At 37.3% G+C, this 72089-nt stretch overlaps 1 protein-coding gene across 1 annotated transcript; it reads right to left on the bottom strand.

Annotated features, from left to right (window-relative positions):
* Positions 1-19733: 19733 nt before the first annotated feature.
* ISOC1 (isochorismatase domain containing 1) lies at positions 19734-68471 on the bottom strand. The gene is made up of 5 exons (XM_044657617.1): positions 67983-68471; positions 51943-52062; positions 51637-51840; positions 51293-51409; positions 19734-20284 (listed from the first exon to the last, which is right to left on the bottom strand). The coding sequence occupies exons 1-5, from the start codon at positions 68316-68318 to the stop codon at positions 20138-20140; spliced, it is 924 nt and encodes a 307-aa protein (XP_044513552.1). The 5' UTR covers positions 68319-68471; the 3' UTR covers positions 19734-20137.
* Between the last annotated feature and the right edge of the window lie 3618 nt (positions 68472-72089).

The following is a 72089-nucleotide window of genomic DNA, read 5'->3' as shown; positions in this document are numbered from 1 at the left end:
TTGAAACATATATAATAAACTCCATGCTCCTGGAGCCAGAGCTGGAAGCATGAAGTAAAAGACATTTCCCTTATCCTGTCCTTATTTCCTTATCAACTAAACTGTCATCAGATTATCAGAGATGATAAAGAGATCTCCACAGCTGCGCTTTTTGTGGTGGCAAAAAACTGGAAAAGGAGGCCATGCCCTTCAATTGGGGAATGGCTGAACAAATTGTGGTATATGCTGGTGGTGGAATACTATTGTGCTAAAAGGAATAATAAACTGGAGGAATTCCATGTGAATTGGAAAGATCTCCAGGAACTGATGCAGAGCGAAAGGAGCAGAGCCAGAAGAACACTATACGCAGAGACTGATATACTGTAGTAAAATAGAATGTAATGGACTTCTGTACTAGCAGCAATGCAATGACCCAGGACTATTCTGAGGGACGTATGGTAAAGAACACTACCCACATTCAGAGGAAGAACTGTAGGAGAGGAAACACAGAAGAAAATCAACTGCTTGAATACATGGGTCGATGAGGACATGATTGGGGATCGAAAGTACCACACCAATACAACTATCAACAATTTGGAAATAGGTCTTGATTAATGACACATGTTAAAACCAGTGGAAATGCATATTGGCCAGGGGAGGGTGGGAGGTTGGGGGGTGAAGGGGAAAGTAAGAGCATAATCATGTAACCATGTTAACTTTTACGAAAGAGTCAGATTATAAAGGGGAAAGGGCAGCTGAATGTTTTTTCTCAGGAAGAACAACCAAAATTTAAAGTAAAGTCTTCTTATATTGTGGCTATTTTTTTCCTCTCTCTTCGATATATGGTAATAGCCAAGGTCACTCTATAGCCATGTTGGCAAGTCTATGGCACATGTGCCAGAGGAAGGTGTTTCCTTTCCCCTTTTCATGTGAGCCTGAGGACAACCCACCTATCATTCCAGCAATCCAATGGGAGTGCTTTCTCCTTCCCCTGTTCAAGGTAAGTTGGAGGGCACACATGCAGTGTGAGGGTTGCAGTTTGGGCACTTGGTCTCTAAATGGTTCACCATCACTGTATGGCTTCAAAACTACCTGAGATGTCATTAAGCTATAGGCTTCAAGAATGTTTGGACACATTCTAGGATGCTGGAGGCATGCATATAATCCGTTGGCAATTATGGTTTTGCAAGGTGCTTTAAGGGATTTTCCTTGTTATTTTACTCACAATATGATTATTGACTCCTTACAACTTATCACTAAAATACTGCTTATCTAATGGGATTATATGCAGAAGATTTCATTAAACAATGAATATAAACTGAAGTTAATTAAGTTATCCTTTAAATATAGAATGAGAACTGTTTTAGGCAAAGAAAGTACTGTGGTACTTTAATGGAACTTAGAGCAATGACTAGAGTAGGGAACATAATATGAATTCTAATAAATGCTCTGAATCATACCAGATCTTCTTCCTTTCTTTAGAATGATTTCCATTTCCTGTCAAAAATTATATCCATGAAACTATAAGTAAATTAGGCGAACACAGAATAGTAGACTTGTCAGATGTCTGGGAAAGAAAAGATTTTAAAACCAAGCAAGAGTTAGAAAAAAATAATTTTGATTACATTAAATTAAAAAGGTTTTATACAAATAAAAACAATGCAACCAAAATCAGAAGGGAAACAACAAACTGGGGGAAAATCTTTATAACAAAAAACTCTGACAAAGGTCTAATTACTCAAATATACAAGGAGCTAAATGAGTTGTATAAAAAAATCAAGCCATTCCCTAATCAATAAATGGGCAAGGGACATGAATAGGCAATTTTCAGATAAAGAAATCAAAAATATCAATAAGCACATGAGAAAGTGTTCTAAATCTCTAATAATTAGAGAAATGCAAATCAAAACAACTCTGAGGTATCACCTCACACCAAGTAGAATGGCTAAAATGACAGCAGGGGAGAGTAATGAATGTGGGAGGGGATATGGCAAAATTGGGCAATTTGGAACTATGCCCAAAGAGTGCTAAAAGATTGCCTGCCCTTTGATCCAGCCATACCACTGCTGGGTTTGTATCCCAAAGAGATCATAGGGAAAAAGACATGTACAAAAATATTTATAGCCATGCTCTTTGTGGTAGCAAAAAACTGGAAAATGAGGGTATGCCCTTCAATTGGGGAATGGCTGAACAAACTGTGCTATCTGTTGGTGATGGAATACTAATGTGCTCAAAGGAATAAAAAACTGGAGGAATTCCATGTGAACTGGAATGATCTCCAGGAATTGATGCAGAGTGAAAGGAGCAGAACCAGGAGAACACACATACACAGAGACAGATACACTATGGTAAAATCAAATGTAATGGACTCCTATACTAGCAGCAATGCAATTACCCAGGACAATTCTGAGGGATTTATGGAAAAGAACGCTACCCATATTCAGAGGAAGAACTGCAGAAGTGAAAACACAGAAGAAAAACAATTGCTTGAACACATGAGTTGATGCAGACATGATTTGGGATGTAGACTCTAAAAGACCACCCTAGTACAACTATGGATAATATGGAAATAGGCCTTGATCAATGACACATGAAGAAACCAGTGGAAATGTGCATCAGCTACGGGGGAAGGGGTGGAAGAGGAGTTGGAGGTGATAGTAAGAACATGAATCATGTAACCATGGAAAAATTTTTTCTAAAAAATAAAATTTTTTAAAATTATATCCATGTACAGCATAGACACACTTTTAGATGAAAGCAAGATAGAAATTTTTCATTCATTTGCAAGGGACCCAATGAAATATTGGGGCAAGAAAATGTTTCCTATTTATCACAACCTAATCTTTAAGAAGAATGTTGGCCTCTGTTGCAAATATGAATAATATGTAAATAGGTTTTGAACAATGATACATGTATAACCCAGTGGAATTGCTTTTCAGCTCCAGGAGGGGGGAGGGAAGAGGAGTGGGAAAAATCATGAATCATGTAACTATGGAAAAATATTCTAAATAAATTATTTAAAAAAAAGAAGAATGTTGGAAATATTTCAAAATCTCAGTCTAGTCTAATGGAACCAAGGGATAGTTTCTGTGCTTTGGAATATTATTTGATGAAGAGACTTTTGCTATAATCCTCATGGTTCAGCATATTTTGCATGTAATTCAGTTTAATTCAAATGACGTTGGAAATTTAATTTAAATGACATGGAAGCAAGAAATGATAGGCATTCTTAATATATTAACCAAGATATTCCGAGCAAAACTAACGATGCTTACCAAGGACATATAATTTAAAAGAAGCACAAATAATTTGAAATTGTGGAATTGGTATAGAATTCAAAGCTTTCATTTAAATTAGAATTGGATTATTTTTCTCCATAGGATAAGGAATCCTCAAGGAAAACACTAGAGCTCTAGTGAAGGATGTAATATGACACTGTTTCAGTGAAGCACCAGTGTGAGACAAACCATTTAATGGTTAAAATTTTATTAAACAAACTCATTTTCTTTAATTGATTCAATATATAGTAATAATCTCCAAATATTGTAGTTCAGAGAATAAATTAAGATAATTTTCTATCTCAAGCCATAGCCAGGAACACTTACTTAGTCCAGAATATATTTTGAATAATAAGAACTCTTTATTACAATTACCATTATCATTATCATCATCATCATCATTATCATTATTATTATTATTATTATTATACTGTGTATTGGTTCCAAGGCAGAAGAACAATAAGAGCTAGGCAATAGGGGTTAAGTGACTTGCCCAGGGTCACACAGCAAAGAAGTATCTGAGGTCAGATTTAAACCTAGAACATCTCATCTCTAGGCCTGCCTCACAGTCCACTCAGCCACTCAGCTGCCCTCCACTGTAACTTCTTTGTTAATATTGTATAATTTTTACATCAAAATTTATTAGGGATTAGTTTAGTTTTCTTCCTTTTTAAAAAATTCTTTCAGGTAAGGAATTTGTTAGTTCTTAGTTTCCTATTTTTGATAAAAATTTAGGTAATGTGTAATAGTTATTGTAATATTGGTTTTGAATGTTTGATAGAATTCATTTATTTCTGCTTTTATAGTTCAAACATGGATTGTTCTGTTTTTCTGATATTTTTTGCTTAAATTATCAAATTCTTTGTTAATCTGATCATTTCATATTTTTACAAATATTTAAATTCTTGATTTCATTGGGATGCAATAGCACTATTGTCTTTTTCATATTTGATATTGGCCATCTGATTATCCTTTTTTAAAAATCAAATTAGTTAATGATTTAATTATTTCATTGGTTTTAAATGAGCTTGTATTTCTCCTATTCTAATTTTGTTGATCTTTTCTTTGTCAGAATAACTCATCTAAAGTTTCATTGAAGTTTTTAATTTACTAGTTTTCTAGAGTTTTTTTAGTTGTGTGCTAATTCTTCCTTCTTTCTCATGTGTTGATGAAAATGTTTAAATGTATTAGTTTTATAATTAATGATAAAGGATTATTTTGATTTATCCCAAAAATTATAGTATGTTATTTTCTTTAACCATATTGAAATTGTCTATTGTTTTTCTTTGATGTACTACCTATCCTATGAGATTAAACTGTTTAATCTCCAATTAAATTTTTTTTTTAAACCCTTACCTTCCATCTTGGAGTCAATACTGTGTATTGGCTCCAAGGCAGAAGAGTGGTAAGGGTAGGCAATGGGGGTCAAGTGACTTGCCCAGGGTCACACAGCTGGGAAGTGTCTGAGGCCAGATTTGAACCTAGGACCTTCCATCTCTAGGCCTGGCTCTTAATCCACTGAGCTACCCAGCTGCCCCCATAGTCACTTTTTATAAAGGAGCAATGTACAAGTTAGTAATATTCTCTTCAATTCCCATTGAATAATCATTCAAAGTCTATCATAGTTCATTTTTCAAAATTCTGTTTGGGCTCTTATCTTCATTCTTGTTTATTTTTTGTTAATTTGTCTATGTCTGAAAGAAATTCCTATTATAAATTACTGACTTCTTGTAACTTTAAATATTCCTTTAAGTAGTTAGAAACCATGTTATTTGGTGTTGTAAAGGTTAAAATTAATAGTTGGACAATAATTTTATGAAATTATGTAGTTGCTAATATTTATTATATTTCAAGTCAGAAATTTATTTACAAATATATACAAATAGAGAAGAAACAATAAAGAAGAGAAATGTAAGGGGGTTAGAGAGGTTATCTATCCTATCAACCTAAATGTTTTACTCCGGGTCTGCTTAATCCAGGCAGAGATTAATTAGCTCTCAACCAGGAAGGCTATTAGTGAATAACCATTCGGCCTCCTCCAAGATGGAAGCTAGTCTCTTAGGAAACTAGGAAAGGAGTCAGTCTTTCACTTACCCAGTGAAGTAGTCCAGGAGTCAGGGTCTAAGTTGAAGCTGAGTTCCAAGCTCTGTGTTAATTAGATTAAGTCTACACTGCCCATCTTTAGATTTAATCACCCAAGATGAGAACACCTCTAATTCTGGGAGGTCTGTAACCCATGTGTGCTAGAGTGGGAATCAGAATCAACTGACTGCCCCCTAGGCAGTACTATGAGAATCGTCTATAGTGATTGGACATGCAAATTGGAGGTGCATGCAGGAAGTGACAAAAAGATGCTATCTTTTAGCTATAATGGTAACTTTCTGTGGAGGCAGTTGGTGTTTTGATCTCTGGTGAGACCTCTGACTGCTTCCCTTTGAATTGCCAGGTGGGTAAGTTAGGCTGACTCTCTTCCCTTGGCATTTCTGGAAGCTCTCATCTTAAGGAGGCCTTTCTTGCCTCTCTAATTGTAAAAGGCCTTGTGGCTAGAAGCCTTGTTTAATTAACCTCTGTGACCCTCTGCTGGGGCCTTTAAATTCTTACCTGGTCTGGGCCTCTGGTCCGGGCCAGAGTTTCTCTCTCTCAATCTCCCTACCTTCAACCCTCCTAATTGTAAATAAACTTCCATAAAAGTAAATTTTGACTTGAGATTTAATTGAGGATTGATAATAGTTCAATCTTCTGGTGACCATCTTTTAATATATTGAACCCATAAAATCCCTTTTCCCCCCTTAAGCCCACAATCCAAGTCACAGTCTCCAGCAAAGCTCCCTTGAAGACTTCCCCCAGTCAGAAGACTCAGAAGACAATCTCTTCAGACTATTTTCTCAAAGGCAATCTCCTCTGAGGGAGTTCAGAGCTTGCTTTTATAGTGACTTCTTGTCCCTTTCCCTTTTCACAGGAGCCAATCACAGTTTCCAAATTGTCTAGCACTACCCAGGGGGCAGTATCTGTGGGATTCACACCTCTCATCCTCTAAAGGTATCAACTCTTATGGAAGGCCTCTGAAGGTATAAACTCTTATCAAAGGATTCACAAGTTTCTGAGTTAAAAGGGTGGAGCTCTCCAAGTGACTGTGAACTCCCTTACTTAGTGTTAAGTAGGGGTGTTTTTAAGTTTCTTGGTTGATTAACAACATAGAAAAAGAGAATAAAGAATTCCCTTTCACAGTGTATATTTTTAAGAACTGGTGTTAATTCATTGTACCTTTCACATAACTTACTTTTCAGTTTATGTCTTTAATAAAGTATATTTTTGTTTTAGCTGAAGTCATTATAACTTATCTGGCCTTTTTGAATTAATTGAAGAATAACTGTTTTTTTCTCTTATTTTAACTTTTTGTGTTTTGTGGTGGGTGAAAAATGAAACGACTGAGGAAACAAGGATTGGATCTTTTATGCATGTCAATTTATTAGGCAATGCATGCCAACTGCCAACAAATTAGGACCAGGCCCCATCCTCATTTTAGGGATTTATCCCAAAATACAGGGAGAGACAGACTTTTATATATTAAAAACAATTAGGCAATTAAATCAATTATCCAATAAACTAAAGGGAAACAATACAACCTTAGGCCATCTGATTTATAATTGGATAAAATATTAAGGACTTTCCAAGTTAGGAGAAGCAGAATGAATCAATGAAATTCCTTGAATTCAAAAAAAGAAGCGTTCCACTTCTCCGCAAATATCTAAACAATCAAATAAATATGGAAAGAATAACTGATTGATCAGTATGGGGCCATTTTTCAGATAAGACATATAGAGGGTACTTGAGATGTATAGGTATGAGAAAACTACTTATACCAGTCTTAGGATATGACTGTTTCTGGATAATGTAACCTAGGCCCTAGCTTAAGAGTCTCTAACCAGCAGATACAGGTGGTCCAATTTCCTATCCATATGGGGGTAGGTTCAGACAAAGCTTAATTCCCAATTCCCACAAATTAATGAAGTTTCTCATAAGCCAGAATTTGAAATAGACCCATAATTGAATAGAAAGACAAATAAACTAGCTCCAGAATTGAGTCACAAGATGGAGTCAGTGTGGTTTACTCAATTGCCTCAGTTCTTACTATCAGTACTATCCTAATCCCTCAATCCCCTCAATTTTCCTCAGTTTCACTTGAGTTTTTTCAAACAACACATTATTGGGTGCTGATTTATAATCCATTCTGCTATCCCCTTAGATTTTATGGGTGAATTCTTGTATTCAAGTTCTCGGCTTTCATGATTCACTATGTATTTTCCTTCCTTCTCTTCTTTTCTACTTTTACCCTCTTTTTTGCTACCCTCACCTTATTTAAAGGAGTGCTCAGCATTAGTGAGCTATGCTTAATGCTATCCACCCTCCCACCTCATACCCATCTTTCTTCTATTTCTTCTCCTCAGACTTCAATCTTAAATTCTCACTTTTTTTTGTCTTTCTAGTGGTCATTCACAAATCTGATCCCAATACTGATTGTCAAAGAAGCTTTAACTTGCTGTTTTTCAGACCTGTGCTGTTTTATACTTCTTTAGGCAGCTTGGTAGCTCTCTGCTCCCAGAGACTCATCATATTTTTAAAGGATTCAATGGGCACTTGATCAGCTTTAGACCTACTGCAACTCAAACTTCTCAAACTCAAAGCTTCCACCAATAGCATCCTACATCATGCAGTTTCTTGCGTTTTAAATTTATCTTCATAATCCATTTGCCAAAATTGGAGTTTCTTTTACTTCTAATTAATTCCTCCCTAAATTTGCCTAACCTGTTATTTACTCCATTTCCCTCTCCCCATTCCCTGCTGTTTCCCTAAAAACTTGAATACATTTCTAAATGCAATATTTTATTTTTGTTCAATTATTCATTCTGCCCTTCTTTGACAAGTTCAGAGGAAAGTGAGGTTCAAGTGTTTCCCACTCCACCTACCTCTTCCTCCTTGATTATATAATCTTCTACTTGTAGACTCATTATATAAGGTTCCTCATGCCCCATATTCCCAGATTATACCCCTTTTCCCTTCCCTTTCCTTTACTGTTTTAAAATCTAAACAACAAAACACACTCCCAGGTTTTATTAGATTCTCTTTCTGAGCCCTGATGATTTTGAGGGACTTTAATGATCTCCACCTTTTAGAATGCAAACACTGTCTTTATTTATTTCCTTACAATTGCTCATCTATATTTAACTTTTAATGTTTTCTTGACTTTCATGTTAGTATTTTAAAGTTTCTAATCACCTATTTCCTTTTTATAAGGAATGTTTAAGAGTCTTTTATTTCACTAAATATTAATTTTTCTTCTGTAGGATTACAAGGATTATCTGTTGAAAGACTATTATCTTTTGCTTTTTTGTAATACCACATACCAAACTATCTACCCCTTTAATATGATAGCTACTAAATCTTGTGTGATCCTGACTCTGGCTCTCAATGTTTGAACTATTTTTGGCTGTTGAAGGAATTTTTTTTTTCTTTACCTAGAAGTTTTATACTTTGAATATGACATTCCTAGGAGTTTCATTTTAGGATTTCCTTTATTTTTTTAACTGTTACCTTTTGTCTTAGAATTAATAATATGTATTAGTTTCAAGGCAGAAGAGTGGGCTAGGCAATGGGAGTTAAGTGACTTGTGTAAGGATAAGGTCATAAGGGATAGGAAAAATGCATAGATTGTCTTTAAGAGGAAAGGAGGAGAATTTAGACACAAACCCTGGGAGAAGATTCTGGAAGGAGAAGCTTGGGAGAGAAGGATCTTGGGAATTAACTGAGATCAAGGGTCACTCCTTAGCTGGCTTTTCTCTGAGCTAGAAGGGAGGATTTTTGTTCTGTCATCTCCTGGAAACAGACTAATCTTGTGGAAAGATTAGGAAATTCCTGGGTGTGGAGAACTGCCTTTCCCTGAAGTGCTGAGATCAACCTGTCAGAGACAACTTGGTTAAGGTAAATCCAAGGGTTTTTCACCTGAGACTTTGGGTTTACCTAGGAAGCCAACCCCAGGCTTTGGGTAAGGACTCAGTCTAGTTGTGAGTCCTTTATCCTCAGTCTTTCAAAGACAATCTGTGATATTTGGGTAGTCAAATAGTTTGGGGCTCTAGCTAAGATCAGGGAGCTGGTAAGAAGGGCTTAAGAAGACAAGAAGGGCATCCCCGTGAGGGGAGCATAGAAAGGTAGGAGGAGTTAGAACCGTATATATCTAGGACCTTATCTACAGTTTTTCTAACCTCAAGTTAAACTTGATTTTTCTATAATTTCAAAGGTTGTTCTCTGCTGGCCTAGGGAGGTTCCTAGTTGGGTTTTTCTTATTACCAGGCTATCTAGGTCCTTCCCAATAAATCTATCTCCATTTGGAGGTAGATTTCTTTTTCACTTGCCCAAGGTCACACAGCTAGGAAGTGTCTGAATCCAGATATGAATCTAGGACCTTCTGTCCCTAGGCCTGGCTCTCTATCCACTGAGCCACCCAGCTGCCCTCTATTTGGGGATTTCTTTCAAGAATTGGCTGGTAGCGAAAGGAGCAGAGCCAGAAGAACATTGTACACAGAGACTGATATACTATGGTAAAATCGAATGTAATGGACTTCTGTACCAGCAGCAATGCAAAGACCCAGGACAGCTCTGAGGGATTTATGGTAAAGAACGCTACCCACATTCAGAGGAAGGACTGCAGGAGAGGAATCATATATGAAAAACAAATGCTTGAACACATGGGCTGAGGAGGACATGATTGGAGATGTGGACTAGAAAATACCACACCAATGCAACTAACAACAATTTGGAAATAGGTCTTGATCAATGACACATGATAAAACTAGTGGAAATGTGTGTCGGCCATGGGTGGAGGAGTGCAGGGGGGGAAGGGGAAAGTAGGAGCATGAATCATGTAACCATGTTAAAAATGAATATTAATAAATGATTAAAAAATTAAAAAAAAAGAATTGGCTGGTGGATTATTATTTTTTAATCCTTACCTTCTGTCTTATTGTCAGTTGTAAAGGCAGAAGAGTTGCAAGGGCTAGGCAACTGGGGCTAAGTGACTTGTCCAAGGTCACACACTAAGAAATGTCTGAGGCGAGATTTAAACTCAGGTCCATCCCCTACAGACCTAGTGTTGTATCCACTGTGCTACCTAGCTGCCCCTGGATTTGCTTTGTTTTCTACTTTGCCCTACTTAGATTCTATATATATGGGCAGTTTTCTTTCATGATGTCATGAAATATATCTTCTCCTTTTGTTCTTCCTCCTCTTCTTCCTCTTATTTTCCCCCTCCCCCTTATCTCTCCCTTATCCTCTTTCTCTTAATTTTCACCCACTTTTTCCTTCTCCTCCTCCTATTTTAATATTTGTCACATGGAGCCATTAATTCAGAGGTTTTTAGGGTTTTTTTGGATCATAGACATTTTTGGCAATCTGTTGAATCCTATGAAATTGTGTTCAGAATAATAATTTCAAAAACATAAAATACTTAAGATTACAAATGAAATCAATCATCGAAATACAGTTATAAAAACATTTTGAAATAAATAAGTGTATGAACTCCAAGTTAAAAACCTTTGCATTGATTTCTATTTTGTCCATTCTGATTTTTTAAGGACTGTTACTTGTACGAAGTTTTTCACCTCTTTTACAGCATTGCAAATTCTTCTTGCAAATCTTTCCTCCTGTTACGAATAATATTGATATAGGTGGATATATTCAAAATATTTAATAGTTTATTTAAAGCCATATTGGTAATTAAGAAGTCTAATTAAGATCTAATTCAAATGCCCCACCATTACCTCTGCCCACCTGGCTTGTTCCGCAGGAAAGAGGGCATACCAATCAAGTTTTCTCTATTTAATCTTCTGTTTATGTTGGCCCACATCACCACATAAGACAGGAAGTCCGTTGAATCATGGGAAGTGTAGTTCTCAAGTCCCCTAAGCGTCCACAGGAAGTTTATATCATGGACCTGAATATTAAGACTCAGTGAACCTCAAAGAACCCCAAATTTCCATTAACATACTCCTAAGGTGTCATTTATTTTCTAATTTGATACTCTAAAGCTCTCATTTCATTTATAAAATAATTTAAATTATTTAACTCATATTACTTCCTGATATTTTAATTGTGTTTTCTTTGAGAATTTGCTTGTAGGGGACAGCTGGGTAGCTCAGTGGATTGAGAGCCAGGCCTAGAGAAGGGAGGTCCTAGGTTCAAATCTGGCCTCAGACACTTCCTAGCTGTGTGACCCTGGGCAAGTCACTTAATTCCCATTGCCTAGCCCTTATCACTCTTCTGCCTTGGAACCAATGGTTCCAAGACGGAAGGTAAGGGCTTAAAAAAATATTTTTTTTTTTTTGCTTGTAGATGTTTTAAGAGTTTGGGGTTTGAGTCTTGGGTGCATTTATCTCCATAATAGCTCTTTATTGCTGGAGTATTTTTGTTTGTTCATTCTTATAATATCACTTGCTAAATTGGGTCTCTTAGTTAAGTTCTAGCTGGGCATATTTCTGGATGGAGTATCTGGACCTCTTTTGGTTCTGAATTCATGCTAATATTTCCCCCCTTCCTGTTCAAGTGTTGTGTTCTTCAAAAATCTCAAAAGCATCTCAGAAAAAGTGATCTTATCTATGTAATGCTATTTCATGACTGTTACACACACGGCCTGAACTTTTCAAGTTCCTGATTCCTATTTGGGTCCCAAACTGAACTAGCACCTTTAGCTGGAACTCAGTAGGTTGCTGTTTGGCCCCATATTTTTACTGAGTTGAAAATTCTATAGATTTGGAGTGATAGAACTGCAGGAACCATCTTATTCTGAGCTCCCTTTCATACTTATATGGCTACAGGCTGCAGACTAGGGTGGGTACAGAATTAGATATTCTGCTCTCACATAATAACCACATGGTGGCTTCTCACTTCTGCTGTGGTTCCTTTCCTTTATTCAATTATTGTTTTAAAAATATAGACATGAAAATGTTACAGAAGATGACTCACCCCAGAATTTTCTGAATAAGTAGCAATAATAGAAACATTTAAAATCGGGGGCAGCTGGGTAGTTCAGTGGATTAAAAGCCAGGCCTAGAGATGGGAGGTCCTAGGTTCAAATCTGACCTCAGACACTTCCCAGCTGTGTGACCCTGGGCAAGGCACTTGACCCCCATTGCCTACCCTTACCACTCTTCTGCCTTGGAGCCAATACACAGTATTGACTCCAAGATGGAAGGTAAGGGTTAAATAAAAAAATTTTAAAAAAAGAAACATATAAAATCAATTTCTCTTAGAACAAAAAGCTGATTTACAATAATCCCATACAAGTAAAACCACTACTTCTCAAATTAAAAGATAAAATTATGCCCTGTTAAATAATAAGATCCGTTATCTTTATATTCACTCTGTGTATATACTCTTGAACATTACTGGTGTCTGAGGTGGTATTTTAATTCACTCTGTATCCTAGCTCCCACCAGTAATTATTCAATGTATATATCTCTGCTACACCATTAATTTCCTCATAAGATTTCCTTTTCTGTGATTCATTTCCACAGTCATTGTCTCACAATTTCCAAGGCTAGATGTTAGTATTTTATTTGAAAAATTTCAATTTTGTCAGCTCTGGCTGATTGAAGAGAATCAGTTCTCAAAAGGAATAGTCACATCAGTGACAATGTCAGTGTCTTCCATGGTTCTGTCCTGATCATCTTCTCTTTTTCCTCTATGCTATTTTTTTTGGTTAGCTAATCGTTTCCCAAGGATTCAATAATCATTTCTACACTCAGTTATTTTTTTCTTTAGCCTCATCTTCTCTCCTGACCTCCAATCTTCTATATATTGCCTCTCAAACATCTTGAACTGGATATCCAATAGTATCTTCAACTCAACATGTCCAAAACTGAACTCATTCTCTTTTCCCCAAAACCCTCTAGAATGCTTGTTCTTATTTCAGAGTTTTGTGCTAAACTGTAGGTGACATATCTACTTGGTGGTTAGCTTTGCCCTTTTCTAGAGATGTACTGCAAAAAACAATATGAGCTGAACATCTTATAAATTAATCCCACCTCAGGCCAGAGATTGGCAAACTATAGCCAGAAGGCCAAATCCTGCCAAGCCTGGGAATTAAAAAGTTTTTATGTTTTAAAATACAACAAAACTACTTAAAAATGCAAAAATCATTCTCAGCTCACAAAATTAGGCTGCAGGCTAAATTTAACTTTGCCTTAGGTTTCAAGGATAACCAAGTAAGAAAGTATATTTCTACTCATTGACAGATCTCCATCAATATGAAAAAATTTAAACACAACATAGTTGGATGATATAATGGGTAGAGTCCTAAGCTTACACTCAGGAAGAATAGAATTAAAATTTTGACTCAGTCATTTAATTGTGTAACCTAAACAAGTTACTTAACTTCTCTCAGCATTAGTTTCTCCATTTTTAAAATGAGAGTGCTGGATTTCATAGTATTTCATTTTGTGGTTCTATGATTATTATGGTTCTGTTCCATCCTTATATACTACCCAATGCCCCCATTCTCACCCAAGGGCCCCAGTTATTTCTCCCAGGTTCTGGTACTTTGTGGGTGACAATCCTTCCCAAACTATTGTTCACACCAATGCATTTAATTTTTTTCCCACTCAACATTGTTGTGAGGATTATTTAGGTATTAGTTTATTTATAGTTAATGTGGACCTAGCAGGAAGGGCTGGAAGATTCCACATGGAATGGGGAAGCAGGAAGTGGCTTGTGCCTGAGAGAGACTCTGTGGGGGTTGGGACAAAAAACTGTGGCTGACCCTGGGAGATCTCAGAGCTAGGGGAGTTGTATCCAGATTCCCTGGGATCCTGGAGAGTGGTGAAGGCTTACAGCAGAGGACATCAGACCTGCAGAGCAGCACCAAGTAGGGAGTGGTTTGTGATCTGGTGGACAGCATTGCAAACTTTCCCTCCCTACCTGGATACCTTGGATCACCTGTTCTGGTGGAGTTGACTCCTGGCATCCTGAAACCATCCCTGGATTAGCTGTGAGATCCCAAGTAAAGCCACCCTCAGGTCCTTAGCTAAACTGACCAAACCTGGCTGGAACCAGGTTGGGAGGAACTTTCCCCTTGTGACTCCAGTACTGCTTTCTTTGGGCCCTGTCTTGCTTAGATCTTAGAAGAATGTAGTTAAGTCCCTTTCCCTTGACCCTGTGGCTTGCCCTTAGTCTGTTAGTGTAGAAAAACCCTATTCCCATCCTTTACCTTAGTTTGTCCCTGATTTAAATGTGTCATTAAACTCTTGCCTTTACTTATCAGCTTCCATAGGCTCTGTCTTGTTGATACTGGGTGGCAGTTGGAGGCCAACAGACATTTCTGTTACAGACATCCAAACAGCCGTTATAACCCAGTCTCCCTATTTGTTGGGCCCCATCCTGTCATTCCTGTCTCCCACACACCAACCTGGACCCATATTTACTGTTTAAAGCACCTTTCCCTGGTTTCTCCCTTAACACTACCCAATGCCCCCATTCTCACCCAAGGGCCCCAATTATTTCTCCCAGGTTCTGGTACTTTATGGGTGACAATCCTCCCCAAACTATTGTTCACAGTGCATTTAATTTTTTTCCCACTCAACAAACATTTATTAAAAGTTCTAAGAGCATATACACAGTATATATTGAGAAAATAATGTAATTTCAAATTTTCTCTTAACATTTCATACATTAATTCCTTATACATTTCATAGCACCATCATTAGCATGACTTAAGAATCACAGTATAATCATTTGCTCATAGTACATTAGAGACAACAAAGCAGAGGCCAGGTCAAGATTAGCTCTCTTCTGGATGCTGCTTCGACTAGCAATGATAACTATAAAGATTTAACTCTTCACACTAGGTGCATGGATTCTTTGAAAACAAAACAAAAAACCCTATACATATAGTTTAAATAAAAAGTGAAATTTGATAGAAATGTATAAACCCGGGGCAGCTAGGTGAATCAGTGGATTGAGATCCAGGCCCAGAGAATGGAGGTCTGGATTCAAATGTGACCTCAAGATACTTCCTAGCTGTATGACCCTGGGGCGAGTCATTTAGCTCTCATCATCTAGCCCTTTACTGTTTTTCTGCCTTGGAATCAACACACAGAATTGATTCTAAAACGGAAGGTAAGGTTTTTGTTTTTTTTTTTTTAAAGAAAAAGAAAAAAATTATAAACCATTCTCATTTAACGAGGCTAATGGAGAAGAGTATGTTTACAATAATAATAAGGATGATGATTGTTTACATTTATACAAATGTTATTTATAGCTACAAAGCAGTTTAAGATCATTATTTCATTTAATTCTCACAATATTAGGAGGTAGCTACTGTGAATATTAGTCATCCCTTTTATAAAGGAAGAAATAAAACCCTAGTGAGCCTAAACTGTTTTAGCAAAGTATCCGCAAAATAAATGGAAAAGCCAGAACATAAACTCAAGCACTGGAGATGGTGAGCAAAGAGCAGTTTCGGTCAAGTTATAATGGTAGAAATCATTAATGCCTTGAAGAACCAACCAATAATGAGTTACTCAATTACTTTTTGGGGATCCTTTAAGCTAGGACTATCTGGTTTGTGATTTCTATGACCATTGTTGTTATGTGTATTTCTTAGAATTTGCTAATTGCAAATGCTGTCCTTTGTCTGGAAGGATAAAAACAATTATAATGCTTAATATATGGTCCATATACAATTATACATTAGCTGCATTAATAACTGGAGACTTTCCCCCCCCATGTTAGGATCTTTGTATAGTAAAAGTTTATTTCCTAACCCCATAAGGAATCTAAAGTAATTCCAAGAGAACATGCTTTCCATCAGAGAACATTTGATCCTTCCTTAAGAGAAGAATCCCAATCACTAGCATAGCAATGCCAGGTAATTTAAAAGAATTCCTAAGGAAAATTTGTGCCTTTATTTGACTATTATCCTGTATACCTGGGTAATTTTAATTGCTTCTTACTTTTTTTTAGCTTTTACTCCTCACATCATTAAGAAGGTCATCTCCTGTTTCCCTAATTTATAACTTCCTTGATATCAAGGCCCTGAGAAACCAGTGTCCTGGTGGGTGAGTTAAGACAGTTACAGAGACAAAAGGAACAACTGGTTAATCCCAGATCCTAGACTATGTTTCATATTTCATGTGATCACTGACAGTGAGCTTGACATCTGCTTCTTCCCCTTCGACCTCTTGCTCTAGAACAGGGGTCAGCAACCTTTTTGGCCATGATAGCCATAAATGCCATTTTTTAAAATGTAATTTTATGAGAGCTGTACAGTGCTCATAGTGCACGCTCCTGTAAAAACGCCTGAAAAAAAAACGGACTTTATGGCTCCTGCAGAAAGAGCCGTATCTGGCCCTCAAAAGAGCCAGATATGGCTCGAGAGCCATATGTTGCCAACCCCTGCTCTAGAAGGATACTCTCGTTGCTTCTGGAGTTGTTGATTTCCCTAAAGCTCCACTCATCTTCCCTGTGACTTCCCAAACCAAAATACTCTTCAATTCTCTAATGGATACGGACAGCGTGAACGTTCTCTCCTCTACCACAGAAACTGCTTCACCGTGAAAACTCATTCTATACCTGGACTACTCACACCTTCTTCCAGTTATTTGATTCCTCCTAAAAACTCTATTTTGAGGAAAAGGCCAGCCATTTTGCTCCTTTCCAGAACGCATACTCTGTACTTTCTCTACCATATGGTATTCCCCTAGCCTCTTTACAAGTTCTCTAAGGACTGAGACTATTTTTCTAATTGAGTTTATATTCATAGTATTTAATATTGTGTCTGGCAGGAAATAAATACCAATAAATGTTAACTTGAAAGTCACCACTTCCTTATGTGCATTTGTGTCCCCTTATTAGAATATAAACTCTTTGAAGGCAAGGGACTGCCTTGCTTTCCTATTTGTATCCCTGAAACTTTGCACAGTGTTTGGCATGTAATAAGTGCTTAATAAAGGCAATTCATTTCACTTTTCATGGCTAAGTGTCCATCTGGGACCAAGTGATCCCCAAGACCTGGCATCATAGATATAGATAAGATCCTCCACAGGTTAACTAGCTTCAAGCAAACTGGGGAACATTCACATATATGATATATTACCATGCCCTACTTAACAAATTACGAGGCTTAAAAATCCCATATTGTAACCCTTTAAAAGGAGGACACATTGATAACTTAAGAGATGAGACCTTTCTTGTACAAAAAAAGGAAAAGCTAGGAAGCCCTCTTTTGAGTTGCCATATCTCCAACCCTATCTGAATCCAGATTTGCTCCCATTTCTATCCTTCCTGAAACCTAGGTTGGCTGTAATAGAATATCACTATATAAATCTCTTTGAGACAGGTAAATAGTATATATGTGTGTGGGTTCCTTCCTTTTTCCTTCTCTAGTGTAAATGCTGAGTTACCACAAAATCATAACTGGAGGTGTTTCTGTAGCCAAATGGAGAACTCACACTAAGGGCCTTCAGCTTCTGTGAATGTCTATAATTTCATAACTACTTAAATGCTTTCATAGAATCCTTTTTGTTCACTCTCATCTGAATGAAAAATGAATATGCTACATATATGTAGGCAACTAGGTGACACAATGGCTAGAACACTGTACCTAGAATTAAGAAGATATGAGTTCAAATCTCATCTCATAATTAAGGTGTGACTCTATGCCAGCGATGCCAAACCTTTTAGAGATGGAGTGTCGTACCCCAACCCCACCCCGTTTGAGTGCTGTGCCTGACCCAGACCACATGCCATACCCCTCCACATCACCACATGCTGGGTATACCCCATCCCTTCTTACCCATGCAGGGGAGAGAGAAAGCGCTCCCACTAGGCTGCTGGACAGAGGGTTAGGTGAAGTGAGGAATGTCCTCAGGGAGTGTAGAGAGGGGGAGGGGAGTGGTTTAAGCACCCTGCTCCCTTCTAGCTCTGCCACCTGTGAGCTGCCCACCTTACCCCACTGTGCACTCCCATTGGGCTGCTGGGTAGAGTGGTAGGGGATGTGAAAAAATGTCATCAGGCAGGGTGGCAAGGAGGAGGTGAGCAGCTCCACCCAAGTCCCTTTGCCTATCTAGTAACAAACTCTCGGGGTGGAAGAGGGGAGGGAGGGTGGCTGAGTGCCCACAGAGAGTGCTCTGTGTGCCATCTTTGGCACCTGTGCCATAGGTTCACCATTACTGCCCTAGGCACTTAGCCTCTCTCTGTCTGCCTGAGTTTCCTCATTTATAAAATAGGGATAATAGCACCTACCTTTTAGGGCTTCTTGAGGATAAAATGAGATAGTTGTGAAGTGTTTTCTTTGCAAACACTAACATGTTATGTATAATAATAACAATAACATACTTAGAAGTCATAATTCTTATAAAGCATGTGATAGTTTCTTTTGAACATTCAATAAAAGAACACCACACAAATGATTTGCCAAAGATATAAGGTGTCCCAATAGTCTTAGTGAGACTTATTTTAAGCTTAAAACTACACTAAGACATTTGAGATACTCTAAATTTGATTTAAAAAAATTTTTTTTGTTTTACCCTACTTAGAAGTTTGAGTGTCTCTAGCTTTCTCTCCTCACTGTCCCCCCCCCCCCCCCTCCTTTTCACCATTGTGCAGACTTGTTCTCCTTCCCTCCATGGACACACATCCTTAATCTTAAATTTGGGGCTATTGGAGTCTGGGGAAGTATCTCTCTATGGGGAGATGACTTACCTCATTCATTTTTAGTCATCTTTCCCAAGACCATTCCCTTCTAGCCAAATTTTCATTGCTACATTTTCAGTGTGTGTGTGTGTGCTCTCTACTCCCTTCAGATTTGCGTTACCTCTATGTTCCAATTATAAGATGGTCTTCTTTCTAGAATGGAAACTTAAAGAAATAAAGGAATACCTCTCCATGCTTCCTGTTATCAAGAGACAGACAATAGTCCTTGGAATGGTGATGGGGCTTCAACAGGGAAAAACTTAAGTGGTAATGGGGAAAAAATAACCTGTTAGAAGTTGTAGAGCAGTGGCAGAATAGGAGAGGAAGGAAAAGAATAACCATATATATGAGAAGAGTTTTTAAAAATTGAGACTTTTCACGTCAAAGAAGGAACTGGATGATCTAATAAGGAAGAAGTTGCTTGTCCACTAGAAAAAGATAAAATAGAAACATAGACGTTATCAAGTGAGAGAAAATACAACAAAGTTCAGAAAGGAAAAAGTATTGTTGTTTGATAATTCTCTACTCAGAGAAGTAATAATTCTCTACCCAGAGGTAACAAGGCCAGTGGTGTATGTAATTAATAAGACCCAGCTTCTGCTATCCAAAGTAATTACTATAGCATTACTTGACAATTTACTACTACTTAAAGAGTAAGTAAAAACTTTTTAATTGAAAATGAAAAGAATATTTTTGAAATTCTTTTAAAATAAGTTTCATTTAATCAGTCTACATTATGAGAAAGCATGAAATCCATATGACATTTATATATAAATCTTATATTAAAGCCATAAGTGAAACCATTCACAGATAATTTTTATTATTAACAAAGTGCTCAACCGAGAAATCTCACATTAGTATGAACTTTTTAAGACCAGTTACAAATGAGGTCAAGTATAGTGTTTTAAAAATGAAAGAACAATGATAAAATAAGAGAAGGAAATAATGAACACCAAAAACCTTTGACTTTTATGACAAAATTCAGATACCCAAATAGATTAAATAAATCTTTTTGTAAAGACAAGCCAAAAAATAGTCAGTTTTAACATTTTGCCTGCAGTATACATAAGAAGACAGCACATGTATGTTCATGAATTTGTTCTTATTTAGAGCGGATTAATAACTAATCCTTTAAAATTCTACACTTTGGAAAGTAGACCAGATTCTGGGGCACTTGCTTTAATTAGGTTCTGTATTTCCTTGAATTTTGGATGATCTTTGTCAGCGACCAGCTGTAACAGCACCGCCTCACTTGTAGTAACTATTATTCCAGTACGAGCGAGACGCTAAAAAAAGAAACCAAATAAATAAAATCAGTATGAGAAATAGTTGTTTCCAAAAAGCAAAGACACATTGGGTTATAATAATTTAGGGCTTCACTCCAAAAACAGACTTGAAGATAAGTAATAGACACTGGCAGTGGACTTGCTATTATGTGGTAGATCTGTGAAGAGTGAATCAAACTCTCTTTGTCTGTCAATTAGTCAAACTTTTAAGTTAATCAAACAAAAATGTAGGTACCCTTACTTAGTACTTACCAGTCACTAAGTATGAGAGTTCACAAGTCACTTGCTAGGCCACTGCCCTGCCCCTGGGCAGTGCTAGGCAAATTGAAAGACTGCGATTGGTTCCCGTAAAGTGGGGAAGGGACAGGAAGTGACATAATCTTGAACTTTCTGTCCAAGGGACTTATCCTTGAGGCTTCTCCTTTGGAGTCTCTGTTCCTTTGGACTTCTTTGGAGGATGGTTCCTTGGGGCTTTTGGACTTTGACTTGGGAACTTTGGGCCTTTTGACTGGAGTTTTCGGCTTTGAGACTTTGACTTTTGGATTTGGAGCTTCTTGGAATCGGGGACTTTCTTGCTGGGTTCACTGCTGCCTCAGTCAGCTTAGCTCACAAGGGTTTTTCCTGCATTGGGATCCTGGATCCTTCCTGGCTTGCTGGTGAGTGACTAGGATTCCCATGTGGAGATTGGAACTCTGTCAGGAAGTGAGCTTCATTTCACTGGATTAGCATTTAGGGTAGGCTAAGCAGTTTCCTTAGCTCTTTCTCTTTCACTTTTCCAGTTAAACAAAATTGCTAAAAGCTGCTAATAGTTTTCCTGACTTAAGGGATAATAATCGGCAACCATTCTTTTATAACACTTATTTAGTCAAAAATCCCAATTTAACCATTATAATCTATTGGGAGTTTTGGATAGTGTGAGAAACTTTGTCCAAGTAAGGCATGAGCTAAATCCTTACTGTAACATAATAAAGCTAAAATAAAGAGCATGACTTGGGAGCACTCTCTTTAGACCTTGTGGCATGCTATCATCAGGCCTAAACTCATTAAAAAGGGAAGAAGGAAGCCAGGATTTTCAGGGGTAAGTTTCTCAGCTGTGGTGCAGATTTAAATTTCTACAAGTTCTTAGCATACAGAGAAAAAAGAACTGCCAGCAAGTAGAAATTATGAGAGTGGTGTATTTTCCTCTTCTCACACAAGAAGGTAAATCATAGATTTGTTTTATGCATAACTTAAGTCTTTTGCCTGGTTTTGAGATATTGTTTCAGTTGTGTCTGACTCTTCATGATCCAATATGGGGTTTTCTTGGCAAAGATAGAAGTGATTTGCCACTTCCTTCTTCAGCTCATTTTACAGATGAGGAAATTGAGGCCAACAAGGCTAAGTGACTTATCCAGGTTCACACAGCTACTAAGTGCCTGAAGTCAGATTTGAACTCAGGAAGATGAGTCTTCTTGACTTCAGGTCTAGCACTCTATCTTCTCTAACACCTAACTGTTCATACTACCTGGTATCCTCACTTTAACTTTCAAATGAAGACAATATAAAACAATGTAGCCCAAGAGGCCAAGTGTTTTCACAGTTTTCTCATACAGCAAGGGGTAAGAGAGACATTGGTAAACACAATAGAACTAGAATCAGCAACATGTATTCTTCCTCTCTATTCAGGTCTGGCATCTTTTTTTTTTCTTAAGTAATGTTTTATTCTTTCTGTATTATATGTAAAAACAATTTTTGGCATTCATTTTCTAACTTTTAAATTACAAATTCTCTTCTTCCCTCCCCTGTCCTATCCTGGAGATAGTAAATAATTTGGTGTTTGATATACATATGCTAATCATACTAAACATATTTCGATATTCATCATGTTGTAGAAGGTGGCAATTTTTTTTAAACTATGAAGAAAATAAAAGTAAAAAATGGTATCCTTTAATCTATATTAAGACTCCATTGGGGGGCAACTGGGTAGCTCAGTGGAGTGAGAGTCAGGCCTAGAGACAGGAGGTCCTAGGTTCAAACCCGGCCTCAGCCACTTCCCAGCTGTGTGACCCTTGGCAAGTCACTTGACCCCCATTGCCCACCCTTACCACTCTTCCACCTATGAGACAATACACCGAAGTACAAGGGTTTAAAAAAAAACAAACAAAAAAAACTTAAAAAAAAAAAAAAAGACTCCATTGGTTCTTTCTCTGGAGGTAAAAAGCATTTTCTACCCTTAGACCTCTGGAATTGTCTTGGATCATTATATTGCTTATAACAACTAACTCATTCAGTTCATCATACAGTGTTTGGTATACTATTCTCTTGGCTCTACTCACTTCACTCTTTATCAGTTCATGTAAGTCTTTCCAGGTTTTTCTGAAGTCCTCCTGGTCACCATTTCTTTTAGCACAATAGTATTCCATTACAATAATATACAACCATTCCTCAATTGATGTACATCCCCTCAATTTCCAATTCTTTGCTACCACAAAAGAGCTGCTATAAATATCTTTTTTGCACAAATAGGCCTTTTTCCCTTTTAAAAATTATCTTTGGGACACAGATCTATAAGTGGCACTGTAGGATCAGTGGATATGTACAATTTTATAGCTCTTTGGGCATAACTCCAAATCGTTTTCCAGAACAGTTGGATCCGTTCACAGCTCTCCCCCAACAGTACATGAGTGTCCTAATTTTCCACACATCTCCTTAGAAATTTATCATTTTCTTTTTCTGTCAGTCTGATAGTTATAAGGTAGTATCTCAGGTCTATATTAATTTGCATTTCTCTAATCAAGAGTGATCTGGGGCATTTTTTATATGACTATAGATAGTCTTGATTTATTTATCTGAAAACTGTTCATATCTTTGGACCATTTATCAATTGGGGAATGACTTATGGTCTTATAAATTTGACTATTCTCTATATATTTTGGGAAATGAGGACTTTGGGACACTTGCTATAAAAACTTTTCCCTCATCATGGATACATTAGTTTTGTTTGTGGAAAACCTTTTTAATTGAATGTAATAAAAATTGATCCACTTTATCTCTCCTAATGTTCTATATTTCTCATTTGGTCATAAATTCTTCTCTTATTCATAGATCTGACAGGCAAAGTATTCCATTTTTATATAATCTACTTATAGTAGTATTTTTGTATCTAAAACCTATATCCATTTTGACTATATCTTGGTATATAGTGTGAAATGTTAGTCTATATCTAGTTTCTGCTATCCTAGATTTTGGTGTTTCTGACAACAGCGAAGGAGAAACTCAAGGTGGGGGAGGGTCTCAGGAATGGGTAAGACTGAGAGAGAACCTGCTCTCTCAGCCTGGGGAGATTTGGCTGCTTTTAAGGTAGAAGATATACTAAAGGAATAGTTTGAATTCAAGGATGTTCTACTTGCCTATTGGGGAAAACTAAACCCACAAAGTCTTTTCACTAAAAAACCCAAAAGCCACCCTACCTCCCAGAGCCCCAGGAAAATAGGCAAGGAAAACAGGGAAATAATATGGAGAAAGTCAGGGGTCCAGAAAAATTAGCTAGGTTTAAATTGTCCAAAGACAAGGCACAAGCCAAAGCAAACCAAAAGCCAAAATAGAGCTCTGGTTGATCCTTCCGCTATGTTCAAGCCTCAGGGACCAACTGAACTTTCTCTCAGAATTCTAAGGCTTAACTGCCAGAAGTTTTCAGTTGGCCCCCTGCAAAAGCAAGAACCTCTCTTACATTATGTTATTGATATCTTTTGGTTTTTATATGACTTAAATTTTTCCTCTTAAAATTTGTTCTTGATTTATTATTTATTTTTAACATTCTTTTAAAATATTTAGATATGAATTCTTTCTTTCCCTCCCTAACCAAAAACTAAAATATAAGTTGTACATGTGAAATCATACAAAATATATTTCCATATTAGCAATGTTGCAAAAAAATCATGAAAAATAAAGTGAAAAAATCTATGCTTCAATCTGCACTCAGACTCCATCAATTTTTTCTCTGAAGGTAGACAACATTTTTTATCATAGGTCCTTGGTAACTATCCAGGATCATTGATCAGAATAGGTAAGTCATTTATATGTGATCATTGTATAATAATTGTATAATAAAAATATTCCATAACAATAATATACCATGTCTTGTTAAGCCATTCCCCAACTGATGAACATCCCCTCATTTCCAGTTCTTTGCCATCACAAAGAGAGCTGCTATAAATATTTTTGTACAAGTAGGTCCTTTCCCTTTTTTTATGATCTTTTTAGTATACAGGACCTGGGTTCAAATCTGATCTCTTCCTAGCTGTGGGACTCTAGGAAAGTCACTTAACCCCAATTGCCTAGTCCTTACCACTTACCAGAAAGTATGAGTTGTTTTTTTTTTTAACTGAGAAAAAGTAATAGTAAAAAATAATAAATAAAAAACAAAGGACAAGAAATAGTGAAATATAAACAAGCATACAAAATATAAAAGTTACACCAAATCTAATGGTATTTGGAAGAATAGTGTAAAAAGCTCCTGGATCAAGACTGAAGTTAAGAAAAGGTAGGGGAAGAGGAAGAAGCAACATTATTTTGATATGAAGGTACCTCAAAGGAGTGTCAGAAGAAACCATGATTTCAGATGTGCTTAAAGATTTTTTGTATATCAAGTGATTTAAACTTATAAGTCAATACTAAAAAGAGATATGGTCAAAGGATGCAAACAAGGAAACTATATTATACTTAAAACCACATATCATCAAACAATTTCCATACTAAATCTATTTACAATGAATATGCATACTGCTAATTACTTAAAGAGAAAATCTGACTAAATTGCAAGGAGATATGTATACAAATAACAAATAGCATTTACTGTTGATTTAAACTTGCCTCTTCTAGATCTCTACAAATGTAATCAAAAGATAAACAAGAAGAAAATGAAATCTAATAGAATTTGAACAATGGTTAAATAAAAATCTTTAGGTAAATATGTTTATTATTCAGAATGATATGATGCATTTACAAACATGACACATAGTCAAGAGCATCAAGAACTAATGAATAAATGTAGAAAAATCAGAGATAAAAGAAATTTCCTTTAAATAAAGAAATAAAATTACAATTAATAAGACAAATAGGAAAAAAAATAGGGAAAAGACCAAGGTGAATACTTAGGTATTTGGATAATATCCTAAATATTGTGTAGGTAAAAGAAGTAATCATAGAATCATTAAACATTTAACTGATAAAGAACTATAACACTGAAATAACAAAGAGATCATCAAATATCTCTTGAATTGGACAGCTGATAATCAACAAACATCTATTAATCATGTTATATGCCCTATACTATACAATTAAACCACAAGAAAACCAACAAGCTAATAATGCCAAAAAAGAGTACCAAGTAGATTTTTTTTTTTAAATTTTAAACCCTTAACTTCTGTGTATTGACTTATAGGTGGAAGAGTGGTAAGGGTAGGCAATGGGGGTCAAGTGACTTGCCCAGGGTCACACAGCTGGGAAGTGTCTGAGGCTGGATTTGAACCTAGGACCTCCCGTCTCTAGGCCCAAGTAGATTTTAAAAATGTTGATTCATTAGTCTTCTAATACTTTCTTAAATATATCATGTAAATTGATCTTCTCTGTAGGAAATCTGTTATTCCTGAGGAATGAGTGTGGATATCAGGGACTTTGGTCCAGTATCTGTGCACCATCAAGCTATCTTTCAAAGATGTTGGTCCACTATATTCTGACCTTGCTTGTGGACTCAAACAATGAATATAAGTCACAGGAGGAAAAGAGGGTTCTTGTTAGCCCTCATTCCCAGCTTCCAATCAAACATCAATCAATCCTCCATCCCTCAGCTTTGTAACCAATCAAGTTGCATCAATCTGTAGCATGATGATGTCACCTACTCAATTCTGCATTTTGTTCTAACCATATAAAGATGAGTTGAGTCTTTACCTTAAAGTTTTGGGCATAAATCAAGGCAAACCATTAACCTCTTTATTAATAGGTTCACACTCTATTAATAAACTATCTTGCTCTGAGAGAATGTGTCTCACTCTATTTTTGTTGAATTTCAATTACAACACTCAGTATCTTCCATCCAACTCAGTAGACAAGCTGCCCCCAACAAATTCAGTGCAGTTTTTTAAGTTACTAAAGCTTAGGCTTCACAATATGAAAGTACTAAAAAAGATGTATCAGGGAAAGTCAGTAGTAGCTCAGAGGACCAAGAAAGGCTGTAGCCCAATACTAAATTTTTTGGTATACCCTTTAATGTATTGTATCTACCTGTTTAAATATTGTGTCTTCCATTAGAATGCAAATAAGCTCCTTTAGAACAGGGACAATTTTTAATTTTCTTTGTATCTCTAGAATTTAGAACTTAATTATTTTTATTGGACTTTGACTTAGAATGGATCTTTTTATCCATCTCAGTGGAAGTAAGACCTGAAGAACGGGCAGCTAGATAGTATAGTAGATAAGACTTCTGGACTTGAACTCAGGAAGGCCAATCTTTCTTGAGTTCAAATATGGCTTCAGACATTTATTAGCTGTGGATCCTAGGCAAGTCACTTAACCCTATTTACCTCAGTTTTCTCATCTATAAAATAAACTAGAGAAGAAAAGACAAACCACTCTAGTATCTTTGCCAACAAAGTCTTAAATGATATCAGGAAGAATTAAATACAACTAAAACAAAGAACAAGAAGCCCTGAAGAAATGGAAGACTCTCAAAAATGAAATTTGGAAGACACAAAGCAAGGTGAGGTAATAGAAGATGAAATGAGATCTGTAAAAGAAATGTTAAAATCTGAATTAATCCTAAGTTAAGGTTATAAGCTAAAGACATTAAGAAGAGTAACAGAGAGAGAATGAGAATGTGTGTGTACGTGTATTTTTGCTTAAACTAGATAGGTCTATGACAAGTGATAGAAGAAAAAAAGCAGAAATATTCAGTTATTTTGTTTGTGTTTACACTCCCAAAGAAAATTATACTAAAACAAAAACAACTATTAACAAGTTATCCAACAGAATCTTTTTTCTCAATAACCTTTAACTAAGGGTTAAGCAACTGAGGTTAAGTGACCTGCCCAAGGTCACACAGCTAGATAGTGTCTGAAGCTAGATTTGAAACCAGATCTTCCTGACTTCAGGCCTCGTACACTAACTTTCCCACCAACAGAATCTTGATACCCAAGATAAATAAAATTTAATAAGAGACCATTTAGTTACTTTAAATGGATTCAAATTCCTTGACACAGATGAATATTATCCCCAGATACTGAAAGAACTGGCAGATGTGATTACTGAGCCACTGTTAGTAACAAAGAACTAGACAGTTCTTGGGAAAATTCTAGAGTCAGGGGTATTTGGTAAATACCTAGGAAGGGTAACAATAACTTTAAAAAGACACAGGAAGACTTCATGAAGAAAAGGTCTTATAGGAAAGGAATGCTTAAATGCTAGGGAGAAACTGGACTAATTATGTTAGAAAGCAATCTAGAACCATATCCCACTAGTCACTGAACAGTATATATCCTTATACTCAGCAATACTACTAATGGGCATATAGACCAAAGATATCAAAGAGAAAAGAAAAAGGCCCAAATATACAAAAATATATATGGCAATGCTTTAGTTGTAGGAAAGAAGTAGAAACAAAGTAGATATGCTCCAATTGAGGAATGGATGAACACATAAGATAAAAACAAAATGAAATTCTATCGTGAATATGAATTGGATGAACTCAATTATTAAATAAGAGGAAAACAAAGAGCAGAATGTATTATAATGCAGAATGGACTAATACGTTGTTACAAGAATCTCACTTTAAACATAAAGATGCACAAAAAGTTAAAATGTGGAACCGGGGCAAAATCTATTCTGTTATAATTGAATTTCTTAAAAAATGATCTATCACAAAGAAACAACAAAAATATACATGATTAAAAGAGCTAAACAGGGAAAAACTATGCTGAAAGGTATATGAAATTGTTCTCTTTATAGAGCTAAGATGGCAGAGTAAAGAATGCTCTGAGCTTACCCAAACCCATTTCCAAACATCCACCAAAAAAAAAAAAAGCTTCAAAATTAAAGTCACTGAGGTGAGTTATCCCAGCATGAGTGACATCAGGGGAACTGGCAGAGTAAAGACCAGTCCATGCACAAGACACTAGGAAACTAGCAGCAAAGGGAGAAGAATCCAGCTGAACAAAACAGCTATAAGCCTCCCCATAGCAAACCAGTCAGGCCACCATTAACACACACACACACACACACACACACACACACACACATCCTCTCAGGTGCATACTGTGGGACCTGAGGCAGTTGTACCTACACCAAACACCAGAGCAGACTACCCTGTAACTTTGAAACAGTGCTCCCTCTCCTCCTAGAGCAAAATAGAATTTCGACATACAGACAACAGAGAAAAAGCTGGAAAAATGAGCAAAAGACAGAGAAAAAACCCTGACCTTAGAGAGGTACTTGAAACTCAAAAGGGAACAACAATGTCAAAATGGAAGCATGTGAAACCTCAAAGGCAAGAGTAAAAGGTAGGGAGGCCCCTTAAAACCCCTAGAAGAACTTGAAAAGAATTTAAAATCTCAAATAATAAAATAATTGACAGACTCAACAGCTTGGAAAAAAATAATTCAATGAAGAAAACAACTCCTTGAAGACTAGACTGGGCCAAATGGAAATGGAGGGGGGGGAAACCACTGATGAAAACAAATCCTTAAAAGGTAGAACTGGTCAAATGGAAAAGGAAACAAAAGCTCAAAGAAGAAAACAACTCCCTCAAAATTAGAATTGGGCAAATAGAAGCTAATGACTCCATTAGGCATCAGGAAACAATAAAACAAATTCAAAAGAGAGCAAAAATAGAAGAAAATCTAAAACATATCCCTAGAAAAACAACTGACCAAGAAAATAGATCCAGGAGGGATCACCTAAGAATTATCAAGATATTTGAAAGTCATGATAAAAAAAATTTATCAAGAAAAAATTCTGATTTGTAAACAAAAGAGGAAAATTGAAATTGAAATAATCCACCAATCACTTCCTGAAAGAGACCCCCCCCAAAAAAATCCCAAAACCATTATAGCCAAATTTCAGAACTTCTAAGCCAAGTAAAAAGCACTACAAGCATCTAGAAGGAAACAATTTGAATATTGTGGAGCCACCATCAGGATTACACACAGGACATAGAAGCTTCTAATTTAAAGGAGCAGAGAGCATGATATTCTGAAAGGTAAAGGATGTAGATTTATAACCAAGAATCACCTTCCCAGCAAAACTGAGCAAAATTCTCCAGAGGAAAAAATGGATCTTTCATGAAATAGAGGACTTCTGACAAAAAGATAAGAGCTGAAAATAAAATTTGAGGATAAAATTTGACACTTAAGTGAAGCATGAAAAGGTAAACAGAAATATGAAAACAAGATTCAATAAAGTTAAACTAATTACATTCCTGTATAGGGAGGTAATAATTAAGATACTTAAGAAATCTATAATACCAGAGATACTGAAGATACTTAAGAACTTCATCACTATTTGGGCAGTGAGGAGAAGTATACCTAGGCAGAAGGAAACAAGTAAGTTAAAAAGGATGGGATGATATAAAAAAATTGAGGGATGAGAAAGAGGAACACAACCAAAGTACAGAAAAGAAGAGCTAAAAGAAAGTAAGTTATCTCACATGAAGAAGCACATAAGAGTCAAAGGAAGAGAAGATTCAGCAGAATGGGAAAATGCTTAAACCAACATCCACACTAAGTCAGCCATAAAAACCCATCCTACCCAATAAAAGAACTGGGAAAGAAGAGGGAATAATAGAAGAGAAAGACAGACAAAAGGGAGGGTTAAAACTGGGAAGCAGTGGTCAGAAACAAAACATTTGTGAACAATGAAAGACTGAAAGGAGAGAGAGGGATAAACGGGGAAAAGAAGATGGAGAGAAACACCAGTTGCTTCCCTGCCACACAGAACGGATTGGTAAGAAATCTCCCCACCCCCTAATTTTTTTAGCTTAGATGAGGGTGGGGTATTAGAGAAAGGAGTGCAAAACTTGAGTTTTGCACAGACAGGTTTAGGCTGGGCCGCACCAAAAATCCACGTGAATCTGGGCAGCTCTGGGACCTAGCCAAAATTTCTTCCCAGTCCCCTGCACCTCCCCCAATGCCAAACCTGGGGAAACCTACACCTGCTCCTAGCTCACACTGCCAGGGAGCAGCCTGCTTAGCACAGAAAATTCTTCCAGATTCACCCCTGCATAAACTTTTAAATTCTTGGGGTGATCCTAATCTTCCTAAGGAGGTTTGGATGACAAAAAAGGAAGCTAAAAAACTTTGCAAAGCCTGGATGGACAAGTCCTATACCTGACCAAAGTATGGCTCCTTTGACTTCAAGATCTTAAAGGATTTTAAGTTAGCCATTAAAAACAAAGATTCCAAAGACTATAAAGACTACACAGATTATAAATACTGGCTCTTGTGGGCATATCATGTTGATAAATTAACCATGCCCTCCAGTGAGGAAACCATTATTTCTTTGGAATCAAAACATTCTGGCTTAACTCCTTCAGTTTCTCCTCCTGAACCCTTGATTAGATCTAGCAAAAAACACACCCTATCATCCCACCTGGACTGTGAGAAATTTTCTCCTCCTATTGACCCTCCCTGTCAGTCCTAGCTCATCCCCCACTCCTCCCACCTCTTTTCCTCCCCATCTACCTCTCTACCCTCACTTACCATATAACTCTCAGTACTACTACCCTTACCTCAGAGTTTCCTCACTACCAAGTCCCCACCCATCCTCCCCATCCCTACCTAAACTATCCCTATCCTTTTTCTCTTGGCCATCCTTTTCCCTACCCTCCTTCCCTTGACTGACCCTGCCCATCCTACTATATTTTCTCCTCTCCTCCCCGGCCCCACCCTCGCTCAGTATATCTTCACTCCTCCTCCTCTTCCCAGTCCCCAGTCCTGCTCCTCCTCTCCTCTCCTCCTCCTTCCTCTTCCCCCCAACCCCAATCAGTCTAATCTTGTTCCTCTCCTCTCAATCCTCAACCTCCATCTCCTCCCTGCCCCCAGCCCTGCCCTTGGTCCCACCCCATATCCTTTCCACCCCTCCCCCAACCTCATCCTCAATCCTTTCACCCTGCCTCCCCAACCCCTGATCAACCCTCCCTCTCTGCACACCTACTCCTCCCCCTTCCCCTACCCACTCCACAATAATCCAAGCAACCCACACAATAATAATAATAATAATAATAAGTCAAGCTGCAGTTATCACAGACAATTTGAATAAAGGCCTATTCCCTTTCAGAGATATTCCTACTTATAACAGACACAGAAACTTAGTGAATATTAGACATCATATACCTTTCTCTCCACAAGATATTGAGAAATTCAAAGAAAAAACTCCTTCCTTTGAAAACAAGCCCATGGTAGTCATAAATAAGGTTGAAAGCCATGTATAATCCCACGTAGATTGATGTGGAAGATCTGCTCTATGCCTTGCTAACAGAAAGAGAAAGAAATAAGATTCTTTCCCTTGTTAATCAGGTCCAGGGAGAGGAATCAACTAATTGGCCAATGGAAGATCCCAAATGGGACCCAAATTCAGTGCAAGATTACTTACAATTATGACAGGCTAGAAAGGCATTACTAAAAGCAATGAGAGCTTGTTCTGATAGGCCTGGTACATGGACTAAATTTGAACATCTAAAGCAGGAAGATAATGAAAACCTCTCTCAGTTTATAGATAGGCTTATTGAGCTGAGAGGTAGATATATAGATTTAGATCTTTCTAGAAAAAGAGATATTAGATAAATCAGGATACAATTTGTGAAAAACAGTTGTAAGGTAGTTAAGAATTATTTTATGACTAGCTGTCCAAACTGGCCTAATATGAACCTCGAAGAATTAAAAAGAGTGGCAGTTTATGCTTTTAAGGGTGATATAAAGAAAGAGAAATCCTAAAGGTCCTAAAGGGAGATATGGATACCAGTGAGGTAGATGTATTTCTGTATTCTCCCTAGGTGCTGGTGATGGGGGAACACCAACCCCAATCACCCTTGCTAGTTGTTATAATTTCCCCTTTCAATAAGGGGAAATTGCCCAGAGAAGGACCCAGAAAGGTTAAGTGGATGGATAACCCTTTCAGGTCCAACCTGGGGTTGGATCAATTATTAATATTGGGTTCTGATTAGCCTTGCTCCCTCCCCAAGGGTCGTGATATGATATAAAGACCACTCAGGAAGGTACTTATTAAACACTCTATCTGTAATCTATAATTAGGGAAAAAGATAAACAGGGTAAGGTTTGGGGATTGGAGACCCTGTCAGTCTAATATCTATAATCTATAATCACTCAGGACTGGAGGCTATTGAATTAGTAAAGCTGGAGCTTTTGTTCTTCACAACCCCTCTGGTTCAGCTTGGCCACTGCCAAACCAGAGAAGTAACTGCCCTTGATGCAGCTGTGTTGGGTTTCTCCCTGCTTTCTTATTATCAATGTTTGGTGATGTATTAGCTCTCACAGCCTTCAGGAAATATATAGATCCTACCCACCTCTGCTTCTTCAGGCCTCCCTTCCTCCCTTCACCACCCGGGGAACAAGAGACCTAAAGAGCTAGGAAGATCCAGAAACCTAAAGATCTAGGGACCAAAGTCCAAAAACTGAGACCAAAGACCCTCTCCAGATGGCTGTTAGGGGTATTTATACTCCCAGGCCAACCAACTTTTGCCCCTGGCTCATGGCATCTGGGAACATTCCAATCTCTCCTACTGCCTCTTGTCAATCAAGGTGACTCTAACATTTCTCAGGATTTGAATATAACAAGGGACATAAGGAAACGGAGAAAGAGAACACTGATTTGATGGAAACATTAAGGAAGGAAATAAAAGAATTAACTGCTAAACAGGGAGAGAAGGATAAAGAGAACGCTAATTTAGTGGAGACATTAAGGAAGGAAATAAAGGAATTAACTGAAATAGTTGGAAAAGAAAAGCAGGGAGAGGGAGAAGTCATAGCTCCCCTACAAGAATCCACAAAACAACTACTAAAATGTTATTTTTGTGGAAAGGTGGGTCATGTAATTATGAATTGTAAGAAGAGAAATCAGGAAAATAGAAATAGAAGCTTCAGGAATAATGATAATAATAGGAGGAATAGTAATTGGAATAAGACAAATCAAAACTCACACCCAAACATCTGTACTCAGTGCAGGAACTACTCTCAGGATGGGGTACCCCAGAGGTATGGACAAAGGAATCTAGATGAATGATGGTACTTGGGAGGGGAAGGGACCTCAAAGAGTCTAGAGGTGAATGTTAAGCCTCTTCAGACCCCATTGCCTTACTGATGTTAACCTGTTTCAGTTTGTTCTCCTCCCAATAATGAAGAAGTCTCTGTAACACAATTCTAAATACAAGATGTATGTAATTTACTGTTAACCAATTCATAAACTATTGAAATTGGAAAAAAGAACTTTTGGATTCATTACTCACATGAGTACCTTGTATTGACATTGTATCATGTCACATATATTGTATTTGTTGACTGTTTTAAGATTTAATTTTGTTTTTAAGTTCACATATTAATCTAATCTATCATATTCCATTATACTATGTCACTTTCAGTTACTGTGTTTTGGCTATTATATATTCTGTTACATTGTCTTTATTTGTACCCTCCCCCATGATTGCACTGTAGAAAATATCATTGTGAAAGCCCATAAACACCTTGCACAAACCCTTTCAGTGGCAAAAAAAAAAAAAAAAAAAAAAAAAAAAAAAATAGGGATACTGAGTTTGTCACCAGATCCATTGAGGTCACATGTTGCCTTTTGTTCTTTTTTGCATTTTTTAATTGTCACATAGATGATGGATGGACCCCATCAAACTGGTTTCAACCTGTATACACGTTTTGGAGAATTTAATGAGCTAAATATTTAAATTGATTTTAAGGGTTTTGAGAAGTGATTTTCAGATATCTAGTAGCTTGCCTGCCTGAGTTGTTTGTAACAAGAGGTAAGGGTCCATTTGTAGTTGAAGTAAAAGTGCAATAGCAGCACTATTGTATTTCCCCATCTCTGCATTTATTGAAAATGTAATGGGTGAGACATCTCAAGTGATAGTCCTCAGCTCCACGTGAAATGGGTGGGACATATTGGAGACAGTTCTGTTATGGTGTTACAGTCTCATACCAGAGGGAGGGAGATGCCCAAGTGGCTTATTTACCCTGTGATGGGTTATAATCTTATCTGGGAGGTGGGAATGATTTTTCCTGTGAAGATTCTACATTTCCACCAGAATAATCTAATTCTTGGTGACATTTTAGACCTAGGTTCAAATCTGGCCTCAGACACTTCCCAGCTGTGTGACCTTGGGAAAGTCACTTGACCCCCATTGCCTACCCTTGCCACTCTTCCACCAAGGAACTAATACACAGAAGATAAGGGTTTAAAAATATAAAAACAAAACAAAAAAAAAATATCTCAGCCAAAGTTGAAAGATTGGCTGGATCTAGAGAACTTGTGACAAGTATCCATGAGTTCATAAGTTTTTTGTTTTTTTTTAATGTCACACAGCAAGAGGCTATATAGAGACTCATGTGAATCCTATAAATAGTGGGTTTGTTTGCTATTGTCATTTAACTGGGCTCTTAAAATTTGGGGAATTTTGGTACTTCTTAGAATCTGCATTAGTTATGGGCCTTGCTGGTGATTCAAGGACCTGTTACAGGTTTATTCTTTTTTATACTCAGAATTTTATACATATAAGATTTTTATTCTATTTTATTTTTTAAATTTTTATTATGTTTTTCTTTATAATTTTTCTTATTCAGAATTTAGTTTTTATTCTTTTATCTGGGATTTTTTGAGGGGTTGATTTTCTTTTGACAATTGTTTCATATACCTCATAACTCAGCCATGTATTCCAGAGTGATTCTGGTGTTGATCAACACCCTCCTCAGGGGAATTGTGTAATTATCTTAAAATTCAAGTTTTAAAATCTTTTGGAGAAATTTCAGGAAAAGAAACTCGCCAACAACCCAAATCAAGAAAGCGGATCTTTTTGAAGAAGGTGCCATAAAGATGCCTGCAGAAGCCACACACTGCAACAAAAGATCCAGAATGAACTTTGGGTTATAATGAACTGAACTGAAGGGGGTTGAACATACTTATTCTGAATGTAAACTTTTATGCAAAGGGGACTGCCCCCTTATTGGCATTTTGTCAATGCATCTATCAATCATTTTTGTTTTCTTCTTTTATATTCCTCTTATCTTTTCTAAATATTGTAACTCCTCTTAGAAAGTACAATATTGTATGTACTTTTAGATAGATCTTTAGAGGTATAAGATAGTTATGTTTAAATGATCCATTGGGGAGACTAGTCTCCCAAAGGATCACAGGGGGGACTGTGCAGAGGGAATTTCATCCCCTCCCCACTCCCTGATTGCCAACCCAGGCTATCCCATTCTCTACATGATTAAAGGGTTTGGGTGGAGCCCACCTGAGGTCTTTTTGGCTCAGAACTTCCCTGAGCAAGCAGAAGGAGGAGGATGGATTGAGAATCCAGCAAGACTGAGCTACACGTGGTCAGACAGACTTAAGAGTAAGAAACTTTAAATCTATGCTTATCTACCTTTTCTATTTCAAGTGATTATTAATAAACTTCATAGAAAATAAGAATGTGGAAGATATTAATTTTTAAACCTAACAATATGCACAAATGAAGAATCATCCAGATACAAAAGGAGGAGTTACATAAATTACAGGAGGAAATAAGACAGTAAATCTTTACTAGTGTTATAATTATTAGGAGTCTCTTGATATGTTTGAGATTGTAAATTGATGTACAGAGAGAATAAGATGACCCTTCTCCCTTATAACAGTTGCCCAGGCAGGATCCTTCAGGTCTAAGATGTATATCCCTGCAGGACCCACCTGGAGTTAATTGATATATTGATTTGAGCTCTTTAGCTAGGATAACGCCTTGTATTCTGACTGCGATTTCTCCTTCCCAAAACAAGTTTGACACTGCTTTAGGAAAGTACTTTAAACTTTATATTAACAAGAAGGATAAGGTAAACAGGACTGTGGTATAGGAGACCCTATTCTACTGGTTGCTAATGAAATCTCAACTGCTGGCAGATGAAGAATCAATGTAGCTTCCCTCTGGTTCAGTCTGGCCAGGACTAAACCAGAGTAGGTAAACTGCTGGGATATTTTGACTTCTTCTTCAATAGATCTTCAGCCTTACAGTTGAGTTATTTCCACCCTTTTCCACCCTCTTCTTCGTCTCCTGCCCACTTCCCGGATCCCTCCTGAGCCCTGGGAAACCTAGATATCTAGATGATGTAATTCCTAATATCTAGGGGCAGTAGACACCAAGGTGGTGGTCAGGTACAGGTTGGCACGGTATCTCAAGTACAGGAAGAGTTTGCAGAGAGAGATGTTTGCACCCTCTCACTCTAAGACCAGGATCCACCGATCTCCAGCCTCAGCACAGGTCAAAGACCCAGAACCCTTTCAGGATTCTTAACTGCCCCTCCTCCTGCCTCTCGCATGACTCCCTGGGAACATTCCATCCAACTGACTTATTTGTCAATCAAAAGTGATCTTCAAGCTCCCAGAGATTCAATATAACACTAGTGAAGGCCTGTGAGAGAAAAATCCCTTTATCCCCTAATGTGAAAATTAGATTTTAATGTTATCAGTAGTCTTGAGATAATCATAATTATAATTCTAAGATAGTTAGCATACGTCTTGAATAGCAGGCTTTTGTGAATATTCTGGCATAAGTATTAAGGTTTTGGATTAATGAATTAATTGCTTTTGCATAGGCCTTAGTGTCAGTCCCACCCTTCAAAGTTGCTATATCAGGCACCCTAACTTGTGATCCATTATAATTCAGGATGCCTGACCTTTAGTTCAGAACCTGGTACCACTCATCACCACCCACTTTTAGCCCAGGCATCACTGCTTCCCTCCTTTCCATCAAGTGATTAAGTCATGGTCAAATGACTTCATCTACCCATGAAAAGTATTTCCTGATTACTTCAACCAATCCACATCTCTACGCAACAGGACCTTAAATTCCTTTCTCATAGCCCTATATATCAAACTAAAAATTTAACAAGAAAGATGTTAAGGAGACAAATAGAACTTTAGAAAAATTTAATGTGGTAAACCTCTGGAGAAAACTGAATGGGAATAGAAAGGAATGTATTTTTTTCTCAGTAGTACATAACAACTTCAAAAAAATGGCTATCTAAATAGGACATAAAAATCTCACACCCAAAAGTAGAAATATTAAAAGCATTCTTTTCAGACCATAAAGGGGACAAGCATAAAGGGGAACAGAAAGACTAAAAATTAACTGGAAACTAAACAATCTTATCCATAAAAACAATTTCACTAAAGGAAATGACAATAAATAGACATCATATCAAAATTTGTGAGATGCAGTCAAAGCAGTACTTAAGAGAAAATGTGTCTTCAAATGTTGATATACATAAAATAGAGAAAAAATAAATCAGTAAATGAAGCGTGCAACTAAAAAACTAGAAAAAGAACAAATTTAAAAACCCCAATTAAACACCATATTGTAAATCCTAGAAATCAAAGTAGTGATTAATAAAATTTAAAGTCAGAAACATTGAACTAATAAATAAGACAAGAAGCTGGTTTTATGAAAAATATCAATAAAATAGAAAAACAACTAGTTAATTTGATTTTTTAAAAGAAAACCAAATTACTAATATCAAAAATGAAAAAGATAAAATCACAAACAATGAAGAAGAAATTAAAGCAATTATTAGGAGTCATTTTGTCCAACCACATGCCAATAAATGACAATCTAAGTGAAATAGATAAATATTTACAAAAATATTAATTGTACAAATTAATAGAAAAGGAGATAGAATATTTAAACAACCCCATCTCAGAAAAAGAAACTAAACTATCAATAAATCCCCTAAGAAACCCCCACACACATAGGCAGATGGATTCGTAAATTAATTCTACCAAACACTCAAAGAACAACTAACTCTAATATGAGTTAATAGGAGAAATAAAATAACTGTGGGGGACCTGAAGGAGGTCCTTTTAGAGCTAGACATATCCTAACCAAAAAATGAACACAATAGAAGGACCTCTGGTGATTATTAAATTGGAAATAAAAGTGTAAGTAATTGAATATACAAGCAACTTTACAAAAAACTGACCATGAACCAGGGTATTAAAACTGTAATAATAAATAAACAAAAGCAGAAATGTTAAATATCTATTACTAGTCAAAATGCAATAAAAATTAGTATATATTTAATTATAACTCTTTTGAGGTAATTTAATCTTAAAGAACTGGTAGGTTTTACCAACAGAGTTCAGCAGTAAAAAAACAGGTTAGTAATCGAGGGACTAAGGTGAACAGATGTTTTCCACCTAGGGAATTGCTTAAGCTGTGGTCTCTGGGTATTTCAGCTCCCTACTAGAGAAAGGAAAGCAGTGTTCTGCTTTCTCTCACTGGGTCAGTAATGCGTAAGAGCCCTGAAGATGATGATATATATATGAAAAATATCTATTTTATTATAAATTAAAGTTAGGAAGTGGGGATTAGGAAAAGGGTTTCCCTAACTCTAATTCCACCAAAATCCTCTAAGTTTATCACAAGATGAATGCTTTGTGTCTTCTGGCTCCTTTTTCTGCTCCCTATGCTGACTAGATGTTACCCAAAATCTGACTAAAAACTGCCTAACTATAATCCTCAATTATTCTCCCAAAGTTGTCTTCAAGGGTTTTGATAAGAGTGGCTCAGGATTACTGAGTTCATTCAGCGGGGTTTTGACTGTGGGTTAGACCCAAAGATCCAAACTGACAAGATAAATTTCCCAGGCAAGTTGGCACACACTCACAGACAGTAAGGATAATCAGATCTTCTCCGTAGACCAGGAACTTCAGGGAATGGTTGAAGGGTTTCCTTTCATCCACCATAGGCTTGAGGTAAGAAAAAGCTCTCAGAGGCAGCTCTTCCTCCCTTAGCTTGGACAGGACCAGGACTAAGTGACAATTGTCCTTCAAAACCCTTCTTTCTCTTTCCCCGTGGTTTTTAGAATCCTCTTTCCAGAGTTCTTGGCATGTGCCCAGGCCAGTTTCTTAAAGCCAACTATCTATCTTATTCTTAACAACCCACATCTCTATAATTTCCCTATTACAGCAGCAAGGGGTAAAAAGAAATTTCATTTAAAATAATTGTAGAAAATATAAAATACCTGGGAGTCTAATTGCCAAGACAAACTCAGATACTATATGAACACAAATACAAAAAACTTTTCACACAAGTAAAGACCTAAACAATTGGAAAAATATTAATTACTCATGGTTGGCAGAGTCAGAAATAAAAATGACAATTCTACTTAAATTTATTTACTTATTTACGGCCATATCAAACTACCAAAAAAATTATTTCAGAGCTAAAAAAAAAAGATAACAATCTCCTGTTCTCCTCTCTTTCTGTCTCTCTCTCTCCCATTCTAATTCCCTCTTACCCTTCTTCCTATCCTTCTGCCTCCCCTTCCCCCTCTCCCTTTGGAAAGTGGCAATGTGAAAGTCTGGGAGTTTAATTTAGGATTTCCAAGGGTAAAGCCAAGATGGCAAAGTAATCCAGAGCAGCTCTCTGCCATCATGAGAATCCTCTCTGACCAAGATTAAAATATTGCCACAAAACGAATACAGGAGTGAAAGAACCAACAAGGAGACAGAGTAAAACAACTTTCAAAAAAAGAAAAACCCAAAAGTTCAGGGCAGAGCTTTAAGACAAGACAATCAAAGCTGTGCCTGATTGGATGCAGTACATAGTGAGTGAGTCTAAAAACCTGAGTCTAAGCCTTGGGCTAGAATTTGATCAGCTCCTGACCTGATCAAGATATGAGTGAGATAAAAAGTTTACACCTAAGCCTGAGGCAAGTAAAGACTTGTAAAAAGTAAAGTGTCAGCATCTCAAGGATCAATTGAATCAGCAGGGGGTGGGGGTAGGGGTGGGGGTCCTCAGAGCTCTCAGCCCTCAGACTATCACATCATTCCCACAAGCCTACCTATAATTAGATAGGAAAAATGAACAAACAACAAAAAAGCACCTAACTCTAAATAATTTCTATGGAGACAAAGAGCTAGGTACTGACACAGAAGGGGACAGTGAAAGCAAAGGAAACATGTGCAAAGTCCAAAATAAAAATATGGATTGGACAGGGTTCTGGAAGAACTCAAAAAGGACTTCAAAAACCAATTAAGGGAGGCAGAGGAAAAGTGGGAAAGAGAAATGAAAGTGATGCAAGAAGAAATGGGCCAACTAAAAAAGGAGAACCAAAAACTGATATAGATAGATAAGAGCTAAATTCAAGAACCACCAAGCCAAGGAAAAATACTTCAAGCAGCCAGAAAGAAACCATTCAAATACCATGGTGCTACAATCAGGATCACACAGAACTTAGTGGCTTCTACATTAAAGTAACAAAAGGCATGGAATATGATATTCAGGAAGGCAAAAGATTTGGGGTTACAACGCAGAGTATCCAGAAAAACTGAGTATATTCTTTCAGGGGAAAAAATGGACATTCAATAAGATAGGAGATTTCCAAACATTCCTGAGGAATAAGCCAGACCTAAACAAAAAATCTGAAGTCCAAACACAAGACACAGAGAAGCCCAAAAAGGAATAATGAATTGGAGGATTTTTTTTTTTTTAAACCCTTGTACTTCGGTGTATTGTCTCATAGGTGGAAGATTGGTAAGGGTGGGCAATGGGGGTCAAGTGACTTGCCCAGGGTCACGCAGCTGGGAAGTGGCTGAGGCCAGGTTTGAACCTAGGACCTCCTGTCTCTAGGCCTGACTCTCACTCCACTGAGCTACCCAGCTGCCCCTGAATTGGAGGATTTCTATGTGAACTGGAAAGACCTCCAGGAATTGATGCAGAGTGAAAGGAACAGAACCAGGAGAACACTGTACACAGAGACTGACACACTGTGGCACAATCAAACATAATAGATTTCTCTACTAGCAGCAATGCAAGGATCCAGGACAATCCAGAGGGAGATATGAGAAAGAACTGTGGTAACAGAAACTCAGAAGAAAAACATAGGATCGATTCAATAATTCGATGGGAATATGATTAGGGTTTTGATGTTAAAGGATCACTACTGCAAATATGAATAACATGGAAATAGGTTTTGACTAATGATACATGTATAACCAGGTGGAATTGCTTATCAGTGCTGGGAGAGGGTAGGGAAGTGGGGTGGGAAAAGTCAGGAATCATGTAAAAATGACAAAATATTCTAAATTTTAAAAAAAAGAAGAAAAAGATAAAATCCATGTGGAAAAACAAAAGGTCAAGAATAATATTGGAACAAATGAAAAAAATTGAAGGAAGGTGGTCTAGCAGAAAATAGTTCTGGTATATGATTGTAATGGAATACTACTGTGTTATGAGAAATGATAAGCAAACTACTTTCAGAAAAACCTTTTTCATGAATTGATGCAAAATTAAATTAACAGAACCAGGAAAACACAGTAACAAAAATACTATGTATACTATATGATATAAATATGTAATATATATACCATTAACTGTGAATGATTTATGATAAATGAGCCATAACAATTCCAAGGTATTCATAATGAAAAATGCTATCCACCTCCACAGAAAAAAACTTACAAAGCCTGTATGCAGAACAAAGCATATTAGTTTTCACTTTATTTTTCTATGACATGTGTCTTCTTAAACTATATGACTAATATCACACATGTACAACTTATATCAAATTGCTTACTATCTCAGAGAGGAGAAAGGGAAGGAAGAGAAATTGGAATCAAAATTTTAGAAAACAAATGTTAAAAATCATTATTTTGTGTAATTGGAGAAAATAATTTATTAAAAAAATTGAAAAATATTCTAAATAAATACATTTTTAAAGATGAAATTCAATAATGCTTAATCTCACACTTGGAAAAAATAAATCAAATCAAATTCAAAAACTTTAAGATTGAGGAGGTATGACTATCCTCATTCTGAAAAAAAATCTGGGCTTTCCAGTGGACTGAGATCAATATGAATTATAAGTGTGAAGTGGTAGCCAAAAAAGCTAATGAGAATTTGGGCTACTTTAAGAAGCATAGTTTGTAATGGAAAAGGGGATATGATGATGTTGGGATAAAAGGGGAATATAGGAAGGTGAGGGATGAATGGAGAATATAGGAAGGGCTGCTCAAGCAGGCTAATCAACAGAGGCTAGGTACTTGAGGGTACTGGGAGGAAATAGGCTGGGTCCTTCAGGCAGGGAGATTATTCTCTATGATATAAGAAGAATTGAGTCAGCCAGAAATGATATGGATCTAGCTAAAGGATTTCTGTTGATATTTTCTAAGATCCCTTGAGAGAGGAGTCAAGAGGCTCCTCCCTGCCAGTGAGACTGAAATCTACAGAAGTCTTGGCTGGCTACTTCCTGCCAACATGGATGCCTAGGTTTGCCCTCAAGAAATAAAAGTAAAGTTATTTTTCTTCCCTCTTCAGCCCTTATCCTAGTATTCAGTACAATGATTCACCAGAGGCTCTTTGTGTAGATATCAAAGGGGATTTATTGATGCCAAGGATAAGCTGAGGGAAAAGGGTTTTAGGGTTTTGTAACTGCTGCTAGGGAGAAACTGGTACTGGGGGAAGGGTCACAGAAGAGGGAGTCAGACTGAGGGAGACCTCCCTCAGTCAGGGATAGTTTCACTGCCCTGAGGTAAAAGGATTTATCAGATCACTACATAAGGGGGTGTCTTGATTTAGGCTGTCTCCACCCACCTAATCACTCTTCCTCCCAAGGCCCAATAGGGAAATCCAGGGAAATAGCAGGATGTAAATGGAGAGGTCAGGGAGAGGACCAGAGAAACCAGGCAAAGTCCAAAATGCCCCAAAGGCAAAAGGCCCTTCAGTTGGTACTCCAGGGATATTTATAGACCAGCTCCAATGGTTTCCCATGAGCCCAGCCCCCTGGCTGGTTCAACATTCTATTCCTTTTCCAACTGTCAGTGCTGCTACAGTTGGTTTGCAAAAGCTGCATTACAAGTTTCCATAAATAGTGACATGATAGTAGTTTATCCTTATCAGAACTTTATCTGGAGAACTGCATTCTGTTTGGGGGACCACAATTTAAGAAGGCCATTCATTGTCAATGTGGATGGCAAAGGATTTGAGACAATATTATGTGAGGTTGGTTGAAGGAAGTGGGCAAATTTAGCCTGAAAAAGAGAAGATTCAGAGGAGATAAAGATGTCTTCAAATATTTGAAGGATTAACATACAGAAGGAAATAAACTTGTTCTGTTTCATCCCAGAAAGCAGAACAAAAAGCAATCAGTGAAAGTTTAAAGAGGCAAAATTATGTCAGGAAGAACTCATTTCCAAAAGTGGAATGTACAAGCTACTCTTTGGAGGTCTTCTAGTAGAAATTAGAAAAAATCTCATCAGATTATGTTATTTTAAGGGTTCCTTTTATATATGTGTTGGATTAGTCAGGCTTTATGATCTCTTCTAACTCAAAATCTGTGTGTATATAATTCCAATTTCTGGTTCAAAGACAATCAAGGGGTACATCTGGATAATTCCTCCCTATTTTGCACAACTCATAATAACTGATTAGCTCTGAGCCCCACACCAATTTATTAAACATGAAATAAACCACAGAAACCTTTTTCCTCATAACTATTCCTCATCTCTCTATCAAACCTCCTCCTCTAATAGGCTCACCTGTGAATATTACTGACTGTAGTAAAATGTGACTTGATCTATTCCAGAGTTCCTTCCAAAGATTTATATTGAAACTCATTCCTGTGGAATATGTCAGAGCACTCATAATCCATCTAACAGTTAACAAAAAGATATGTGGGGATTTGGAATTGGCCCTGTTTCACTTACTAGATTTACCAATGAATTGGTTACTTAGTCATACATATCAAGGAACAAACATTAAGAACAGGAAAAAGATATTCATCTAAAGATACATTGATTCAATTGAGCACAGGTTTCCCAACTGTTACCCATTGTGATTTACTGGTAAAGTTTTTGGAACAAGCAGGAACTCAAAGTAGCTTTTTGTAGTGACCTGGAACCTACGGCAAAATCCTGAGCTAATCAAGTCTCTAGGAGAGTTTTGTTTTGTATTGTTTTTAGAAAAGAAGTGGCTCATGCCTCACAGCCAGAGATTTTGGTAGATATATTCCTACCACTACATGCCACTCCTTGGATACATAAGCTTCAACCATTTAAACTGCTTTATATTTCTTAATATATTTGGCATAGGCCACTCTAATCTCTGTATTCAGACTTGAGTAAATTTGGGATGAGTGCCTAGAGCTAAGATCAAGATTTCTCTAAGTGACTGTTCTGTTACCTCAGAGGGACTGCAGGTCAATGTGCTCATTTTATAGTGACCCGGAAAGGAGGTGGAATGCCACATTTTGAGGGCTGCTAGATATTGGCAGTGTGAAAACTTACTTTTTCATATATTATATTAATTCTTATATCATGGTCCTGGAGTAGAAATAGCCCAATTCCTGTGTATTAGAGAAAATTCCTGGGTCAAAGTCTTGGACCTCAGGCACCATAGAGTCTTCAGACTCTTGCTGCTAGAGAGGTTTAACAATGATTCTTTTCCTCCATACCTGGCAAACCATCACTTGTCCATCTGTTGGTGTGGGATAGCGTTAACCCATTTGCCCATAAGAGATGTTGTGAGATGTTCAAGGTAGGAGATGAAAGGAGAATCCCAAAAGCATATATAGGATGTGAGGGAGGGGGGTTTTGGTCATAGTGAGGGCCAATGACCTATGTCATTTTATTAGTTATGATGCTGGTTTAATCAATAAAAATGATACTCATGCAAAAAAATCAATCTCTTAAAATAATTTTAATTGCAACATCAGCCAGGTTACTATCTTATGAGGGAATATCCTTGATCCAAATGAATCCTCAAGTTATTAAGGAAAGCATCCTAATTCAGTTAGCAGTATTTGTAAGAACCCCTCTGGGGATCATAGTTGTGGCAGCTAATCAGAGGAAGTTATATATGTCTTCCCTAGAGGAGATAAAATAAAATGACCATTTAATTTCTAGAGCCAAAAGTTTCCTGAAGCTGCTACTTACTATATAATTTAAAAAAACACAGTTACTGTTCAGTTGTTTCAGTCATGTCCATCTCTTCATGACTCTATGTGGAGTTTTCTTGGCACATAACCAGAGTAGCTTGCCACTTCCTTCTCCAGCTCATTTTACAGAGGAAGAAACAAAGGCAAACAGGGTTAAGTGACTTGCCCAGGATTACAAGGCTAGGAAGTACCTGAGACTACTTGAACTCAGATATTCCTGACTCCAGATCAGCCATTCTTATCTACTGTGACACCTAGCTTCCCAAAAAGCAGTTACTTTCCCACTGCTGGATCCTTATTATTGTTACCTAGAGTTGAATTTTGTGAATTTGGCAATTAAAAATGAGAGTGAATGCGGGAAGCCAATAAGAGAATAGATAAAAATCTGAGAATCCTCTTTTGACCCCTTTTGTAATCTTTGTGATTTCTTGTTGAAAAGTATTGTGACCTTATTGAAAAGCTTTAAGTTCCTATCAAACCTGAATTTAAAGGGTTAACACTGTTAACACTGCAAGGAATGCTGCTGCCTGGTATAGCCAAGGCCAAAATCTTAGCAGGGGGCAATTCGACCCTAAGAGGGATACCCCCCAATTTGGCTTTCTTATAAAAACCTAGTCAAAATTCAGCCTTGGCCTTGGTCTATTCTGAACCCAATGTTTTGTGTTTTGATGTGATATAATTTGTAAATTCTGTGCATCTGCAAAGTTTGGGGGGGGGGTGTGAAATGAGTCTTGAAATATATATATAATAAATTCCATGCTCCTGGAGCCAGAGCTGGAAGCATGAGGTAAAAGACAACTCCCTTGTCCTGTCCTAATTTCCTTATCAACTAAACTGTCCTTATCAGATTATCAGAGATGATAAAGAGATGAAAGTGAAAACAAGTGAAAGCAGTCTCTATTGTTAAATGGAAAATGGAATTTTTCCATTCAAGATTTAATCTAGGAGGTAGCTGGGTGGCTCAGTGGATTAAGAGTCAGGCCTAGAGGCAGGAGGTTCTAGGTTCAAATCTGGCCTCAGACACTTCCTAGTTGTGTGACCCTGGGCAAGTCACTTAACCCCCATTGCCTAGCCCTTACCATTCTTCTGCCTTAGAACCAATAGAGGGTTTTGTTTTTTTTTTTAAACCCTTTCCTTCTGTCTAAGAACCAATAAGGATTTAAAAAAAAAAAAAAGATTGAATCTAACCTCATTTTATTTAGGACAAAAGTTAAGACTGATATGATTGGGCTCTTCTAGTACTTTTAAGTTGTAAATCTTTGGACAAAAATCTCACATTTATAGTATGAAGTCAATTGTTGATGGCTTAAAAACTGATTTCTTTATTAAGAGAATCCAATCTTGGGAAGTTACATTGTTTACTGTCAAGTGAAAAGTCTGAGAGAAAATTGATTGTCTAATTCTGGAAAGATTGATAACTATCATGGCTGGAGAGACACTCTGCCACTTTCCTAGTATTCTTCCACTTAGAAAGGGGCTACATAGGTATAAAGGACATTTAAAATTTTTTCTTTGTTTTATTGATTGCCAGGGTGAAAAAAAATGTTTAATTACCATTGATTAACTCTCCCATTTTTAGATTTAATCACTAGAAGTGTATACACCTCACTTACCCTTAAGTGGGGGAGGACTGTGACCTACCTGTGTGATAGGGGGTGATGAATCAGAATTGACTAACTGCCCCCTGGACAGTCCTAAGCAAAACTTTAGCTATAACTGGTCCACAAAAAGTGGGAAGAAGGCACAGGAAGTGATGTAAGGAATGGTCTTTAAAAGTGGCAAAAACTTCATCTGAGGAGGTCTTTCACCTTCAATTTGACCCTGGAGAAGCTCTGGTTGAGGACCTTGTACTGCTTTTCTCTTTTCCCTTAGAACTACCACGTGGGTGAATGAAAAAGGCTGACTCCTTTCCCTGGCTTGTTCTGGAGGTACTAGCCTCTCATCTTGGAGGCCTCCTGCCTAAAAACCTTGTTTAATTTACCTCTGGGGCCCCTTTGAAAAACTACGATTCCCAGAACCCCACTCACTTCCTGTCCTTATGTGCTGATGCAGACAGGATATAAATTGGGTGGAGTTTCATGTCTAGACTCTTTTGTTTCCTATCAGCAGCTTTGGTGGAGCAGGCATTTTTAGTAGTCACATGGTTCTATTTTGTCAGATAATAAACTTAAAAAAATAATAGTACTTAAAGTATTGAACTTTAACTCTTACACCATCCTACTTGTGATAGGCTTTTCTATAATTAGTTAAATTATATTTATTTTTTATTATTAGATTATTTAGTATTAGAAAGAAGATCTATTCTTTTTCTGAACTAAAACTGAAGTCATTCAAGAATTGCAGAACCTGTCAGAGCTTGTCCCTCAACTGGCATAGCCTTCGAAAACCCAGGGCTATGCTATTTATAAGCAGTCTAACAAATAATAAAAAGATGCATTAGGGGGCAGCTGGGTGGCTCAGTGGATTGAGAGCCAGGCCCAGAGATGGGAGGTCCTAGGTTCAAATCTGGCCTCAGACACTTCCTAGCTATGTGACCCTGGGCAAGTTACTTGACCTCCATTGCCTAGCCCTTACCACTCTTCTGCCTTGGAGCCAATACATAGTGTTTTTTTTTAAAACCCTTAACTTTCGTCTTGGAGCCAATACTTGACTCCAAGATGAAAGTTAAGGGTTTAAAAAAAATTTAAAAAAAAAAAAAAGAGATGGATTAAATACTTCAATGATATATTTAACTGATAAAGATTACAACCAGAGCTAACTCTAACCATCAACCTCAATTGTTTATTTCTTAAATCTAGAACCCAGTACTGCCATTAGTTCTCTCCAGATAGCAGGTAAGTCAAAACAATTCTCAAGAATTCTCTTTGTTTTTTCATAATATGAGCTAACTTAGTTTCTAAGGGAAAAACCTATCTCAATATTTTCTCTCTGTATCTTACACAATTTGTCTCAGGAAAGAAATTCTCTTGATTCTTTATTTTGGGGCTCAAATAGTCTCTCTCCAGCCATGACAGTTATCAATCTTTCCAGAATTAGACAATCAGTTTTCTCTCAGACTTTTCATATGACAGTAAACACTGTAACTCCCCAAGACTGTATTCTCTCTTAAAGACTGTTACGATTAAAAATGATGAGGACTGATATAAATATATAAATTAGTATTTTAATTAAAGCCATGCTGATAGAGATAAATCATTAGACCACGCGCCAGTAAGAATTCAAAACTGCCACCTCCTCCATTATTATTACCTCTCCTCTCTTACCTGCCTGCTAGCCAAAGAGGGAGAGACTACTTTCGATTCTCTCATTTAAACTGTCCTCTGCGTGGTGACGCAGGCATTCCTACACCCAAAGAACCGGAAACGGAAACCCGTTGGACCACGGGAAATGTAGTTTGATAATTCCCACGTGTCCATAGAAAATATATATATACTTTTAGATGGCATTTCCCAAATTCCAATTAACAAGACACAGTAAGAGAATAATTTATCCCTGTGAGAGAAGCTATTAAAACCGTTGTTATCTTAGCATTAAGTAAAATGCAACAAAAAGCTTAGGGTTTTTACAGGCCAATAGATTCTATCCCAAAGTTATTATTTTAGGCAAAGACTAGAACCCTACTGGGGAAGAAAGGAAATTAGGTGTTAAAGTGAGTAGATAATATAAAGGAATGCTCAGTTCCTTCATCTAGAAAGGGAGAGGAATAGTGTGTCTTGATATTTCTTCCCCAGCTATGCTTAATCATCAGTGGAGATGTTATAGTTCATAGTCAAATCCACTGTTCCAGTTTAAGAATCATTACCCTATCCACACTGGTAGTTCCTAATGTTCCTTTCTTGTGTGTGACTTGTTTGTGATAGTTGACATTCTCTTCACATATATCCTCTTGATTCCAAGGCCAAGTTCAAAAGGGTAACCTGGGAATCAAGATGGCCTTCTCTTAAAGCCTATGGTGGTGGGGAAACTTGGTTTTAAATCATGGGAGCACCAGGAGAATGATGTAATACAAGGATTTTATCCAAAGATTACCCAGTTCTATATAACAATGAGAACCACAGCGTGGTAAAAAAAAAAAAACAAAACAACTTTTATCAAATTGTGTTAGTTAAAATCACCTGGGGTTCTATTTGGAAGGATTGAACCTCAATAGAGTGTTTGACAAACTTCTGTGGACCTGTGGGGGTCCTTAAAACTACATTTCCCGTGGTCCAACGGGTTTCATGGGTTTCCTGTTTTGGATGACATATTAAAGGTGAGGGACTATTTTAAGTAGGGGGTAGTGACTTGGAACTTCCTCTTTAGTTACCTGAGCTCGAGGAGAGAGGAAGGTAAATGGCTGAGGTGAGGTTGGAATAGGTTTTTCTTACAGGCTCATGGTCAGTTTATCTCTATCAGCATGGCTTTTATTAAAATACTATTCTCCCTTTTGATCTCGACCATCATCATTTTTAATCATAACAGTTTGGCAACCACGAAGGGATAAGTTCCTATTTGTAGCAGCATGGTAAGGCATAGTATAAACCAGTGGTTCCCAAACTTTTTTGGCCTACCACCCCCTTTCCAGAAAAAATATTACTTAGCCCCCTGGAAATTAATTTTTTTTTAAATTTTAATAGCAATTAATAGGAAAGATAAATGCACCTGTGGCCATCACTATAAACCCTGCAAAATGATAGTCTGTAAGGGAAATCCTTTTATAGAGATCATCAACCTCAAGAGTCATATCTTGCCCAAAAAATGAAACCAAAGAGTAGGAAGCTGCAGACATGCTTTCAGTGATAATACTAACCACCTCCCTCCCCACCATTCTAACTTTCTAGCTCTGTTGATGAGACCACCAGTCACCAGTGCTTGAATTCTCAGATTCATCTGTAAAACACTGTGTGTGGGGGGTTTGTAGGGGTGGTAGTGAAGAAAGAGAAGAATAAGAATTACACAAGATGTGAAAATGAAGGAAAATTATACTGCACCAAAAAAAAAAGAGTAATTACAAATTTTTTAAATTTTCAAAAAAAATGACGTTCCCTTGCAAACTAATTTTCAGTCTTCTTTAAAATAATTTTCTTAAGTTTCTCAAGCTACTCAAACTCATTTGATCAGCAGTTAAAATATTTGAGACAATGGGGCAGCTGGGTAGCTCAGTGGATTGAGAGCCAGGCCTAGAGACGGGAGGTCCTAGGTTCAAACCCGGCCTCAGCCACTTCCCAGCTGTGTGACCCTGGGCAAGTCACTTGACCCCCCTTGCCTACCCTTACCACTCTTCCACCAAGGAACTAATACACAGAAGTTAAGGGTATAAAAATATAAAAAAAAAAATAAAAAATATTTGAGACAACAAAATTTTTCCCAGTATTGAATTCATTTATATTAAGACACTTAGGTAAAAACTAATGTTCATCACTCTTTTAGATCATTAGATAACTATTAGTTTAATGGTGTTAATAGCAACTTACATGACTAGTTAATGGTTTTAATTTTTTTTTTTAATTTTAAACCCTTTACTTCTGTGTATTGACTTATAGGTGGAAGATTGGTAAGGGTAGGCAATGGGGGTCAAGTGACTTGCCCAGGGTCACACAGCTGGGAAGTGTCTGAGGCCGGATTTGAACCTAGGATCTCCTGTCTCTAGGCCTGGCTCTCAATCCACTGAGCCACCCAGCTGCCCCCCTAGTTAATGGTTTTAATTGTGAATTACAAGAATGTAATAGGTTTCCTTCATAAATAGGCATGTTTCATTTGCTTATATATTTTTCCAACTCTCTTCCGCTTCCTGGTAAGGGCTTTTTACTCAAAGAAATATATCAATTAGGCACAGATATTAAAGAGATCATGTTACCTCAAGAGCAAACATCCTGTCCATCATGCTTCTTGACGAAGTGGCATCAGCTACAATGTGAACTTCAACACCTCGGCCAACCAATTCCAGAGCCGTCTGCTGAATGCACACATGAGTCTAACAGAAAAGGGTCAAGATTATAACAGAACAATAAAGTACAACAACATATTAAATTCATAAACCTATTTTAATAACCTGCTATTCTTAAAAACAATGAATACTAGAACTGAATATAAATAGGCTTAATTAACATTGGGCACACATAAACTAGCACTTCTATTTGTCAAGATCACATTTTAAAAGATAAATCATTATCAATAATATTTAATATTAAAAATACCTACTTCTACTCCAAACAAGACAACACTACGAACTCCAGGAATTTCTGCTAATGCTGCTTCTACTTCCGGTAATACCATTGAAAATTTAGTCTTCGGAAGTACAAGTTTAACACCTGTTAAATCAATTTCTTGTACAGTACTGCCAAGACCTTTGGGGTACTGTTCTGTTACAATAACTGGAATTCCTAAAATCCGAGCCCCTTGCAACTGAAAAAAAAAAAAAAGTTTTTTTCAGAAAAGATTGTACCATGTCGCAACGAAAAAGAACAGAAATGTAATACATCGCAAAAATTATTTTTTTAAACCTACCAATCTTTGTCCTACACTAATGATATCACCAAAATACTTGATAGCTGGTCTGAATCTTTCTTGCATATCACAGCAAAAAAATACAGTACTTGAAGGCATAAGATTTCCCAATGTGGTAAGCTGAAAAAAAAAGTAGGGAAAAACTTAATAGTTAATTTTAGAATTTTAATTCTGGAATGTATTAACAATGTTTAAAGCTTAAATTAAAACAGAAAACTAAAACTGGCAACTTGAAATGAACTGTGACCCAGCAAAAAGTGCTAAGAAAAGCAAAAAAACAAACAGAAACAGTTGCTTTGCTAATGAACACACAAAGTAGAATTATACAAACAGAATCATTTTAGTATTGGAATACTTTTAAGAAAGACAGCAAAAAAGGGAGAAATAATTCAGCTTCACTGAAAAAAAATCCAATAATTGCTAAGGGACCTGCTACACAGGATGAGAATAAGTCTAAATAAGTCTGCCTTATTTCACACTATCACATTTAACATCAAATTCCACTGAAGGAATATAAAAAAGTCCATGTCAATGGAGCCTTTAGGGCAGGGGTCCAGCAACCTTTTTGATCGTGAGAGCCATAAATGCCACATTTTTTAAAACGTAATTTCGTGAGAGCCGTACAGTGCTCACTGTGCGCTCTTGTAACAGCGCCTGAAAAAAAAATTGACTTTATGGCTTCTGCAGAAAGAGCCATATCTGGCCCTCAAAAGAGCCAGATATGGCTCCAGAGCCATAGGTTGCCGACTCCTGCTTTAGGGAAAGGTCCCTATTGCTAAATGCCAAATGTTTGCATTGCAGAGTTATCTCAAGGATTAAGATTGAGTGGTAAATACAATCTTTACAATAACCTTGAATAAAAATACACAATAATGTACTTTTAAAATGATGAGGTACTTTCTTCACAATATCTCTATGAAATAAATTAATATCACCTGATAATCTGGTTTTATGGAACTCTAACCCTTGTCCTTGATAGTCTGTCTTAAAGAAACTCCTTTGCTGACCCTTGTCCTAGACTGAATCATAAACCTTCAAGCATCCTTTGATTATTTTAGATAGGATTAGCAAATATAATTGAGTCTTAAGTACCTTTTTGTTTTCTTAATTTCTCCTTTGTATCTAGGCTAAGTACTGTAGGCTAGGGCTACAACATCAAGGCCTCTCCTAGTCAGTTTGAACTAGGCTAATGCAGGTCCCAAGTGAGAAACAGAGCATAAGGCCTCCCCCTTCTCCAAAATCTATTTAAGCACACCGCATACTGTAGTTCTGTTGAAATCTCAGTACAGAGGTTCTATGTGGCTTCCCAGTTTACTCTTTCTACCTCCAATAAAGACCACCTTCTAATAACTACTTCAGTAGTTCTTTTTTTTTTTTTAACATCCATATCCCTTTGACATATATTCCACAAATCTCCCTTAATTATCCTGGTTGTCCACAAAAAATTTCTTCAATTTTATCCACAAATTAGAATGCAACATAGAATTTATTTAATCTATCATATGGTGATGATGTTACTTATTAAAAATGTTAAGGACAGGGGGAAGCCATAGTAATCTTTATTCTTTGTACATACTAGGCACTCAATAGTCATAGGATACATGAATGAATGGGATCCAAGATTTAATATAATAAACCAAAAAGAATAAGATTAAATTTAATAGTTGTAAAAGTCTACATATGTTGTTTTTTAAATCAAGTATAGTGTGGGGGGGAAGAGCTAGGCTAGACAATAATTCATGTGAAAGCAAGGGGAATAACTCTAGAAAGATGAAGACATATCAGGAAACAATGTAACCCCAAACATCTGGAAACAACTCAGTAAATTTCTAAAAATTCAATAGAAGAAGCAAGGGGAAACTCCTTTGTCAACTAGAAATCTGGAGACCCTAAGTTTGCCCCTGTCCCTTGAGATTTCACCTAGAGGGAGGTCCCAGATTCACCCATTTCAATCTGAACAAAGGACTTTAAGGTAGTTAAGGATCTTAGTCCAGGTGGGATTACAGACCTAATCCAAATACCCTTTTTGTCCCAGTAGTTTCTCCCATTGTATCAATGTCCTCTCTCAGGCAGCCCAGTAAAGCATCAGCCTTTCCCTAATAATCCTGTCTTGGACTTCTCATTTCCTTATAGCCATGGTAATACCAATCAATCATACTTCCTTGTCCTTAGTTCCCCAAATGGTGTATAAATTCCCCAAGTTCTACTGTTCTTTGGAGAATCATCTAGCATGGTGCATTCTTCAAGGGAATACATCCCCAGAGCCCCAGAGTGTTGACTCTGTGTAGTTTGTGGCACTTGGCTCTATGATAGCAGCTGATTACTGGACCTATCTCTTTCCTGAATAAAGACTTGGTTTTTCTGACTACTTTAGTAGTTCTGTGTTATTTCCAAGTTATTGCATTAAATGACTGTCTGAATCTTGCAGGAGCTCTAACTAGTGTCAACTCAATTTCTGGAAACCCCAAGTTTGCCTCTGTTCCTTTCTCCCCTTAGAGAAGTCCCAAACTGACTTTGTCTAAGAATGAATAATTTTAGGACCACAAAGCATCCATTAAGTGTCCTAAAGAGTGATAGAAGTGCTCAAATCCTCCATCACCCTTTTTGTTTTAGAAGTTTCCCTCATTGTATCAGAGATTCTTTCCCATATCAGGAACCTGGCAGGAACCATCCTTTTTGTATCCATTTTAAGTTAGGCTTAGCCTATGTTTACTATACTTAATTCCCCCCAAAGGTATGTAAGCCCCAAGTTCTATTATTCTTTGGAGAATCAACTTTGGTGGTGATTCTCTCAGAGACACTGTTCCCAGAGTCCCAGAGTTTTGACTCTGTGGTATTTGGCTCTGGGTTCTGTGTGGTGGCTGGATATTAAGATTTGTGTCTTTTCCTGATTAAAGATTTTCGTTTGATGACTACTTTAGTGGTTCTGTTTTTCCAAATTGACACTAGAAATAAGGCAAAGTTATAAAGAACACAAAACCTGAAAGCAATCATGGCAGGGTTTGAATAGGAATTTAAGCAGTCCTGCTTTAGGTACCTGTAGAAGACAAGGCCAGAGCAGAACCTTGAAATCAAAACCTCGGGGGATTTCTCAGTCAGAATCTGGTTGGAGACTGTGCCAGGAGGTAGACACAGAAAAAAGGCCAAGCCCCCAGAATCCTGAGGCCAAACCTAGAAGGATCTAGAGAAGATGGGGTACTGGCCAACACCTATGAGCAAATAGAGATCTGCTCACTGCATCCAAAAGTATAGCTGGGAGCTAAGTCTGACCTTCAAATATCAAGTCTATAAAATGAGATTGCAGATATGAGTAAATAGAAAAAAAAATGTTAAACACAATGAACAAGTAATACAGTTTGAGAGATATCCAAGAGATAACAAGGAAAGAGGAGAGTAACTTTACTAGTCCAAGTACGAAAAGAAGCTCCTACCAACAAGGACTGTAACAGTAAGAGGAATAAATGTGCATGTAATAGAACCTTAAATTGGACCTACTTTGAGAACTATTAAGATTTATTGTAACCTAAAAAATGGACATTTTTTAATACAAAGCTGCACAAACAATTATGTCCTCAGTGCTTCCAATACTATCATCTTCAGTAAAAAAATGATCTTAATGACCCAGGTAATATCATGTTTGCTACCTTCTCTTAATGGTGGTAATTGAGCCATACACTCTTATGAAAACTGTGGAATGTGAATTTAATGTACAGTAAGAATTAAATATACCATGAGAAATTAAAATTTTGATTAATTGAAAAGACATAAGAATTTATTGAGTGAAGTGAGTAGAACTAGGAAAATTATTTATAATAGCCATAAATATTATGTATAATAATTACATAATTAATGTAAAGGAAAACAATTTTGAAAAGCTTCAGAGCTCTGATTGATGCAGAAACTAATGATTTCAGAAGACTAATGATGAAACATATTACCATCTATTGGTCAAAAAAAAAATCAAGGCTCAAAGAAATCTACATTTATAGACATAGCCAATGTACTGATTTTTTAAAATTATACTTGTGGTTTACAATGGAGAATTGGGGGGAGGAGGGGTTGGAAGGTAACAAAAGTGATGTTGAAAAAAAGCATAAATGAAAAATGAACAGATTCAAGTGGGAGGAAATTCAGATGGGAACATAGATAATCAAGACAGTTTTTTTGTTTTTACTGACATGTTGAATTTACTATACATTTTAAAAAACTACCTAAGAAGTTCGTTGTTTCATAGTCAATTCTTTTCTCCATTCTTTGTTTATTGAAGAGTTTCAAAATATCATTAGGGCTGTTTGAAGGATATAAAGCAATTTATCCTAGGGAAGAAGGGTAGGGATAGGGTAATACAGAAGGAATTCTATGAAAGCTCTATTTAAATATTTGAAGAACTTGTCATATAAAAGAGGGGCAGTTTGTATTATCTGGCCCCAGAAGCCAGAACTAAGCAGTAGGTGGAAAATGCTAGAGGAAGGTTTAATTTCAGTGTAAGGGAAAACTTCCTAATCATTAGTTATCCAAAGGCAAATGCTTTGAATATTTTTTTTCCCTCATGGAATTCTCTAACAATGATTAGAGAACCATTTTGGGGAGATGTAGAATGGGATACTCAGGGAAGGTCCTATGAGGTTCTTTCCAATACTGTGATTCTGTTAAGTATGTTTAAGAGTGTTTTTTATGCATCAAAATAGTTGTTTAAAAAGTTCTGAGATATCATTATTATTCTTATACTGGTTAACGTCCAAGGACAAATTGTGTAATTTTAGAGTTGGAAGGGATCTTTCTAATTCAACCCCATTATTTAACAGATGAGGAAACTGAGCCTCAAAGGAAGGTTAAATGATTTGTTCAAGGTTACAAAGAGTTACAAGAAAGAACACTGATTGTGAGTAAAACTCTAATTCTAGCTCTTCCTTGCTCTATCCACTAAAAATAAGGAATAAGCCATTTTATCTACATTTTATCTACTTACTCAAGCTTCTAAGTGTAGAGGTTCAGAAATGACAAATCATGGAGATGTTAAATATGTATTCAAAAGCTGACTCAAATGAGCAAGGTGTTCATGAGTCAGAATTATGTATATATTTTTAATAATTCACATGATTGACTTATACTGGATACTTCTATCAAAGAAATTAAATTGGGGTCAAAATTGTTGAGCTAAAATTTCTATTAGCATTTCAGGAGTTGTAAAAGATACAGGCAGGCTGAAAAGATCTTTGGAATCTCAAAAGCTTAAATTTATTATCTGAATAAGCAGGATGGAAATTGCTAATACTCAGGAAGGCTATCAGACTGGAGTCTGGGAGAAAGGAAGATTGATTAACAAAGGCAGTAGTACTTCCTTCCCAACACCTGTTCTCTTACCACATGGATCACTGTTTTTGTAATTAGGTTTATAAGCTGATGTAAAAAACCTTTTGGTATCTCCTATGTGCTATCTGAAAACTCATTTGAAATATCAACATTTTAAATAAACATTTTGAGAAAAGGCAGAGAGGCAGTTTGTCTTTGTCTCCAGGCTACTTCTGTCTCTTGTCTCATTTCTCTCTATGCATCTCCATCCTCTTTCTTAGTCCTTTTTCCCCATTCCTCTTCCAGAACCTGGTTTCCCTTCTAGGACATTAGAACCCATGTGGATTTTTGAAGGGGCTGGACCTCTTCACTAAGGCAGTATTTCACAAATTTTCTTCCATGGCTCTTCTTGTTTATATTAAACTCCCAAAGTCTGAGCTGGCTAGTCACTGGAGATAGTCAAAATATAGTAGTAAAAGGAGACTGTGTTAGTCAGAATGAGGAAGCACAAGCTCAGTAGCTAAGGAGTAATCTGCATTAAACTTTATTATTCATTAGAGTAAAGACAAAGCAGCATCTTGAAATATGTTGAGCCAAGTCAAATCAACAAACATTTTTGATGTCAAATGAGAAAACATAAAAACAACCATAGACAAACAAGATATACAGTCATCCCTTGCTATATCATGGTTCACTTATAGCAGCTTGATTGTATCGCAGGTTTTTAAAAAACATATATCTAATTCTGTATTGCAGAGTTGTTGCTACATCATGGGATTTTGTGGATGACTACCGTACTGTACACAATGGAAATGCAGATGCCACTATGTCTTGTGCAATTTTGCCAATTATACACACACACTACTGGCTGATGGAATGAAAAGTGACCAACCACAGCACTGTGTTCTGTATCCTGGATGCTAATTGGCTCATTAATTGTAGCATCAGTCTGTTTGTTCTCCCGCACTGTGCCCATACATTCAGCATCTCTCCTTGTCCACTTCATATCGATGTCTGATCACTATGCAAAGCGTTGCTCTGTGATGTTGTGTTTTTGTGAAGTTTCTGTAAAAGTTTGAATTTATTTCAAGCCCTATATCACCCAAATGTTCTGTGCCTCCTAAGGCAGTGAACACAAGCACCAGGGGAAGACGATTACCATCAAAGAATAATAAAATAAATATAACACTGCTACTTTGTGAATTTTTAACTACCGTGGGGGTCTCTGGAACATAATTCCCACAATAGGTGAGGGATCACTGTATACAGAACAAACTGAAGATAATCAACAGAAGCACTTTTTCTTGTTTGTCCTTTGTTTTCAAAAAGATCCATGATATCATGAGGTGATGTCTTGACTTGAAGGTAAATTAGATTTAAGTGAGGCAAAGTTGCACAAAGTTGTCAGCCTCACTCTCTCTTCCAAAGTCTTCTAAGTCCAGTGGTAAGACAAAAGTCAGGAAGCCTGGCGATGGCAGTGAATGCAGTGGATGACCTTGGAATCTTCAAAGCCTGACCAAGTTATAAGGACTCCACAACACCTGCTTTGGCCACTTTCACAGCCATTGGAACAAATTGTTCTCATCTACTCATTTCTCCAGGAGAAATCTTTACATGCTTGGGGTAGACATCCCCCTAACTTACCTGGTTTAGACCATCTGCCCAGATGATTTACTGGGGTATGCCCGTTGCATGTGCTACAGTTTTTTAGAGCCACAGGTTAGAGCTGAGTGCCAGATTGATTCCAAAGGTAGATAAGCAGCCCTGAAAGAGGCAAGATGCTATACCAGAAGTGCTAGTCCTTAAATATTCATACATTCTAATAATGCCATATTCTAATAATGGTACTAGTATTAAGGGGGACCAATTAGAGCAACTTGCCCAGCCTACTTAGTGAAATCGGATCAGCTGATAAGAATATTAAACAGTAGCAAGAGCTAAGGAATTACAAACTACAATAAATGCCTTTGTTTTTCATGTAGCTTTATTCTAATAATGTTCATATAATGTTAAGAGAAACAATCAGGATGGTGTGGGATTTTTTTTTGTTTGTTTGCTTTTTGGGGGAGTAGAAACCCAGACTTCTAATTTGGCCTCCAAGGGGTGCCCAAGGCATGGACTATGGACAGAATCGGAAGGAGACTGGGGTACATGGCAGGCTGGGGTCTAGGGGTAGAGGCAGAGAGCAGTCCTCAGGGTTTGGGGGGTAGCTCCCCAAGAAGGAAGGAGGCCCTGCTCTGCAAGCACATGCACCTTCATGGACTGTTCTTCCTGCTAGCACATGCATATCCAATGGTCAGGGATGTTGAGGATGAGGATATACAGGGTCACAGACATTCTGCCAGTCACTCTGGAAGCCATTACACTGGGTAAAGTCTAACGTCTAACATGATATAAGGCAAATAGTAATGAGTTAGGCATTAGGAGAATTAGTTTCTAATCTGAGCTTTATTATTAAGTACATGTGACTTTGACCAAATTTCATCACTCTTGATCTTGTTTTCCCAACCTGTTAAAACAAGCATGCATCCAAAATTCCTTCTAGAGCTAAAACTTCTAGGAAACAAGAGAGAAAAACAGTTATTGTAATACAAATATTCCAGTTCTGGAAATCATTCTGGAAAGGATTATTCAAAGTCATGCAATTCGATAACCTTCATGTTATATATGGGGAAACTGAAACACAACTGTCTTAACCATAGTCACACAAGTCAACACAGTAGAGATTAGAATACAGGTTTCTAATTCCTAGTTTTGTTCTCTGATAATGTTCTACTGAAAGGTCTCAGTACAAAGCTTTTCAGACGCTAAACTAGAGACTCTGGCCAATGTGGCTGCTAGAGCAAAAAGTAGATGGTCCAACAGTCACGTATTTACTCATCTACAGCTTGCAACCAATCAAAAAATCTGCAAAAATTTCAATGAAAAATCACAGACTTCAATGGCCCCAGAACTACACAAGAGGTCATTTAGAAGCTTGAGAGCAAGAAGGAAGTTGTTAACAAAATCAGTGCCTTTACAGAGTAGTTTCAGAGAGTGAGACCAGAGATCAGATAGAGAAACATGTAGTTTGCAAAGCTCTTTATCCAAAAGAAGCAAAAACCAGACTCCTCAGAGAAAGCCCCAAAATGGTCAGTGCCATTTTGGGGACTTCGGAAGTACCAGAGAGTAGAAAGTAGGGAAATCAACCAATGAAATGCCACTGGGTACAAAGAACACCAGCTCAGGCAAGTGGTTCAAGGTCCTGAAAATGTGTTCTAAGATGTCATAGATAGATATTGTGATAATTAGATTAAATCTACACTGCCCATCTTTAAATTTAATTAAATAAATTTAATAAAGGTGAGAACACCTCTAATTCTGGGAGGTCCATAACCCAAGTGTGCTAGAGTGGGTGACAAATCAGAATCAACTGACTGCCCCTAGGCAGTACTATTGTTATTGGACATGCAAATTAGGAGGGAGGCACAGGAAGTGACACATAAGTGACCCCTTTAAAAAGAGGGAGTTGAGTGAGTGAGAGGTTTTGGTTAAAGAGGGCATCTGGTGACAGACCTCTTCTGGTTCGTGGAGGGGTGCTTGAATACTGAGACCCTGGTGAGACTGCTTTAAATATCTTCTTTGAATTCCACGTGGTGAGTTTAAAGACTGACTGAATCGTCCTGATTCTCTTAAGAAATTTATTTTAGTAGAATCTGTGAATGAAGTTTTGCTCCATTCACCTCCAGGCCTTTGGCCCTCTAATTCTCAGCTGAGAGTTAAGATCTACCTGGATTAATTAGAGGATCATAATAAATTACCTACTGGGTTAGATTCTCATTTCCTTATTTCCTCTCTCTCTTCTTAATTGTAAATAAACTTCCATAAAAGTCAATTTTGACTTGAGATTGTTCTTAATTGAGAATTGATAATAGTTCAATCCTCTGGCAACCATCTTTTAACATATTGAACCCATAAGACACCTTTTTCCCCCTTACAATATAAGGATCTAGTACTCTTAAGTCTTAAAGATCTATCAGTAAAATGGGGTTCAATACAGGAACTCTAGTGACCCCAGGCAAAAGCAAGACTGACCACTCTTCCCAAAAGTACAAACAAAGCATCACTTTAGGAATCCAAAAGTTGAATAAATTACAAAAAATATCATTAGTACAAATAAAATTACTGAAAATCTAGAGATTCTCTTTTGGGAAAGAATAACTCTCTACAACAACTTGAAGCAAAGATTCTAAGGAAAAAAAATGTACTTTCCAAAGGACAACATGAATACCTAGAAAAAAATGAGGCAAGAGATTTTTAAAAATGAAATAAAAGCATTAGAGAAAAGAACTGGGAAAAAAATAGTTTAAAAGATAAAATGGTCAACTTCATCCCAGGAAACTAGAATAGACAAAACAAAAATCAGTGACTCCATGATATAGCAATAAATATTATAAGAAAACTGTAATTTTTAAAAAGCCTGCATTCTGGATTTCAGAAAATGACAAATGAAAACTGCTCCTACCTATCAGAACCTTAGGATGAAGTAAAAACAGAAAGAATCCACCTATCAAGAAAAAGTCCCAAGAATGCCAGTCAAAATCCAAAACTCACATCAAAAATAAAAGCACTGTAAACATTCTGTGGATTTTAAAATTAGTATTCAATAACTCCAAAGTATAATATTTATAAAGATTTATTAATATTTAACTACAGACCTAGAGAACACAGGGACTGTTCCCCACTCACCTCATGTGGAAGAGAAAGCTAGGGCAATAAGGACCTGTCACCACTCAATTGACGAGGAAGAGAGAGGGGGTGTTACACAAAACTTATATACAATCATGCAAAAGACACAGGTAAACAGAAAGGAAAAGGAATTGTGGGTAATAAAGAAAAGAAGTTTGGGTAATGTAGTTCCATGGGTTCAAAATTTTCCTACTATACAATTCAGAAAGAAATTCAAGTATCAAGAGTTTACAATCAGGATCATACGAGACCACTCAGCTTCTATTTTAAAATGAGAGATCTTGAAAGGCAGAGAGGCCTTACAACCAAAAAGTACCTTACTCTGCAAAGCTGAGTATAAATATGTATAAAGAAAAACTGACCTTTAATGGAATAGAGAATTTTTCAAATATAAGATGCAAGGGGAAATCTAGAAAGATGAATATATTTGAACAAGGAGAAAGAGCTATTTACTTAAGTAGTGCGAACATTCTCATGAGAAAAAAAAGAAACAATTACCTCTAAATTATTAATATCTTCAAGAAATTAAATAAGTAAAACTGAGTTCCTAGTTCTACATTGAATCTGTTATGGACGTATGAAGATGAGAAAGGGAAGAGAGAGTAAAAAGAATAAACTAGTGTAGAAAGGAGGAAGGGGGTGGTATTTGCTAATTTTCACACTGAGATGTAATCAGGGTATGTGCCAATATGGAAGAAGCAGTGGGAGTGGTAGACATCAAATCAACCACACTTATATATGAAATGGACAAAGAAGGGTTCTACAGAAATAGTTTGGTGTAGAAATACATCAAACTCATTTGAGAAACAAGTGGAAATGGGGGAGGGAGAGGTTAAGTGGGAGAATGACACCAGGGAGGGAAGTTACAAGTAAAACAAATTTGTTCAACATGAAAAAGGGATAGAGGAGGGAGAAGGAGAAGAAAACCAAAGAACTAAACTCTAAGTGTGTACCTCAGAATGTATTTTAAGTAACTGAAGAATAGCTAAACAAATTGTGGTATATTACTCTAACGAAATTTTCTGACACAGAAAATAAAATTAATGTATCTAAAATAAAAAAGGGAAGTGGTTGAATGGAAAAAATCTTTGCATCAAACTTCTATTATAATGGTTTGATATTATAGATAAGACAGAAAACCAAAAGCCATTCCCCAATCAAAAGATATGAATGGTTCTCAAAAAAAGAATAATATAATTAACAAACATATGAAGGAATGCTCCAAATCATTATTAGAATTGCAAATCAAAACAACCCTGAGGCTTTACCTCATTTCCTACAAACTGGCAATGACAAAATATGTGTACTGTCAATGGTGGAGAGGATGTAGGAAGATAAGCACACCCATACATTGTTGGTGGAGCTATGAATCAGTAAAACCATTTGGAGAGCAATTTGAAAATATGCAAATAAATTAACTTAAGTGCTCATAACTTTTGATCTAGAGATTTCACTACTACTCAATTTATAAAAAGAAAGTCACCATATACATCAAAATACATGTTTTTGTGATAGCAAATAACTGGAAACAAAATAGTGGTGAATGGCTAAACAAAATGTGGAGCCCAAATGAAATCAAATATTTGTTTTGTGGGAATGATGAATATTATGTCTACAGTGAAGCATGGAAAGATATGCATGAACTCATGAAGAGTAAAATAAGCAATCAAAGAAGAAATACAATGACTTCAAAAAAGTAAGTGAAAAGAACCACAAAACAATCATAAGAAAAAATGTTACAAAAAATAAGCATGGTTCCAAAGAAAAGATGTAAGACATCCCCTTTACATATCCTCCCACACCTTTGCATAAGTAATAGGTAACTGGTTATGGCACATTACACATTATTTTCAGACATTTCTGAAGTGTTGATAAGTTTCGCTGATTTTTCTCTTTCTTTTTTTCTTTAAAATAGTAGTTGTGATATGAAATGGCTTTCTAGGGATGAGAATGGGAAAATAAACTGGAGAAAATCTGGTAATGTAAGAAAAACAAAAGACATGAATATGGGGTAAATTACCTCAGCAAGACAGATACAGAGATAAACCCAAAGAGCCCAGTTTTGGGGACAAAAATCCACTATTTGACAAAAACTGCTGGGCAAATTGGAAAACAGTATGGGAGAGATTAGGTTTAGATCAATATCTCACACCCTATACCAAGATAAATTCAGAATGGGTGAATGACTTGAATATAAAGAAGGAAACTATAAGTCAATTAGGTGAACACAGAATAGTATACCTGTCAGATCTATGGGAAAAGAAAGATTTTAAAACCAAGCAAGAGTTAGAAAAATTTACAAAATGTAAAACAAATAATTTTGATTACATTAATTAAAATTTTTGTACAAACAAAAACAATGCAATTAAAATCAGAAGGGAAACAAGAAAATGGGAAAAAAATCTTTATAACAAAAAACTCTGACAAAGGTCTAATTACTGTTGTCATTTGAAATTATTGTTAGCCCTGGAAGACTACAACTCCCAGGACTCTCTCTGCTACAACTTCCCCTGACACCTGACACCACTTCCTTTGGGGGAGGTGTCAGGGAAAGTATAAAAGGGAAAGTTTGGAGCCTTTCTCTCTCTCAAACTTGGAGGCTAGCTGGGCTCTCTCTACCCTGAGACCCTGATATCTCTCTCTCTCTCTCTCTCTCTGCCCTTTTTTCCCTTTCTTCCTACCTCCTAGTTTTCCCTAAACCTTTCCCTTACTAATTAAAATAAAACCTAGCTATTCAAACCCTAAAGTTGTTCTCTAATCATTAATTTGGGGGCTCTGATCAATTTCCTCCTGCTGGGATGCTACCCTCCTTTCTCTACCTTCCTCTCTCCTTTCTCCCATCCATCTTACCTCTCTACCTTCCTCCACTCACTTTCAAACACACATTACTCAAATATACTAAGAGCTAAATCAACAGTACAAAAAATCAAGCCATTTTCCAATTGCTAAATGGGCAAGGGACATGAATAGGCAATTTTCAGATAAAGGAATCAAAACTATCAATAAGCACATGAGAAAGTGTTCTAAATCTCTAAAAATTAGAGAAATGCAAATCAAAACAACTCAGAGGTATCACCTTACACCCAGCAGATCGGCTAAAATGACAGCAGGGGAGAGTAATGAACATTGGAGGGGATGTGGCAAAGTTGGGACATTAATGCATTGCTGGTGGAGTTGTGAATTGATCCAACCATTCTGGATGGCAATTTGTAACTATGCCTAAAAGGCTTTAAAAGACTGTCAGCCATACCACTACTGGGTTTATACCCCAAAGAGATAATAAGGAAAAAGATTCGTACAAAAAAATTTATAGCTACACTCTTTGTGGTGGCAAAAAAATTGGAAAATGAGGGGATGCCCTTTGATTGGGGAATGGCTGAACAAACTGTGGTATCTGTTGGTGATGGAATACTATTGTGCTAAAATAAATAATGAACTGGAGGAATTCCATGTGAACTGGAATCCAGGAATTGATGCAGAGTGAAAGGAACAGAATCAGGAAAACATTATACACAGAGACAGATACACTTCTCTACTAGCACCAATGCAATAATCCAGGACAATTCTAAGGGACCTATTAGAAAGAACACTATCCACATCCAGGTTAAGAACTGTGGGAGTAGAAACACAGAAGAAAAACAACTGCTTGATCACATGGGTCGATAGAGATATGACTGGGGATGTAGACTCTAAACAATCACCCTAATGCAAATATTAATAATATGGAAATAGGTCTTGATCAATGACACATGTAAAACCCAGTGGAACTGCTTGTTGGCTACAAGAAGAGGGTGGGAGGAAGGAAGGGAAAGAACATGAATCATATGACCACGGAAAAATATTCTAAATCAATTAAATAAAAATTTCCAAATAAAAAATTTTTATAAAAGAGGAAGAAGAGCAAAAAACTAGAATCTAAGGCAGTTTTTTTAGATTACCTCTTATACAAGTGGGAAATGACTGAACAAATTTGATACATTTATCAATGAATAAAATGAAATATTGCTAGGTCTTAAGAATGACCAAAGAAATGATCTCATAGTATCATATGAAACATAATTTTTAAAAAAAGCTATCCGGATCAACTAATGAATATTAAAATGTTTTAAAAGAATTTTTAAAAATTATAAATCTAAAAGTTTTTCTAGTGGAGTATAAGCTTCTTGAGGTAAGAAGCTATGCCTTATTTATCTATCTTCTTCTAGCATCTACCCAGTATTGTGCTAAATAAATATTTGTCATTGAAGAAAAAAGAAATTTTGTGTACTTCAGTAACTTTTACATTGCTAAGAACACAACTGTTAAAAAAAAGTACCTTTTAATAGTGTTCTATTGATGTCAATGATAATTGGGGTGGAAATGGCAGTGAAAGGAATTTTTGTTTTAAAGCAAAATAAGCATCCAACAGCTCTCTCCTACATTAAAAAAAAAACATAGTACAAAAACAACAACTATTCTGAGATGTCTTCCCAATTAGATTTACTTAAAATTGATAGGGAAAATCAAGGAGCCATGTGGCTTATTTAGATACATTTCTAAATATTTAGTTAAAATGTATTTTTTTGACCAGTGTTATCTTGTAACATGACATTGGAAGGTCACTTTCATCAAGCCAACAAATTGATAGCACAAATAAACACAAACAATAAATGATTCAAATAAATTATTGTGACCCTCCCACCCCCACTACTTTTAAGGAGTTTTTATGTTTAAATGATCATTTATCAATGGCACATTCTCCAGCGATCAGTTTGTCAGAAAAAAATTCTCAAGAGAGTTTTGCTGAGGCATTAACCATAAAAATGTCTTACCATAATGATGGGGGTATTATTTTTGAGCATTCTAAGGTTGACTTTGACAATGTTACCCCTGATATAAATTTAATGAGCCCTGAAGCTTTCAGATGAAGGGAACATTAATTGTTTCAGTAAACTACATATGAACATTTTGGCCAGCATGCATCGGAGATACTGAGCAGGACAAAGTAATGATAGGTAAGAAAGGCCACAGATAACTCAGTTAAAGAACTACTGCTTTAGAGTAACTGACAGGGTGACACCTGAGATCTAAATGCCTCCAAGATCTGAATGCTACATGTGTTTCAATTTCAACCTGAATGGCTAGTTAATTCTACACAAAAGAAAATAAAGACAAAAACATATAAAAAGAATTTTATTATTTATATTTATTGCTCGTAGGTTACTGCGAGCTTTCCATTCTCTCTCCCCACCTCATCCCCACAACCTTAATAAGCAGAGCTTCAAAATAAAGTTATAATTAATGATTAATACCAAGAGGCAAATTATATCTAATCCCTTCCAGAATTTTAGACCCTTCCCTCTCAATTTTTTAAAAGCTATCTCAGATCCTGAAAGTTTACTGTGATTCACTACTTGGAATAACCAAAATTCAGTGGGAGCAAGTTAAATTTCACATAAAAACTTGGAGTGTTCAATTTAAAGGTTTACAGAGGGGGCAGCTGTGTGGTTTAGTGGACTTAGAGCCAGGTCTAGAGATTGGAGACCCTAGTTTCAAATCTGGCCTCAGACACTTTCTGGTTGTGTGCAAGTCACTTAACCCCCATTGCCTAGCCCTTCCCACTTTTTTGCCTAAGAAAGACAGAAAGTAAGGGTTAAAAAAAAAAACTAAACTAAAAAAAATTATTTTAAGAGGTTTACAGAAAAATTTAAAAAGCAGACAGTTGTACACTGTATGATACTTTTGGAAACCACTGCTGTACTACCTCCTACCTTCATGGGTGATAACACTTTATGTATCTGTTTGGAAATTGCGGAATGGTGACTACAATTATAACACAAACACGTGCAGTCACGCTCACGTGCATTTTGAAGTAAAGAAACAGCAGAACCATAAGGACACAAAGCACCCCCAGTACTGTCATATGTTCTAGGGAGAACTAGCTATGGTTGCACCAAAGACACCTGAGGAGTACTCAAATTAAGAGAAAAGAGAAAGATGAGTGCTTTCTTACACCACCCTGCTTTCTCCCAAGTTCTTACCTGGATCTGCAAGGGAACCAGGCGAACTTTGCAGCGTTCGCTCACCAGGAAGCCCTTGGGCAGGTCGACATACTGACCCCACTCCTCGGCAAAGAGCTGCACCACAAATTTGCGGTGCATGTCTATCTGGTCGCCGTAAAGGCTCAGGAATTTCTGGATAAGCACTTCGTGGCCCGCGCCATGCGGCACCGTGGAAGGCCGGGCAAACACAGAAAAGCAGAAGAGCACTGGCACTGCACCCCCAGTAGATTGCGATCCGGGGGCCCCGCCGCTGCCACCACTGTTGCCGCTGTTGTGCAAGTGTGCAAGGGAAGCCGGCTCCGCTGCCGCCGCCATGTTCCCCGCAGCTCCAGTGCGGAGCTGAGCACGCTCCCTGTCGCTTCCTCTTTCTAAAGGAACACTTACAAACGGCTCCTCCTTTTCCTCTAGGTTTCTGGCCACCAAGCGAGGGCCCCAGTCTCCAGCAACCAGAGAGTGGAAATGAAGAGGAGTCCCTCTGCTGCTTCTCTCCAGCTTCTCTTTCTGACTCTCCCACCCCCACTCCCACCTGATCTTCGTGAGAGGTCTTGGCGTGTGGAAAGAGCCCCGGGCACAAAGGAGTTTCAGAATGTGACGAATTACTACGCAGCTTGCTGAAGAATCTCCCAAATCCTAGATCTGGAAGTTCCTCTTCAAAGCTTTGAACAGGATCTCTTTTCCTTTTACACCAGGGACTAGGCTCACATATACAGACTTGGGACTAAAGAATGTTATATATTTTTCTCCTTGAGCTGTGTCCCCACCTTTCTGTTTCTTTACAGACCTGCTCTGTAAGGGATTTTCCTTTTTTCCAGTACAAAACTGGGAATCCAAATAGCTTTTTAGAGATGGCCTCAGAATATGTGGGACACTTGTTTACTACTCCAGGGAAACATTGTAGGGATTTGAACTCAGGTTCTGATTTCAAATCAAGGTTCTCTTTCTATTGTATACATGTTAAAAATATACTGCCTCAGTAGAGGTCTCAATATATGACTGTTGCTCATATTTTTGAATATGTGCAGTGGTCACCAGTTATTACTCCAAACACGATTCCTTGGCCTACCTAGGCTGCTTCTAAACTCTGCTTTAAGTAGGCACTAGCCTATCTGGTTGCTGGGCCTTGTGGCTTGTAGCTTCATTTATTTAGCCTTTTAACCTTCTCTCTCGTCCAGGCCTAGTGGCCTGGACTAGCCTTTCCCTTTCTCTTTATTCCTATACCTTTACCTCCTAGTTGAAAATAAAACTGCCTTAACCCGATGCTGACTTGGGTCTGATTTAATTACGGAATCAATCTGAACTGTTGATTCCTAGAGGCCACGTTTTAAATATATATCTATAAAATACCTAAATTTCCCTCTTACAATATGCTACATGAAGCATTATCTGAGTATGGATAGATAGATGATAATTTATTAAGCACTTAACTTTGTGCCAGGCATTGTGCTAAGAGATAGAAATACAAGCAAAAAACAAGACAGACCTTGACATTCTTCAAGGAACTTGACATTCTAATGGGAGAAGACTCATTAAAAGAGATGAACAGCTAAGGATGGAAGCTGGTTAGAGGTGTTGCTGGCTGTTAGGAAGGTACTAAGATAGATATGGAAAAGTAGACTAAGCCAGGTTAAAAGTGAAAATGACTGGATTGGGTACTCTGGTAGTTGCTTTCCTACCTCCCACTGGAATGGCAAGGCTGCCTACTGTGTCTTTCAAGATACCAGGGAAACTAAGGTGTTGTTTCAAGCACTTTCCACTTAGTCCTTCTGCTTTTTATTGACAGAAGTAAACAACTTTGAGTGGGGCAGAGCCAAGATGGAGGGAGAAAATACAGGGACCCATTTGATTTCTACCAAATTAATCTCCAAAAAGCAATGATATAACACCTGAAAATGAATTCTAGAGCAGCATAACCCACAGAAACACAAAATGAATGAATTTTTCAGTCCACAACAATTTAGAAGGCCAGCGATGAGGAATCTAGTACACTGGGGTGGAGCTGGAGCTCAGCACTACCAATTCAGGCCACACCAAGGCAACAGGCCTTGGGTATAACTGAAGCATCTGCCAAGACTCTCAGCTACAGGATGGGGATCAAACAACTGTTCAAAAGAAAATCACAAGGGTCCCTTTGCTGGCCCTGGTGTGAGACATTTGTGGCAGTGCCCATACTCAGAACCAGATCATGGTCCTAGTGGGAAGTTGCACGGTGAAAAGGAATAACCAGCATGTGTTGTGTGTTATTCCTGTTGGCTCCTAGAGGAGCATAGGGCCACAACCATCTCATGCTAACAGCCTCTATTCTGGGCAACTTCCCCCAGCTGGGCCCATGTCATTCCGACGGCCTTTGTTTCGTTTTCGGCAGATCTTCGAACTTGTGGTGTAATCTGCCTGAAAGGTCGTTGAATGATTTCAACTTAGTTCTAAAAGTTGCCACCAGGAGTTGATGGTCCGAGGCCACATCTGCACCATGTCTTGCCCTAACATCTAGAAGGCTTCTTCTCCACTTGCGGGAAACTGTGATGTGATACTTGAGCAAGTTTCCCACTTTCGTATAAAGTTCTTACATTCCATGTCGCTATTCTGGTTTTTACCTTGGTCGTCAGAAGATTTATCGATGAACTGGCTTCTCAAAGGCTTTCGCCAGCACGCGTCATGGACTCTGTTGGAGAGCAATCTTCCAGACTAGGTGATTGTTGGTTTTGTTGGTTTAATGAGGTTGCCGTTTCTGTAGCAAGTGAGACTTTTTACGGGGTGAGGTTGCTAGCCCCACGCCCAACCCTCCTCCTTTTTCAACCAGGCTTGGGACCGTCCTTGGAGGAGTTATAACCAGCATACACCAGCACTATTAGCCACAGGGGAACAGGGTCCCAGATCACAGTTCTAAGAAGTAAAAAAAGTGCTTGGGGTTACTCACAAACCAGGGCACAGGATAGGAGAGTATTAAAAACACCTCTCCTTACATCATACCATCTTGGAATAATTTAATGCAGATAGAACCCCAGTGTCAGCTCTGAAGGCAGCTACACAAGGAACCTGAAGCTTGGGACAGTATTCCCTTCACCATAGTTACAAAACCCTACTTTAAGAATATATTTTAAATTAAAAGAAAGGGGAAAAGCTGTAAAATGAGTAAACAGCAACAAAAAAAGAAACTCAACATAGTTATTTTGGTGACAAGGTAGACTCAAACTGTAAGGATGGGATTTGTGCAAGGAGCCAGAGAAGGCAGTTGCTGACAGCTGCTGACAGTTGAGACCAGGAGGATTCTAGGAGACTCTCCAGAGAAGAGAGGGAAAGGAGAGGTCTTCCAGCAGAGGACTGTGAGGAGAGAGGAGGAGTATATCCCAGCTCAGATTTAGTCCTAATGGCTTCCTGAGGATATTTCTTTTGGAAAATGAAACCCTGATTCCCTGATCAAAGCCATTCCATCTCATATCACCCATCAAGACTTCAACCATCAAGGGGGCAGGTGGGTGGCTCAGTGGATTGAGAGCCAGGCCTAGAGATGGGAGATCCTAGGTTCAAATCTGGCCTCAGCTGTGTGACCCTGGGCAAGTCACTTAACCCCCATTGCCTAGCCCTTACCACTCTTCTGCCTTGGAGCCAATATACAGTATTGATTCAAAGATGGAAGGTAAGGATTTTTATTTAAAAAAAAAAAAAGACTTCAACCATCGAGTCAGCTAAGTTTGGACTCCATTTTGGGAGCAATCTCTTACTCTCCTTCTCCCTTTACCCAACCTTGCTGAGAGACCCTTTTTCAATCAAACCTTACAATTATAGAAAAGGATAGAAATAGAAAAACAGAAAGAGAAGGAGCAAGGGGAAAAGCTTAGGTGTAGGAACCACTAGGGAATCCCACCCAAGTGATGGACCCCATAGCAATAGCGAAGAGGGCACCCCAAAATCCCTCTGCCCTTCACCCCTTTTCCCAATCCCTGATTTGCAAATAATAAAAAGCCATTCAACAGTCAAAATAGCATTCCAGAGTACCTGAGAGACAACAAGGGAGAAGGAACCACAGCTTGGTGTGGTTGCCTCCATCTTGAAGCTGGACCACCTGCTGTGAATTTAACTGATTGGGGG

Source organism: Gracilinanus agilis, chromosome 1, assembly GCF_016433145.1.
Source record: "Gracilinanus agilis isolate LMUSP501 chromosome 1, AgileGrace, whole genome shotgun sequence".
NCBI lineage: Eukaryota > Metazoa > Chordata > Mammalia > Didelphimorphia > Didelphidae > Gracilinanus > Gracilinanus agilis.
Note: the sequence above shows the minus strand (reverse complement) of the source record. Positions and strands in the feature narration are given on the sequence as shown.

What these genes read in the sequence shown, in the direction of transcription:
- ISOC1 (XM_044657617.1), bottom strand. Translation starts at nt 68,318, where the DNA reads ATGGCGGCGGCAGCGGAGCCGGCTTCCCTTGCACACTTGCACAACAGC. An exon ending in TGGTTCCCTTGCAGATCCAG is followed by an intron (nt 52,063 to 67,982) that starts GTAAGAACTTGG and finishes TTTTTTTTTCAG; the next exon opens with CTTACCACATTGGGAAATCT. An exon ending in TTAGTGTAGGACAAAGATTG is followed by an intron (nt 51,841 to 51,942) that starts GTAGGTTTAAAA and finishes TTTTTTTTTCAG; the next exon opens with TTGCAAGGGGCTCGGATTTT.